Here is a 64,411-nt window from a genome sequence, read left to right as displayed (position 1 = left end):
ACATGCTTACATTTCTTTTTAGATTTATGTAGAGGAATGCTTGGCATTTAAATTCGAGGAGTTTTTCTTTAATATTTACTGTTATTGATTTACGGAATTTTGCATTTATAAACAATATCATTTGTATTGCCAATTATTTTGTAAAGACCATTTATGTGAAAAATTAATTAAAATTAAAGTTGCTTAGTCAATCAATTGTAGTAAATAAAGAGACGATTTGTAATGATTTTACTGTATCTGATTATTTGTCTTAATACAAGTCGATGACTATATAATCTCATTTTTAATGACTTTTTATAGAAATGATTCTTACATAATGATTTATAATATGAGTGATGATAAACATAAACACAAAGTTTTATAAATCGATGATAAAGCATTATGAGGAGGACTGCCTCCTCATTCAATGAGCATCTAAGTTAATTCCTTGTTTAGTCTAAAAGATAAAAATAAAACACAAAAAAGAATAAAGAAACAAGTTAAAACTTAGAAGTAAACAAGAGTGCATCAAAAAATAAGTGCACGGAAATCACTTTCTTTTCAACTAACTCTAAAGGTTCTTCAAATAATCAAATGGCAGGCTGGTACCAAACTCAGTGCTTATCAAGTATAAGATGAAATCTTTTCTGGCAAATTTTAGCAAGTGATGCTTGCTAGGCCTCAATGTCATTGTTGTGCATATGTTGACAACCATCGACATCATTGTCTCACTAAATGTTCAATGAAATGCTTCACGTATAAATTCAGGATAAATCAATCTACTAAACTTGAAGAATTGTTGTACGTTGTTTCTATTCAAAAATGTTTTGAGTTTTTACCCTAGAACTTCGTGAGATATGATTCTTAAAGAGAAAATTTTCATTGTAACCGGTACATAGAGTATTATTATACAAATTGTAGGATATGTGTGTTAAAAAGTTAATAAATTAAAAAATAAATTTCTAACAATTTCTATAAAAACACACTTTGTTCCGATCACAATAAAAAAGTTCTCATTTCTTAGATAGATAATAAATACAGTTGAGCAGCCCTTAAAGGCGGCAAAGCCGAGGTTAGGACTGAAATGGCCTTTGACCCCTCCCCATCTATCATATGAAAAAATACGTAATAATAACCAGAGATTTTTACAAGTAAGCTTTAGGTTTGGCCCTCTTATGTATAAGATGATAAAGTCATTTACAACAAAGGCTAAAATTTGGGTCCCAATCAAATTATCCTAGTCAGTGTTTAAAATATTCATGAAATTATCGATATTTTTGTCGAAATATTTAAAAAATTAATGTTTGATATAGGAAGGGGTGGAATGCAAACTTCACCCTATAACGGCAAATATAGAAAAATTAATGAATATCGATGATACTTACTTGTTCACTATAGAAATTTTGTTGAAATCCATTGCAAATTTCGAACTGTTGAATTATTTTTGGTAAATTTTTTTTCTCTAATTTCGACTAAATCTCAAAGAGTTGATTTTTTACCCCATCATAAATTTTCATAATTTCTATCAAAAACATCGATAACGATATATATATATATATATTGATATCCACGTATATTTTCATAAATTTACATATCAATATTTCTACTTATATTGTTATTTTAAACACGAATCCTAGCTAGCTCCACTCCTGTCCCTGGAACCACTCATAAATTTGGACTGCATGCATTTATTTTCTATGTTTTTAGTTTTTTAATTTTTTAATTTTGGGAACAAAAGTGGAAAATAAAGACGAAAAAAGTGGAGGTTGGGTGTCTAGAGACAATTGTTGGTGTCCAATCCCTAGTCGGTCAGATTCTCACTATTTGTGCCCCAAATCTTATTTGGGTTTTGATTTGAGAATAAGAACAGTTAGGTTTGGGCTCAGGTTTTGACTATTTGGGCCAACAATTTTGCAGGACCTTGTATGACTACGATTCCATTTCGTTAACATGTAACAACATTCAATATTGTTAACACTTGACTACAGATATTGTTCACACTTGAAAATGGTTAAAGTTTGTGTTGAGAATATGAACTCTGTTGTGCCAAAAATTGGTATGTTTTAAATGCAAGCACACAAATCTATTGAAATATAGACGAGTGTAAGTACGATGTTGAATTTATAGAGATTGTATATAAATAATGGAAAACTAATCAAACGCAAATTAACTTAATACTAACCTAGTTGGAGAAAAGTTGTTTTGTTGGGCAAACTAATCATATGAATATGAAATTGGTAAAGAAGATAAATGATAGTATTAACCAAAGTATCTGATTTCACTCATTAATCCATAAATTCCTAATTTATTTATCTAGCAATTCCTAACTCACAAAGTAGCATTAGTAATAGTTAAATTCTTATTCGTTTAAAGGTATAAATTCAAAACATCACATATAAACTAATTATTGAACTACATAATATCAAAGCATGCTAAGCATCCTATGGAAAGAAGAATTTGAATTACAAAACCAAACACGGTTCAATGAAATTTGGCCTCAAAACTATCAAGAATGCATGACACGAAAGATGAAAAGAACAACAACTTCATTTTACCATTTGAAGCAAGAATCATAGCATTACGATCACTAAGGGAATTGAAGCGATAAAGAACATAAACTTTGTTTCATAATCATTGTTTCCGGATTTGGATCCTCTCCTGAGCCAATGGATAGGATCCTCCTAACCAACTATCGTGGGCCGTTAGATTTTCATTAAACGGCTATAATTATTATAACTTTAAAGGGACTCTCCTGTTTGTAGCCGTTGGATAAAAATCCAACGGCCCATAATGGTTGGTCAGGAGGATCCTCTCCATTGGCTTAGGAGAGGATCCAAATCCATTGTTTCCTCCTTAACCTTAGTTAAGGAGCCACTCATAATAACAAAATACAAAAATTCAAAGTGTTTGGAAGACATGGAAAGAAATATAAAACAAGAGACAAAGTGAAACTATCTGGCTCTCCTCCTCTCGTTTGCTGCAGCACCTATCTGTTATAACAGATATGGAAGTACAAGTCTTGCAATTATTTGGCAAATACAACTTACTGTAGTGGGTGAATGTTTTCCTTCTTTCATTTTACCTTCATCACTTCTTGTCTTCACACATGGATGAATTCCTCCTTTTACCGTTTGGTCAATAATTATTGCATGTTATTACTCCCCCTCACCGATCTCAACTATTCTTCCGTTCAGAATCTACAAGTCCAACTTGTGCATTTAGTGGCCAGATGCTGTAGTTTCCTCAGAACATGCTTCAATGTTTTGATCACACAGAACGCTACAGTGAATAATTTATCACCAAATTTGACAATGTTACATTAGACACAATTTGGAGAAACTGTCATGAAGAAGTAGTTTTCATTTGAGTACTTTATGTTGACGTTTTGAGCCCTACAATTCAACTAAAAACATGAGCTGCGTATCTGAACATCTGTTGGTGTGGGATAAACTGGGAATTTACTACATAAATTAGATTGGCACCAACTATGAACATGTTGGAGTATAAACAATTTGAAACAACCTTCATGAAGAAGTTCTGGGCAGTCTACATTGATAGTTTGAGGCCTGGGAGTTAACCGATGAACAGAAACTGCTAATTCCAGCTTTGCTGCCAGCCATGCACATGTTTCAATTAACAAGTTCGAATACCTCCTTGGTCTTTTTCAAAGTAAATAAAATAAATTGCACAATTACACTAGACATTTTTTATAAACTTGTCACGATAAGTGTATTCAACAGTTTAATAGTCACAAGGATGTAATTAATTCCAAAGTAAACAAGGTTTTTTTTTCTTTCAAATATATAAAGTTGATAGTCATGTGATGGAGAATCAGTCTCCTTTCTCTCAAATATTGTTTTTTTTTTTTTTTTTTTCAACTTAGGTTATCTAACTTTTTCTTATCTTTTCATATAATAGATTACGTAAATAAAAAAAATGTAGTTACATCCACACGTTTATTTTCATTTTTAACACATTTTTCTTAAATTTTCAGTTATCAAATCAAATGAATAAAAAAAATCAGTGACTAAATATTAATAAGACGTGTGAGATGTAAAAATGAATGTGTGAATATCACTTTTCATTAAAGACTCCAAAATAGCTATGAGATGAAAAATGCATATTGGCGCAAGTGAGTGCATTTCAATTGACTAATTAAAAATAATGCCTGCTTTTTACATGTTCAGTCATTTCTCTTTACGTGATGACAAACTATTTGGTTGTAAAAACGCCATAATTTGAATCGTTATTCTTTTGTCTTGCAAATATATAATCAACTGAAAAAATCATTTATTTGAAAAAACGTTAACTATTCATATATGTCGAAGAAATCGACTACTAGATAACCAACTATGAGCCTATGACTTAATCTTTATCACTTCTATTCCATTTTTACCACGTAGTGCTTCGTTGACCTAGCCATTTTTTAAGGTCACCAGATCTAATTGCTTACAACTGCAAGGCACCTTCCTACCTAAGAAATTAAATGCAATAATTGTATTATATGATGATGTGATCTGGAACGTTTAAATGCAATAATTATATTATATGGATATGATCTGAACATTGACTTAATAGCACCCCGCCATTGCAAATGTTTCAAAGCTACAGCTCTCTGTGCATGCTATTTGTCCTGCCATTTTACCACCTTTTAATTACCAGAGAAATCTGCTAGCTCTTTGTTTGTGTACTGACGGAACAACGATGAAGGACGTATTTCTGGGCAGTTTTTCTGCTGAGGGAATACTTGCGAAGGCGGCTTCACTTACCACTGAACCACTGTCACTTGCTTGGGGGCTTCGGAAACCACTACGCATCCTGCATGAAACATTATCCCAGATTCAAATTGTCGTCCTTGATGCTCCTGCTAAGGAATCAGTGGGTCCTGCAGTGGCAGAGTGGGTGGAGGAACTTAACGACGTAGCCAATGACGCTGACGATGTCTTGGATGAAATCAACTACGAAGTTGTCCGGCATAAACTAGAAATTAAAGACCGTATCAAGAAAAAGGTACTCAATTTCTTCACTCTCGAATCCGCTTGCATTTCGTCTTCAAACGACACATAAAATTAAGAAGATCAACGCGTCGTTGGTGGATCTCAAGAGTCGGGCACCTGTAATCGAACTAGTTGCCAGAAATGTGTATGCAACCCATCAAAGAATGAGACGGGTCAGAGAAACGAACTCATTGATCGGTGCTGGAATCGTCGTTGGAAGAGCCGAGGCTGTGTCAAATATAGTTGCAACATCAACCCCTATGAGTTACAATGTAGTCACCTACACCATCATCTTCTAATGGCCACCGACTAATATGTCACACAAGCATATAAGTTCTACAGAATACTTCTAATAAGATTCTAGGATCACATTGTCATAACATTTATCATACTTATCATTCACATTATTAAGAAGATAAATAAACACACATATTTCACAATATAACGTCCCATACATGTAAATTGATGTATATATTATCGGGGATAACTCACTAACCAATATAGGCCTACTAAACCTTACATAGTCCCTAGTAATATTGATTTTAATATTTAAGATAAATTCGTAACATATTGACCAAAAGTCAAGTCTCTGTCAAAGGTGGGGTCCACGATCCTATACAAGCCAATATGGAACATCCGCCCATGGATTTTCGATCTATAACTTCCCAAGGGTCTCATTTATCTTCTAGAACAATATCCTAAAATTTCGGAACAATCTAATGGTCGAATCTCCGCCAATCACAAATTTAAGTGGCAGTCAACGTTTAATTTTACAACTTAGAAATCCAATTTGGGATGATCCGCACGTCGGATTCTCGATCTGTCAATTCCTAATGTCATCAAATATTACATACTATTTTGTATTAAAGTTTGGTGCCGATCTAACGGTTAGATCATCAATTCATATAATAAACAAATGTCGGCTGAATAGGCGATCAACCACGAAACTATACTAAAACATCATACTTTCACTAAATGGATGTTAAATACAAAATCAGGGCATCAAAATTTAGCCTAGAAAGGTCAGGTGGGGTCTTAGCCCATGGTCCGCCGCCACAACTCGCCGGAAAATTCAACTATTTCAAAAAATTACCAAATTTCACAGGAATGTAGAGCAAGTCAAGGGGAGCAATTTTCATACTTGGGTCAAAGTCCAATTCGGCTGGGAAACCCCTGAAATCACCCTTGACCCAATGGAACCCTATAATTGGGCGTTTCTTGCTTTGTCCTCAAATCGACTCTGACGCTCCAACCAATGATTGGTAATTGTTTCTGAGCTCAAGGGAAGTTTTTTGATGGTGGGGATCGATGGGGAGGGTTGCAGAAAACGACAAATCACCGCTGGGTGTCCTCGAAACCCACGGGTTCTGTTCTTCACAATTTAGGGGATAAAGCTTGTAACATCCCACATTACCCAGGGGAGTGATCCTTATATGTATATTCCCATCCCTACCTAGCACGAGGCCTTTTGGGAGCTCACTGGCTTCGGGTTTCGTCGGAACTCCGAAGTTAAGCGAGTAGGGTGCGAGAGCACTTCCACACACTGGGAAGTTCTCGTGTGAGTTCCCAGAAACAAAACCATGAGGGCGTAGTCGGGGCCCAAAGCGTACAATATTATGCTACAATGGTGGAGCGGGCCCAGGATGTGGTGGACCCTAGGCGGGGATGTGACAAAGCTAGTGAAGTTTGGTTGAAAATGGAAGAGGGGAAGATGATGGTTCATTTTCAGGTAGTGGCAAGGTTTGAGTTGTTGGAAAAATGGACGGGAAACCCGTCGATAATTGTTGTAGTGGTGCGGGTTGGGTCAGGGTGTATGGGTCAAAGGGGAAAAGGTCTGGGTTTGGTGCTTCTCACTTCCCTCATTTCTCTCCCTGATCTCCCTTCCGATTAGGCATCTCCCTTTTCCCCCTTTTCATTTATCTCCCGCCTCTCCTTTCCTTCCTCTCCCCTGCTGCCATCTGGCAGCTTCTAGAGTTTTTTTTTTTTTTTTTTTTTGTAATAACCAAAACGTCTCTAATTTCTTCATTTCAACCCGATTCACGAACGATTTTCGCCTAAGTGCTCGTAGGATCAAGCTTTATCCAAATATACTTAGTGTGACCCCATAAGGTCCCTAATTTTTTTTTTCTTACTGGCCAAAATTCAAACTTTGTAATTAGTTTAAATAAAATCTAAATTCAATTAAATTAACATACATTAAAAAAAATAATATAAAATCTTGTTAATACAAATACGTAGTTTTCAATAGTGAAATCCAAAAACGGGATTTCACAATCCTTGTATAGGCATTGGGATAGTGAAATTTAAACCCCTTGGACTTTTCTACATAACCAACAAAGTAGCATCTAGCAGCTTTCATATCCAATTTTCTTTCATTTGGATTATAAAGTCTAGCTTCACACATGCAGCCCCAACTATGAAAATGATTGAAGCTAGGTTTTCTACCTGTTCATGGGGGTAGTTTGAACTGTTTTGGTAGGAACTCTATTATGTATATAGTTGGTTGTTTTAATTGCTTCTCCCCACAAGAACTCAAGTAATTGGGAATGGGACAACATACTCCTCACCATGTCTTTCAGAGCCCTATTCCTTCTTTTTGCAATACTATTTTGTGATGGAGTGCCATGAGTGGCGTATTGAGCAACAATACCCTCTTGTTCAAGATATAATGCAAATAGACCCTTGTGTTGACCACTTTTAGTGTATCCGCCAAATATTCACTTCCTCTATTTGATCTCACTACTTTAATGTGTTTATTCAACTCTTTTTCAACTTCAAGTTTAAATATTTTAAAACAATTTGACTTGAGACTTTTTTGAAATTAAAAATAGATAAGTGTATCAAGAGAAGTCGTCGATAAAATGAACAGAATATGATTAAGGTTGATGAGGACAATGAAACATCAGTCTTCGTTTTCTAATAAAATAATCAGTCCTAAAAATGGTTTAGACTTCATGGATTGTTGATCCCATTTTAGAAGTGACATTTGGTCTACAAAACCCATATCCCATCCCTGGCCTTAGCTCCACAACCCATCCCCAGAGTCATCTTCGATGGAGAGCGTTAACAGTTCAAAAACCAGAAAATGGTTTGATTCGTTAAAATTCATCTCCAATTGATGATTGTGCTAAATTTTATGAAACTCACAAGACCATTATTTGGCCAAAAGGGCATTAGGTTGGCCAAATGTAGCCACTCTCTTAGCCCTTTTTTTGGACCTAGCTCTTCAACTGCAATAATTGATTCAAATTTAATGGCTAGATTTGAAAATATAAATTAACAAATAAATTCAAAGTATAAACTTAAAACTAATAAATTCTTGAGAGGCTATGTTTAGCCCATTCGTTTGAAGACAATATATGCATATAACATGACACTATTCATTTAAAAATAATTTTTGCATAACTATAATACTGGAAGTTTGACTTTGTTCCTAAATAATTTGGATTACTATAGAAAATCCCCAATAAATAAAGACTTGGGATTAACACATGGCAAATCCAATTATTACACAATGTGAACACTAAATTATGTTCAACACCCCCTCCAGATGTTTTCACATAGTAAGATTCATTCAACTACAAAAACACTGTTAGGTGTGTACTGCGTATTTGAACTCCAAATTGTAGTCTCGAAAATAATAATTGAATAAACCATAAGGTTTTGGCTACTTACTACTCCTAAACAGGTCAACCCTAACATCTAAGTCAATCCTAAAGTATTAAGTTGACCTCCAAACATTAAGTGATCACCGATCAAGCAAATGATTAGGGCTTAATGCCTTCCCATTCCCACAATTAACCAATCTAGAACATGAGCTTTTTTTTTTTTTTTTTTTATCCAAATGTTACTAGTGAAAAACAAAATGAGACTGCAATGGCCTCGTAGCTCGAACGTTAAAAGATAAATTTACACTGACGTCTATATTTCCCATTCTTTAATATCACTTGCATATAAAAGTGTAAAGTAACTTTTTAAATGTGTCAATGACATTTTTTTAGAAAATCTATAATTAGGTGTTTGAGTAAAGAATTTTAAAATTTTAAGAAACTTAGACTAAATTTGTTAGGAATGAACAAGAAATTTTTTATAGAGACTTGAAAAATAGCTAAGATGCAATTTGAAGGACATTTATAATGTTTTAATAATAGCCTTGAAATGGTTGGGTAGTCCATTAATATCAAAATTTTAATGCAATTTCAACACCGATTTTAAAGTTGCATGAAACAGTAAAGTTCTTCTCCGAACGTACCATAAAAATTTGAAAAATGCTAAGGAGACTTCTCCCAACATGCCATAAAAAGTTGAGAAATGTTAAAGAAATTTTTTTAAAGTAGGACTCTCTATAAATTCTTTATCACTTCACAGTTTAATATCAATTTTCATATTAATATTATAAAATACTGTGTAAAAAACATAAAATGATAGAAAATTCATAAAGAGTCTCACATTTTTTTAGAGAGAATCTTTAGCATTTCTCTAAAAAAATTTCAGAAATTGGGAACTAAGGAACGGTTTCATGTTCTTATCCATTGACATGATTAGTTGCTTCCATTGCATACATGCTTACACATATGCCAACTTGAACCAAACTAAAAATTCAACGCGCCATATTAAAAATTAAGGAAAACTAATGAAAGGGTTTGAAAACTTTAAGTTTTAACGATAAAGACAAAATAAAGGGTAAAGTGAATAGTACCATGTTTAACCTTTTAGTGTAAAAATGTGATTTTTCGTTAAAGTGACCGCGGATTTTTCGTTAAAACTCCCTAAAAATTAACCCTTGAAATTACTAGCCATCTCCATACACAAACTAATTAAATTAAACCACCTCTTTAAATCCAAACATATTTTAGTTCAAACATTTTATATGTAGGTGAAAAAACATTTTAACAACCTTATGTAGAAAACTACTACCTAACAAGATGTATCCTGTATACTGAATTTCAAACACAAACCTAAACTTTTTGGCCTTAATAAAAAAAGATTTGTACTACATGAGTACACTGTTACAGTAGTGTTTCATACCAATAATATAATGACATGTTAATTTCACTTCTTATATCTTTATATTATTGACACAAACCGTTACTGTAATAATATACATATGTAACACAAATTGCTCTCCTTGTCGAGGTAAGCAATAAGACATCTAGAACAATCACCATAAAATCTCATTTTTGTTTTTGGAAAGACCATTGACTTGAAGTCTTAGTCATAAAAAACAAATATTAAAATGGTAAACTGATTTGGGGTTTCTGAAGGGTACCACTGCAAATAAAATATTAAATAAGTTCACACACACCAAAAAAATTATTGTATTCACAATTCTTAAATTATATAAAGCGCCCAAAAAGCTTCACTTCCTTGTCAAGTGCAAAACCAAAAGATCACCGGGCCTCTCAGAAAATATTTGCAGCTCTGTTTCAATCCTACGATCTGATTTGAACGTATTCGTGTACCATCCATAGCGTTTTCGGAAAATGCTTTGAGTGTTTTCTCAGTAACTATGGATTATCTGAAGATTTCAAGCATCCAATCTGCAATAAACCAGTTCAGTTTCAAACAATCCCACAAAGTGATCAAGTTTTTACTCTCAGTCTCAGTGTTTTCAGTCTTACTCTCCTATTCTTCTTTGATCCCTTTTTCTCTCCACTCTTTCAATTCCTTCACATCTTCTGTAAATTTTTTCAGCTACACTTTTGATAAGAAATACGTGTTTTTGCTTTGCAATGGACTTCTGGTGTTCATTGTGAAGAACTCTGGTCTCGCTGGAACTTCTCCACGGGAGAGCTCTAATCTCAACAATAATGATCATGTTCCCAAGAGCATCGAATCCGGGCGAAAAGCAGCTGAATTGGAAGAAACTAAGGTAACAGAAGCACCACAAGCTAAGGAAGAAGTTAGCAACGTCGAAATGGAACAAACGAAAGTAAGAGAAGATGAAATATTGGTCTCAGAGGAAGAAGAGAAAAGGGTTTTGATTACAGTGGAGGAAGAAGATGAATGCTGCAGAACCAATTTTGTTCTGGACGATCATGATATGTATGAAGAGGAAGGGATTGAAGTGCTGAGTGCGGAGGAGTTGAACAAGAAGTGTGATGATTTTATTAGGAGAATGAAAGAAGGAATTAGACTTGAAGCCCAACAACAGCCAATCACGTTTTGATATTGTCAGTGAGAATAAAAGAACTAACAACCTAGTTTTGTTAATTCTAAAAGACATATTTTACCCTCATATGAAACAATGATGCAATTTTTAGCTGAAATGTGTTCGCGTATAGGACTTGAAATGTGATGTTGAAACCATAAATATGGTGTTTATACTAAATTTTACTCTACCAGCCTGTGTAATTAAGGCCATTGCATGAATTGATATTTTTCCTAGACATAACTACACATCTAATTTTGTTTAACATGATATCACAACTCTTTACCGTCTTATGTATGTCTATCTATCCATGTGTAAGATGAACTTATAATAGTGAGTTTTAGTTGATCTAGATTGTTAACCTATTTCCATAACAATGTTAAGCTTTTGGGGATTAGTAATTCTCTAAGAAACTTCACCTCTAATAGTAAATGGCTGATATTCCGTAAAAATTAAATCAAATTGTGTGAAGCAAATCGAGTCCCCCATTAAAATAACAAAAATGATATTCTTATTATCTATGTTTACCATCATTTATATCATCTTTTTAATAAAAATAGGACTTGTATGCATTGGTGGTTCTATCTCTATTAAAGAGAAATAGGTGATAAGTGTAAAATTACTCTTAAAATAAAAGAAAAACTAATGAAAAGAGTTTGAAAATTTTGAGTTTTAATGATAAAGACAAAATAAAGAGTAAAGTGAATAGTATTAGGATTGACTTTTTAGTGTAAAAATATGATTTTTCATAAAAATGAACAGCACCAGGAACTTTTCGTTAAAGTTCCCTAAAATAAATAGTTGGAGATTGGGAAAGGACTTGGAAAAGTATACATATATTTCCCAGTACACATTCTAAGTTGAAAGTTGCAACAAATAACCAAAAGTCAGGAATCGATCAAAAAATCCTAGGGAGTATCCTCACCGGATTTTTCAAGCACATTCGTTCATCGTATATCGTGCAGTCAGTTTTTGTTATGTACTGTTTATATTCAATTTTAAATAAAAAATTTACAATAATTTCTGACCGCATGATATACGATGAACGAATGTGATTTGAGGATCTCCGAAATCCTCACAAAGAGAATTTGATGAGAATCGTGGTTTAAAAATTGATGAGCTTGGGTTTTTTTTATCTATTTCTTGTGCCTGGTATAATGATTTGTTTTGGTTGTGGCATGATACTCTTTCTCGTTGGTGTATTCGAGATTATTTTATTCAATTAGAAATGTTATTTTATAAAGGAAACGAATGTAAAGATAATTTTATATTTTGAATTGTGTTTGAGAGGATGATTTAAGTAATAAATTTGAGTTTAAAGAGATATTAATTCTTTAATAAAAAATAATATGGATGAAAAGAGTAATTTAGGTGTAGAAATAAATTACATGAGTTCAAATAAAATTTCTTATTTAAATTAAGAAAATCCCCAGTAAATAAACACCTGGGATTAACACGTGGCAAATCCAAGTGTCACACAATGTGAACACTCAATGATGTTCAATACCCCTCCTTCACATTTAAAGATTCATTCAACTGCTCCAAATTATTAATCTCAAAAATAATAATTGAACAAACCATAAGGTTTTGTCTACTTGCTGCTTCCTAAACCGAGTGACCAGAGGTCAACCGAGCAACTCCACCGTATTCAATAGCTCGGTGGACTGGCTAAATTTCCTACCCAATTGCTCTAACTCCTTACTCCTGCACATGCGGACAATTGGGCTGAGGGGGGGCTCGAGTGAGAGGGCGAGGTCGAATCGTAGACCCGAGCGCCTGAGGCTGGATGATGCAAGGTTGATGTCAGGGTGATGTCAGCCACGTTATTAAAAAATTTGCATTAAGCGCGTGTCGCACACGTGGGCATGGGGGCACGTCATGGACAGCTATTCAGTCGGTGGGGTCCGTGGTCCAGAGGTATGAAATGTTACCGTTTATGGGGGCACGTGGCACATTCTCATTTGTTGGATTTCAACGGATAAATTTTTTGGACTGTTAGATTTCCAACAGTAAAAAAATATTCAAACCTCCCCCCCAACGACTAGATGACGTGGCACAATATCATCCGGTGGATTTCAGATCAACGGTTCACGTTATTCGTCTTTAAAAATAAGAAAAAAAGGAAAAAGAATTAGATATACTACCGTTGTGCCACGTGGTACAATTTGGAGGGTTGGATTTCAATTTTTTTTAATCCAACGACAGAAATTAATTAAGTAATAAAAAATGTAAAAAATAAAAAAAAATCCGAAAATAGTTAAAAAAAAATGATTTTACCTTTCTATAAATACCTTCTTATTATCTTTTACCTTACACCACAATTTCATATTTTCTCAAATACTTTCAACCACATTCCAATCTTTCTCTCAAAATTTTAATCCAATTGGTTTCCAACAAAATGACTCATGATGCAGGTACGAATTGGACGCTTATTGAAGATGTTACGTTGTGTTCTAGCTGGGTTGAAGTCACTCATGATCCGATTACAAGTAATGAGATGCAGTTGCGAGAAATGTGGAGTCTTATTCATACCCTTTTTCTTGAGAAAATTGGTGGGAAAAGAACCAAAGAATCGATGTACAGTTGTTGGAGAATACTCAGCTAATTGTTTAGTTATTGGAGAGACGCCTTGGCACAAGCTAGTAGTAATATTCGAAGTGGAGAAAATTTTGCGGATCAGGTAACAATATATTATTTAGTTGTTTGTACTATACCCAAATTTACATTAGCTACTTTGATTATAATTATTTCTTCTCCCGCATTGTGTAGACACTTCAAGCACAAGCTTGGTATAATGCCAAAACCAAAAACAAAAACAAATTATTCACCCGGTGGGAATGTTGGAATATTGTCAAAGATTGTCTTAAATTCAGAGTTGTGCCTATCGGTCCAGAAATTGTCATGAACAACACCCCTCTCAATTCTACGCCCGATCATGACTTGCATGTTCATGAAAGCGACACATAACAAGTGTCGAAAGCGACCCTTGAACAAGGGTCGGGGTTGACCCGTTATGTAATTAGGCCTCAAGGTAAGAAGGCTTCAAAGAGAAAATGTAGTGCTTCCGAGAATGATTATGCAAAATATATAGAAGAACTTGCTCGCCAAGGTGAATTGACTTTGGCGCGGGAAATGGCTAAATTTGAGGCTAATAAGGCTAGAGAGCAGGCAAAAGCTGCAGCTACTGAGAGATTATTTCAAGTTAATGAGAGAGAAAGAGAGCTACTTAGGCAAGAAAGGGAAGAGCTTAAAGAAGAAAGAAGGGCTCAACAAGATCATGACATTATGAAGGAGCCTGTAGATGCGATGTCTCCGAATTCTAAATATTTTTGGAACTCGGAGAAAGCGGACGTGATGCTAATGAGGCGTGCAAGAGAAGCGAGAGCAAGAGGAGATGGTCCTAGCCCCACAAATTGGTTAGGTGATGATTTTCCATTCACAAGGGACTAGGGAATTTGTTTTTAATCGGAGCCCATAATTTTCCAATCACTTTGGGTTGTAATTTCTTATTTATTGAATAGAGTACTTTATGTTGTTTCCAATTTATTGAATTTAGTACTTTATTTAAACTAAGAGTATATTTATTTATTTTGGTAATTTATTTAAAATAAGAGAATCTTTATTCAGAGGATATAAACACACCAAATAAAATTACATAAACATACCAAATAAAATTACAAACACGCCAAATAAAAAAAAAACTCACTAAATGAACTTAAAAAATACACCAAATAAAATTAAATAAACACACCAAATAAAAACAAACACACTAAATGAACTTAAGTTTCTTGAGCTTATTTCAATTCCCACTGGTGTTTTATCAAGTCAATTTGCCGGGCATTGTGAATATATGCGTTTTGAAGTGAAGTATATCGTTGAATAAGCCTTTCATTGTAACGTCCATTCCTTTGTAATGGCTCGTGTTGCACGGGTTTTTCGGTGGCATCATGAACACAATATATTTGTGTTCTGGAATTGTTCATCGTGTCTGGCTCATATTCATCAACGGCATCATAATTGTACTCATCTTCCACAATCATGTTGTGAAGAATGATGCACGTCATCATGATGGATCGAAGTGACTCTAAATCAAACATTCTGGCAGCACCCTTGACAATCGCCTAATGAGCTTGGAAAATACCAAAACAACGCTCCATATCCTTCTTACACCCCCTCTTGATAGCTTGAAAGTGTTTTTCCTTTGCACTTCGTGGACGCGGTACTGTTTGGACAAACGATGACCACCTTAGGTAAATGCCGTCTGCTAGGTAGTATGGCATGTGGTTCTTATGTCCGTTGACCCAGTACGTGACTCTTGGTGCTTTTCCTTACATGACATCATTGAATACTAGGGATTGGGCAAGGACATTGAGGTCATTTTGAGCTCCCGGATTACCAAAAAAAGCGTGCCAAATCCATGTATCAAATGATGCCACTGCCTCCAAAATGATACTTTTTACTCATTTTCTATTCCCATAATCTCCTTACCATGCACTTGGACAGTTTTTCTAGGTCTAGTGCATATAGTCAATGCTTCCAATCATCACAGGAAAACCTCGCATTTTGCCTTTCTTCAGAAGCCTTTGCAAGTCTAATCTTAGTAGGTTTTTGGAGGTACTCTGTGGTGTAGATAAATTTGATTGCAAAGCAAAACGTCATTAGGGACTCAAGATAGTTGATTTCCCCATCTTCGCTATCTCATCCACTTGGTCTGCAGATGCTCCATATGCAAGCATCCGCAATACAGTAGTAATTTTTTGCTCAGGAATGAGGCCCATAACACCAAAAGCATCATTCTTTTGCACAAAGTAAGAATCATGGTTGCAAACAGCAATCATGATTTTGTTGAACAAATGTCATTCTATTCTAAAATGATGCCTAAAGTATGTATTAGGGAATGCGCTGTTACAGACAAAATAATCATCCAAGAGATCCGTACCTCATCGTTGCTTGCTTTTATCAATGTTTGAGGAATGGCTAGGCTTGGAGATCTGAGCTATAGCTTGGATGACTCGACGGGAATGTGAGACTTTTTGGCTTCTTGCTTCATCATCTCTTCTTCTACGCTTCTTATCCTCATCCTTATCATTTTCCATCTCATTTTCGCCCACTTGGAGATTGAACATTTCTTCCCCTTGCTTAAACAATTCTTTCTCTTGCTCATCGATTTCCCACAACATCCTTGAAGAAGACATTGTAAGAAAGAAGCAGAAACTATGAATAATGATAGAGATTTAATTTTGGTGTGTGATTTCTTAGGATGGATGGTGGGTTATAAGGAGGAAAAATAAAGAATCAGGCTGTAGATAATGCCACGTGGCATGCCATCATTCATAAAAATCTGATTGAAATCTATCCTAAAAAATTGTGAACAGATTGTGACATGTGGTGTGACGTGATTGGTTAAAAATCTTATCGAAAATCTATCCTCAACGATTCTGAAAATGTAATGATGCGTGGCATGACGGCATTAGATAAAATCTTATCAAAATCTATCACCAAAAATTATCTTTTCGAATAATGACACATGGTGCAACGACAACGATTAAAAATCTTATCCAAAATTACAAATAAATTATTTTGTATTATAAAAAATACTAATATTTTATTGCCTATTGCCATGACTATTCAGTTAGGGGTGGAGATGCAAAAGACAATTACTATTCATTAAAGACAGTTACTGTTCATTGGAGGGGATTGAATAGGAAGTTGGCGTAGGGGGCATTTGTTACGCTGGAGTTGCTCTAACATCTAAGTCAATCCTAAAGTATTAAGTTGACATCCAAATATTAATTTTTGTTCAAATGTTACAAGTTAAAAAAAAGTGAGATTACAACGGCATCGTGGCTTGAATGTTAAAGAATATAGATATTTTAGACAAAATAGTTTTTGAGATTGATATAACTTTTCAATTTTTTGTTATCAAATGATAGATTTTGTTAGATTAGCCACCTACGAGGTTCGAATCCACGCCGTCATGTAAGGACTCAAGTTCTTTCCACCATTACAGTAAAGAGTCACTTGCTATAACTTCTCACTTTGGTTTGTGAGATTTAAAATTGTTAGAAATGGTCCCTGAGGGTATATTTGGTCATTCCGTGAAAAATTTTCACTAAATTAAGGATATTTTGTCAAAACACCTCCCCTTTCTTTTTTAATTGATGGGTTTAATGGAGCTTTGTTCACAGAAGAGCCAAATGATTGATGGTGGGCAAACTTAGGGATCATTTCTATTGATTTTAAATCTCATGACACAAAGTGATAAATTATACCAATTTTCAGAACCATTTTAGCTAAAAAACCAAGAATATATGTACACTAATGTCCATGTTTCCTATTTTCTAATATCACTTGCATATAGAAGTGTAAAATAACTTTTTAAATGTGTCAAAACAATTCTTTTTAGAAATTCTGTAATTGTGCATTTGAATAAAAAAAACTTTACAATTTATCGAACTTACTAAAAAATTTATATAGAGACTTGAAAATAGCTAAGATGCAATTTGAGGGGCATATGAAGTTTAAAGTTTCCATGAAACATTAAGGTTCTTCCCCCAACATTATAAAAAGTTTTGAATGTTTGGGAATTAAGGAATGGTTTCATATGTTTTTACCATTGAGTAATTAGTTACTTGGATTGCATGCATGCGTACACATATGCCAACTTTTACCAATATAGAAAGCTACTACCTAACAAGATGTATCCTCTATAGCAAAAATTGAAAGACAAACCTAAACTATTTGGCCTTAATGAGAAGAATGTGTATGACTGAATACACTGTTACGATAATGTTCTGTACTAATAATATATGATATATGTTAGTTTTACTTTACGAATTCTTATATTATTAGTACAGACTATCATTGTAACAATATACATGTATCATACAAATTGATCTCGTTAGTAAAAAGACATCTAAAAGAATAACCATAATAATTCATTTTTGTTTTTGGAAAGACTATTGATTTAAAGTCTTGCTCGTAGTCATAAAAAATAAATATTAAAGTGGTAGTTGACTGATTTGGGACCCTTTCCATGAAGGGTACCACTGAAAAATATATTAAATAAGTTCGCTGTTCACACACCCTAAAAATTATTGTATTCACACTTCTGAACTTCTATAAAGCACCCCAAAAGCTTAATTTCTTTGTCAAGTGCAGAGCCTAAAGCACATCTGAGAAAACATTTGCAGCTCTGTTTCAATCGTACGATCCGATTTGAACGTATTCGTGCACCATCCTAACGTTTTCGGAAAACGCTTGGAGTTTTTTTTCTCAGAAACCATGGATTATATCAAGATTTCAAGCATCCAATCCGCAAGCCAATTCAATTTCAACCAATCCCGCAAAGTGATCAAGTTTTTGTTCTCAGTCTCAGTGTTTTCAGCCTTACTCTCCTACTCTTCTTTGATCTCTTTTTTTCTCCACTCCTTCAATTCCTTCACATCTTCTGTAAACTTGTTCAGCTACACTTTGGATAAGAACTACATGTTTTTACTTTGCAATGGACTTGTGGTGTTCATTGTGAAGAACTCTGGTCTCATTGGGACTTCTCCACCAGGGAGCTCTAATCTCAACAATGAAGAACATGTTCCCAAGAGTATCGAATCCCGGCAAAAAGCAGCTGAATTGGCAGAAACTAAGGCAACAAAAGCACCAAAACCAAAGGAAGAAGTTGTCAACGTCGAAATCGAGCAAGTGAAAGTGAGAGAAGATGGAAAAAGGGTTTTCATTACAGTAAAGGAAGAAGATGAATGCTGCAGAAACAATTTTGTTGGGGTGGACGATCATGATTTGTATGAAGAGGAAGGGAATGAAGTGCTGAGTGCAGAGGAGTTGAACAAGAAGTGTGATGATTTTATTAGGAGAATGAAAGAAGGAATAAAACTTCCAGTCCAACAGTCAATCATGTTGTGATATTGTCAGTGAGATTAAAAGAACTTACAACCTAGTTTTGTTAATTATAAAAGACTACTTTTTTTCTTGTGACTTGATGAATTTTTGGGTTATATTTCTTCTGTATTATTGTTTGAATTGTGTATAAATACCATCCAATAATCTCTTTTACCCTCATATTAATCAATGATGCAGCTGAAATGTGTTTGCGTATAGGACTAAAAATTTTATGTTGAAACCATAACATGGTGTTTACCTAATTTTGCAACTATCAGCCCTTGTAACTAAGGCCATGGAGTGAACTGATATTTTTCCTAGATATGACCATCCGTTTAATTTTGTTTGACATATCGTAGCTTTTTGCAATCTTATGTATGTCTGTCTTTTCTCATAACGAAGAGTTTTAACTTGATATACATTGTCAACTTATTTCTACAACAACTATAAGCTTTTGGGGCTTAATAATTCTCTAACAAACTTCACCTCTAATAATAAAATGGCTGATATTCCGTAAAATAAAATCAAATTGTGTGTAGCAAATCAAGTCCACATTAAAAAAATGGTTGGAGATTGGAAAAAGACTTGAAAAAAGTATACATAATCATATCCCACTACACATTCTAAGTTGCAAGTTGCAACAAATAACAAAATGTCACGAATCCAGAAAAAATCCTTCATTTAGATAGAAGAAAAGGTATAAAGTTGCATTCAGAAAAGAACAAATATAACAAAAATATCCTCGATTTCACCTTTTTTCATTGTTTTTTTTATTATTTATTTATTTATTATTATTTTTGTAAGGATATGTTTGATTCTTGTTCTTGCTTTATGTTTGTCCAATGTTTATCCAGCTTTGAAGAAGATACCAAGCAATTGCTCACTTGACTCTTTTGGTTTCCAGGTCTTTCAGAGGCAGACAATTACTCTCTAGCAAACAGTCCAAGTCAAGCAAGAGTTCAAATTAGTCTGATCATACCTTATATAAGAGACATCCTACCAGTCAATAATGTGTGCATATATAGGAAATTGATATATGTGCTGCTTCATCAAGTTACTAGTAAGCACTCTTTCTCATTATGTTGTCGGATTATAAATAGTTTATTATTTGGATCAAATAGTATGGTCCAAAATATGTTTTTTGTTAGACTATTAGAAATGTTTATATTACCCGACTATGATTTTCATAAATTCATTACAATGTTTCTTGCCAAGATACACGTTTTAGATATATGTCTGACAATAAGACACTATTATATAAATCTATATTTTAAATTTAAGATTTAAATATATGTCCGACAACGTATGTAAGTAAAACACTATTTTATAACTATATTCCAAATTAAGATTTAAACATATGTCCAATAATACAACACTATTTTTTTTTAACAATCGATATTATCTACATTAGGGGGAGGAGGTGAGCTTAGCCTCATAATGAGCTGACAATAATATGGTCCAAATTTGCCTTTGGTGAGAATTGAACCTAAGACCTCTTACTAACAAGTGAAGAAGAATACTATTAAATCGTAGTGCTAATCCAAATTCCAATTTAAATGGAGAATTAATCATGTTTTGCGCCCTCCATCGAACCTCGCTGCTACAATCTTTATAAACTTTAGTTGCATGTGTACATGATGAGCTGTCCAATTATGTCCATGCTTGGAACAAGGTGTGCATATTTTCTATGCTTTTTTGTGTTGATTTAGCATGCACAGAGTGACCATCCGACAACGAATAGAGATCTTGACATCGTAACGAGCTTAATTAAGTGCATATATAATGGGATACACAACATTCTCATAAGGTGAGCATATAAGTCACGAGAAAGGGAGACAACCACCAACTAACTATGCATCACCATTTACCAATATTTTATCTAGTTCATCAAAATCGTTTTATACATCTGACTCTCTCGTTGCCTAATGTTACCGTCACATACAATATATAATGAGGTAGCATATAAATCACGTGAAAGAGAGACAAACTGCACCACCAACTAACTATGCATCACCATTTACCAATATTTTATCTATTTTATCAAAATCGTTTTATTCTCTTCTATTTCTCATGTCACCTGATATTACCGTCACACACAATACATACATAATATATAATGAGGTTTAGTTTTTATGTCACTGGATGTTATCATCACACACAATATATAATAAAATTTGATTATCATGTCACCTGATATTACTGTCATACAAAATATACAATTTCATTACTACTCATGTTTCACTTAAAAAAAAATTGGGGAAAAAGAAAACAATGATGGGAATAAAAAAAAGATGGAAAAATGGGGAGAGAGCATCATAAGTAATATTTTTGTTTGACATATTATAGCTTTTTGCAATTTGATGTATGTTTGTCTCTGCTCATGACGAAGAGTTTTAACTTGATATACATTGTTAACTTATTTCTGTAACAACTATTTAACTTATTTCTGTAACAACTGTAAGCTTTTGAGGCTTAATAATTCTCTAACAAACTTCACCTCTAATAATAAAATGGCTGATATTCCGTAAAATAAAATCAAATTGTGTGAAGCAAATCAAGTCCACATTAAAAAAATGGTTGGAGATTGGAAAAAGACATGAAAAAGTACTCATAATCATATCCCACTACACATTCTAAATTGCAAGTTGCAACAAATAACAAAATGTCACAAATCTTGAAGAAATCCTTCATTTAGATAGAAGAAAAAGTATAAAGTTGCATTCAGAAAAAAACAAATATAACAAAAATATTCTTAATTTCACCTATTTTCCATTGTTTTTATTTTTTATTTTTATGTTTCTTTTATTTTTATTTTTAAGGATATGTTTGATTCTTGTTCTTGCTTTATGTTTGTCCAATGTTTATCCAGCTTTGAAGAAGATACCAAGCAATTGCTCACTTGACTCTTTTGGTTTCCAGGTCTTTCAGAAGCAGACAATTACTCTCTAGCAAACAGTCCAAGTCAAGCAAGAGTTCAAATTAGTTTGATCATACCTTATATAAGAGACATCCTACCAGTCAATAATGTGTGCATATATAGGAAATTGATATATGTGCCGCTTCATCACGCTACTAGCAAGCTCTCTTTCTCGTTATGTTGTCAGATTATCAATAGTTTATTATTTGGATCAAATAGTATTGCCCAAAATATGTTTTTTGTCAGACTATTAGAAATGTTTATATTACCCGACTAAGATTTTCATAAATTCATTACAATGTTTCTAGCCAAGATACACGGCTTAGATATATGTCTGACAATAAAACACTATTCTGTAAATCTATATTCTAAATTTAAGATTTAAATATATGTCCGACAACGTATGTAAATAAAACACTATTATATAACTATATTCCAAATTAAGATTTAAATATATGTTTGATAATACAACGCTATTATTTTTTTTAACAATCGATATTATCTACACTATGGGGAGAGGGTGAGCTTAGTCTCGTAATGTGCTAGCAATAATATGGTCCAAATTTACTTTTGGTGAGAATCAAACTTAAAACCTCTCACTAACAAGTGAAGAGTAATACCACTAAATCGTAGTACTAATTCATATTCCAATTTAAATGGAGAATTAATCATGTTTTGCGCCCTCCATCGAACCTTGCTGATACAATCTTTATAAACTTTAGTTGCATGTGTACATGATGAGCTATCCAATTATGTCCATGCTTGGAACAAGGTGTGCATATTTTCTATGCTTTTTTTGTGTTGATTTAGCATGCACAGAGTTACCATCCGACAAAGGTTAGAGATCTTGACATCATAACGAGCTTAATTAACTACATATATAATGGGATGCACAACATTCTCATAAGGTGAGCATGTAAGTCACGAGAAAGGGAGACAAACTGCACCACCAACTAACTATGCATCACCATTTACCAATAGTTTATCTATTTCATCAAAATCATCTTATTCTCATCTGACTCTCTTGTTGTCTAATATTACCGTCACATACGATATATAATGAGGTAGCATATAAGTCACGAGAAAGAGAGACAAACTGCACAACCAACTAACTATGCATCACCATTTACCAATATTTTATCTATTTTATCAAAATCACTTTATTCTCATCTAATTCTCATGTCACCCGATGTTACCGTCACACACAAAATGTACATAATATATAATGAGGTTTAATTCTTATGTCACTTGATATTATCATCACACATAATATATAATAAAATTTGATTCTCATGTCACATGATATTACTATCATACACAATATACAATTTCATTACGAGTTGACTTGGCAGTTGGCACTTGACTTGGTTTCCTTGGAGGCAAGCACTCACAAAAATTGCAATTAAACACAACGGTGGAGTGGGTGACATTAAACACGACAACCCCAATCAGACGTTTTCTTATGTGGCTTGATAAAAAATAAAGTCATAGACACATGATCATTAGTTTAGTACTATACTGTCTTCATTCGGCTCGAGGATGTCTCGTATTCAAATCATTCTACAATAATAAGTGACGAGAAATTCTTTGTTCACATGCCTTGGTCAGTGGTGTGTTTCAAACTAAGATGTAACCAGCTAAATTTTGAGCTATAATTGAAGAGTATTTACAAAGAAGCAGCCTTTTCTACAATCATCTAATGACTCTTTTACCACGACGTTTGTTCTTCATACTCATTAATGTTATACTATTGAAAATGTGTTGATAGCACGTCGATATGTTTTGTTAGTAATAAATGACATATCACCAGTCCATTCTTTAATGAAGAACTGACGTCATTTCATAGTCGAACTTAATCATTACAGCAATACATGATAAAAAAATAGACAGAAACTGCATCTAAGCAGGACAGCTTAGCAACATCAAGATTGTGAGGAAATTAGAAATGTCGCATCTGCATATGCAGTGATTGTGAATGCAGAACACCTCATTTCATGCAGAAATTATTAGAAATGTCTTGACAGCATGTCGGTAAGTTTTGTATTCATGTTTCTTAATTTTGTTTACAAATGTTCGAGTGACCTTATTAACGTTAATGATTACAATTTGATGCCTTCCATACCACCTCACTTCATACAGAGATTTTGAGTCTTATGAACAAAGGCGACTAAGATTCACTGATGTTAGTAGCTGCAGAAATTGCAGCATTTTCGTCAATCACTGGCATATTCCTACCATGCTCGAGAAGACTCGTAAGTTGGCTATGAGCCTATGAACATAATTAAATCTTTGGAGATTAATGACTCTGTCAATAGGGTATCAGCAAGCCCGTGAAAGGCCTGAGCACACTCATCGCTGCTGATTTGAGCATAACCAATGAACTTTCTAGCCGCCAACGGAGCAGAAAATATTTTTCAGGGAGTTGAAAGTAGTTCTTCGGTACTAGTACGCGAAGGGATTGCCTGCATAAAATCCCCCAAATGCTCAAATTCCTTACAGGAACAGTGAATATGCTCATCATCTGGTATCCAAATGACAAGACACTCTCCATCCATCTCTTGTAGTGTCGCACAAGATAGGATCCATTCGCCAAATCTGTTGTTGGGTATTGCACACTGTACAATTTCGTGTTGCAAGACATTGAAAGCATAAGGTTACGAATATTCCGTGCATGTTCTTCAAGAGGCATGCCCGTCTTGATATGCATATATTCAATCCCTTCTATGGTCTGATTCTCAAAGTTGGCAGCAATACCAGCCTTCAAGATCCCAAAACAGAACTTAATGATGCAGTTATCGAAACCTGAAGAATATACATGCACAGAAAGATTGAACAAACCTTACCTGCTCAAAGAGCACTTGCAGACACGTCTGTCCATTCAAAAGATTGAATAAACATTACCTCGATGGCATTGTGTTTTAAAACTACAACATGAATCTGCCGGCCTAGCTCGGAAGTGAGAGCGATGAAACTGCTGAAAGAATGCTCACAAGCTTTACTCTATTCAGTTCCAGTCCAGATTGCATCATGTCCAAGAAATATTGTATAGCTCCAGTGTCGGAATATAACGCAAGAAGAGCATTTGACACTGTAACATTCATATCAAGTCCCAATTTAAGTGCTTCACAATGTATCTGCTTTCCGAGCATGATCCAGGCCTGGGCGACACAAATTTAAAAATTTAAACGCATCAAGTAGTCAAAAATAGGGTGGTAAGGAGAAATACACCCCACCACTAGTATTTTATATACTCACTTTCTGATTTGACTCAATTAAAAAATGTCACGTGTTTCTTGTTTTTTAAAGCACAAGAAAAATTAGTGACATGTCCATTATTTTAAAACAATACAACATGTGCTAAAATTAAAAGGTGAGCACTCACTAGTGAGTACCTAAGTATTATCCTTTCTTATTATTATATTGCCACAATGTGTTAAAATTAAAAGGTGAACACTCACTAGTAAGTACCTACGTATTATCCTTCTTATTATTAGATCACTACCCCCCCAACACCACAAACATTGGATCTAACGAGTTATAATGATGGTATTTCCAGGTTTTCATATATAATACATTGATGCACAGTAAAAATCACAATAAAGTGACTGATTGTTTAGATTTTTCATGAGCTTCTTCGTCCACATGTTAATGCCGGTCGAAGATATGAACATTGTGTGGGAGAAGTTCTTGTCTTGGTGCAAGTATGTCAACGGGGGGTCCAACTTTCAGGCCACAACATAAAACTTGGTTGAATTTGAACTATGTAGACCATATTTGCATGGTTCAATTTCATCAAGCGCACAAGAATCTCTCTTTTACGAAAGGGTTGGCATAGACACCTTAAATTAACTTAAGTTCCAAGCATCAAACTGCCTTCACCTCACCAATTCAAACATCCCAGACTACCCCTCCAAATCTTGACTTGATGTTGTGTGCAGGCTAGAGAGAGAGGGAACACGAAAACCTTTAATAAAGAATGACGATGATGCAAGTGCGACGACCAAAGAGATTGATCCTGGTAAGTCTTCCGGTGAATTTGATCCGTATTTGCTTCAAAAATCTTGGTGTCTACCTTGAAGCGAACGTTATTACTCACTCTAAAATCTCTAATTAATATTGCAGCTTACCGAGCTTGCCAGTGAAAAAATTAGTATCCTCCAGCCTCTGAACAATTGTTGGTCTGACACTGATTGATACAGGCTTTTAATTATGGACATGCCACTCCCGTTTAAGCGTCAGCCAACTGTAGGGGGAGTGTTGCCTCTCTGTGTGTAATATACATAGACCAGAAGGTTCATCTGCCGATCAGGTGAACCATTGGAAATTCCATGAGTATTATAAAGGATGCCTTCTCTGCTTCTCTCTGATACCGTACAGTGCCGTTCATGATCTTCACCAAATTTTGGTTCATTTGTAGGCCTAGCCCTTCCTTTGAGACGCGATGGCTACTGTGAAACTTCTCTTGAATTAGCCTGTCTAGAATTCCGGGTGCTGGGTGAGTGATACTGCAATTTTAACCGCACAACTGAAGTGCATTCTTAATTTAGGCTGTCAGATGGCAGGTTCCATAACTGTTTGAGTAATATGAAGTGAGAATTACCGAAACTCAAGATGAACAATGTACATTTTCATGCCTATACGTTCCTTCTTTGGAGTCACTCTGAACACAATGGACGATCCTTCGGATGCAGGGGTGAAAAGGAGTGCGTTCGTCAAGAAATCGGACAAGACTACTTGTAGCCTCAAATTGTCCCCGTACAAGAGCATGGATGACACCTCACTCAAAATCATAACTTGATTTATGACAACCTCCACAGTTTCCCCGAGGTTAAACTCACTAGAATTTATTTCCATGTAGCTACAAGTAGGATTGAAATTAGTGCAAATGACAAGGGATTATAGTTCCTCATGAATCAGGATCAATGCTGAAAACAAGTTTATGAAGTTTCTTTTATTGACATTTCAAAACATAAAAATGGGCACTACAAATCTGATATTGAAAGAACAAAACTGATAGGGTGCACAATTTCGCAAAACAGTCTTCGATTTGAAAGAGGAAAAAAACAACATACCATTCCTCAATACCTTCGAGATCAGTGTCATCAACAATCTTGGCCAATTGGTCCTGACACAATCTTCTCTTCTTAAGTAACAGCTTCTGCTCCTCCTTTAAGTCAGAAGACCCCATCAGATTATGCATAAGCATAATCCCACTTAGAGGCCTTTTGATTTCTTGACGAAGGTACGCCAGTTTCTTAATACTATCAGCTGCAACCTGCTTTGATGCTCTCTGCATCTGCATAGCATACATAAGTTCTGGACTAGTCACATGTAAAAAGCACAAAACCCCAGTTATCCTTCCCACTGCATCAATTCGTTTGTTGGCAGAAAGTAATGCTTCGACATAATTATCCTGCTGATCCAACAAGCAATTTACAAACTTCCTCGCCTGTTATTACCCCATTTAGTAGAATATTAAGCTTGGTTAATGTATCATGAACTTTAACACGACAACCAAAATTTTTCACAGTGATAACTTCCCCAATGATCATCTGATCAACTGCTTCTTCCCTTCTCAAACCGGACAATTTTTGGATAGCATCATTCCACTCCAAGCAACGAAACTTCTCATCAGTCATAAATATAGGAGGACTCAGTGCAGATGGGCTCCTCCGAACAATTCCAACATAATCACTAGCAAACGGGTATATTTGTCCATACCCAATTTTTCCATGGTAAGATCTTCGCTTACAAAGCAAACCCCAACTACATCTTCCTTGATTTCTTGGCTACAACACGAATCAACCACCAAGGTTACAAAACTGTTATTTTCTTGCTGACCAAATGTTTTCAGTTTGATTTCAATATTTTTCTTCTCTACACCCGCCATTTTACAATCACATCAGTGAAATTGCAGAATAAGGAGAAGGAACCCAAGAAATGTATAAGGGAACACGTATATAAGGTAAACGAAAAGCACACTACTGAATTATTAGAACTTCATACACATTTGTTATGAGAAAAAATGATAACCAGATTACTGGTTGCAGAGGGAATTCATGTAAAGAGCGGTGTGGGTCAGGAAGCAACCCACACACCAAACACAATCAAAGCTTGGGCAACAAGGGAATCATTCGCTTCGACTTTTGTGAAAATTAATTTAGTCAGAAGCTTGAAGGAAAATAAAAGGCAGACATCCCAGAAAAAAAGTGCTCTTAACAATTAGAAAACCAAACCGCAATTTATACAACCATTCACCGTTATCCGTCTGACAATATGTTTATTTATCACCAAAGACAGTACAAATGACCAAAGACTCTTCTTTCTTTCTTTTGAAAGGGCCCAAAGACTATTCTGATTCTGAGCATGTCTGAATCAGCTATTCTGGTCTACTTATCATCCAGAAAAATATAATCGCAAATCAGTCAAGTGTCAATTTTTTCTTTAGAACCAAAATTTGCCTAGAATGGAGTGACATGGATGATGGATTTAACATTCTAGAGTCAAAGAATGAATAGTAGTGTTACCTTGCAATGCAAATGAGAGCATGTCCTTCGCCACTCAATACAATCATCTCCAACAATATCAACTAATGGCATACCAATAGCTTGCTCAACAGCTAATCCTGTTTGTTCAGATGCTTTCGTATTCCACCCATTTATAGTACCAGAGACATCAACAGGAAAAATGGGAACTACAGCTGTCTAAATAAGTCGAACCATTTCATTTGTGACAATGCGCAGTTCATCCACTCTCTGTATCCTATCATCAACTGATGGAGCCTTCACAATCACTTTGGAATCATCCACAGGCTCGTCTGGTAATGATCCTCTCAGTATCAGCTGTAAAGAATGGATGACATTCATTTCAATATCTTCCCAAGGTACGGTTCACCACTTAACCACCTCCAGAAAAGCATTGAGTGATGACCTTGGATGCATTTTTCTTCCATCATCCTTGTCATCAGGATCATGTTTTAATCCACCCCATTTGATTTCCTTTGCGGTGTGGGACCGAAACCAAAACAGAAAATCCTTTGAGGTAATCTTAATGGCAGCCATTCCCCAAACTTCATCGCCAAGAGCTGAAGCACCTAGATAACCATCACACAAGCCATCACACAAGGCTATCAGTACTTAAGCCTGTGCTCCAATTATGGTACTTGAGAAGCCATCCAGCAATATGCTCAATTTGTGCCTCTGTCAGGGTAAACCCAAGTAACCATAATTTCTTCCTGTAATACAATGCAGCTCCATCACACTTAACATGATCCATCGCATTAGGCGATTGGGTAACAATCCCTACAGGGGGATCCCTCATGAGCATGTCACAAAGCAGAGTCTGCTTTTAATATATGTTTCTCCCTCGACTGAGCAGCCAGCTCCACTTCTTTGCTGATCTGTACACCAAAAACTTGTATCAAGAACTCACAGGCATATCTCAAAGGGAATGGAACAAATCTAGAGCTTGTGTGGCAAACCACTAAGACCCATAATTTTCTTCCCTTCTGCTGATCACTGTCCATCTCATCAACATTGTCGTTGATTGTAACAGACATCACAAGAGAGGCAATGGAACCCATACTTTCCAATTTCCATATACTGTGCATGACAACCATGAGGAGCTCTCAATGTTGATCCACAAAGACTCAATGGTTAAGCAATTTCTTGTCCTGGATTACTTTAACTGGAGCGGCTAAACAATCACATATCATCCTAACCTTATTCCTCATAAATAAGAATCGGGAAGCCTGTGGTATATCAGTGGCTGGGAAATGTAAACCCAGATAAGGTTCCAGGTTAGGTCTATGGTACTCAGAGATAACTTCCCCGTGTTCACCGCCGTGAAATTTATACACCGTTATGCGATCATAACCCGTCAAATCACTAACTTCCTTAACTATAACATCACATAACAATGATAAATTCCCGCTCGGCAAAGACTGCAATTTTAAGATGGCTTGGGCAGCAAGCTTATAAGATTTCAATGCTCCCGCAGTGACTGAACATCAGATGGACTTACTGGTTCCAAATCTATTACTAAGCCAACATCAACTCAATGCAGAATTGCATAAAAGGGCTTATCAGAGGTTCTAGAATGCACCAATATGGAATTGAGAAGATTTAACTTCCCCAAACTGGGCCACTTTCTGCAACGCAGCAGCACCTGAGGACCGAAAGAGTGTCTGCACATCCGCTCCAAAAGTCAAAGCTTCTTGCTGCTCAATATTTGGAACAGCATGAGGGACCAAGTCCAACATTTCCGGGGCATTTACACTGTAGGCAAGAACAGTGAAGCTTTTCTCATCAACAGCAATCAAGCAACCAAATGGTTGAATAAGGCTTCCTCGCTGCATATTTCGGAGATAAGCAGATACAGTGCTGGAGGGGACATTGTTAGTGGAAGATGAGATATTGCAGTCAACCGAAGCATAGTGATCAAAACACCGTTCAGATACAGTGCTGCTTCTAGAACTATTCATTTTGTTCAAAGACAGCGACGACATCTCTCCAACGTTCTTACCCTCAAAGTGTTCTTTATTCTTTCACCAAGTAGAGCTACGTTCAATTCTCCCCAGCCGCAAAAATCAAGTAATTCGACACCACATAACCAAAATTCAACAACCCCTACATTGAAATAATAAACTATGAGCTCCTAAAAACAATCAAGAAGTTATAGAAAAACTGAAAATAAATCCAAAACCACAGCCAAATTACCTACAATTGGTCATTGGAATCCTCCGGACCCGAAAACCATCACGAAAGTGGGAAAGGAGAGAAACCCACCACCATTTCAATGTCAAAAAAGCAATCCCCTCTCCAATTACCATAACTCCAAGAAAAACTACACAGAAAAGAAGGTCATGTAATTCATGTTGGGGTTTAAAAATGCTTCACTACTTGGAGAGGTTTATCTTACAAAGAAAAATGTAACGCAACGGAATTGATAGGCAAGAGAAAGAAAGAATTCTCAAAGTATTACACAAGGTTTTTATTCACTCACAAACTTAGTACAAAAGGAAACACTCAAACACTCTTAGAAGCTTTGTTGCTTCTTCTTCTTACTTGACACTCTCACTTCTTGCTACTTGCTCTCTTGGTTGTTCCAAATGGTGTGGATGCCTTCTCCTTTTATAGGCATGGATGGAACCTTGGAGAAGCATGAAAACATCATGCTAGAGATATCTAGATAATTCCACTACCTTCCTAAGCTAGAATTATCTACACTAATCTTGTATGTTGGTGGAATCCTCACCATTCTTCTAGACTCTTCCACCAACTTGAACTTTGCTAGAATTCTCTAGCATGTGCATGGATCTTTCTTTGTGTATGAGCCGGATCAATTATCTTTGGACCAAGACAAGATTACAATTCAACAATTCAGTCCTCATGATTCCTAGAGCTTCTCCAAATTGGGTTGCTAGTATACACTTTCACAAAACCTCCATACAAACTAAAAAACCAGAACCCAGATTACTTTTACTGCTTAAAATTGTTCCAGCTTCTTCAGAGAGGTAAAAAGATTGTATCTTTACACTCGCTAGTTGACATTCCTATCTCCTCCGACAGAGTTCAAATCCCCACACCAAGATAATTTAATACCACACAGTATTCAATAAATAAATTAGAAAACAAAATAACTTATAAAACCAAAACATATATATATATATATATATATATATATATATATATATATATATATATATATATATAGATGAAACGCGGTGGGAGAGGAAGGATGGGGTGTCACTGACCACCAAAATTTGCAGGGCATGGATTAGGCAGCCACGTGAAAACCGACCAGGTTCTGCGGCTCCGGACTCACCCATGAGAGAGAGGTTCACAAAGAAAATTAAATAAGAACAGATTTCAGCTTTTTTATTTTTTAAATTCTTCTGGATGAGTTTTTGTTTTTGTTTCATTTTTAGTAGGGTTTGGTGAAGTTTTGTACTGTTCATCATCTTCTTCTTTTAGTTTTATGAGCTGCCAAAAAAAAAAAAAAACTAAAAAATGAAGCAGCCATTGTTTTTTTTTTTTTTTTTGAAGAAACCAGAAACTAGCATTCCAGGGCCAAAAAGCCAGAGAGATACAAGGAAAGCCTAACACGAGGCCAACAACTGAAGCAACACAAGCAAGGCAGCAACGGGGATAAAAGAAAGACACTGGAACCAAGTTCAAGTGTCACCCCATGAACTGCTCATGAAGATAAAGGGGGACACGGCAAGCCATCTCTACTCAGAATATGAACCAACGAAGATGGAAGTCTGAGGACCCAAACACAATTGCTCATCTCCATATTACGTTGCGACACCAAGAAATCCGCCGCTTGGTTGGCTGACCTTGGAATCCAAGACCAGCGACAGTCATGGAAAACTTTCCCAAACTGTTTAATCCGAGATAAAGTGGGAAAAGCCTCCCATCTGCCAACATCCAACGAATGTGATAAAAATGAAATCGTGTCCTGCGAGTCGAATTCAAAAATTACCTGACAAAGCCCCAGCGCAGTAGCAAGTTCACAGCCTCGCAACATAGCCAAAGCCTCTGCTGTAGCGGCATTGGAAGCAAAAATGGCATACCGTGCCGCAGCAACAAAAAGACCTCGGGGTCCACGAACCACAACTCCGACAAAACCAGGCCGAGATGATGAAGACCAGCTGGCATTCACATTAATCTTGAGGAAAGGTGATGTGGGGGGTGACCAACCAACCACTGGGGCTGCCACTCCTGAGAGCGCCTAAATGGAAACAGGCTGAGGAGCATTAACATGCAAAAACACTGAAGCCGAAGTAGAAATGGTGAAAAGGACCTGAGTAGGATTGATGGGAGAGTGATTATATAGAAATTGGCATCTAGCTTTCCAAATATACCAACAAGTAAAAGCAACATGAGAAAGCAAAATGCAGTGCTCCTTCTTCGACCCAAATCGCACCATCGCAATAGTAGAGAACCACTCAAGCCAGGAAGAAATGAGAGTACGATCAATTCTATAGTTAAGAACACCTCCAAACCAAATAGGTTCCACCAAGGACAGAAGAAGAGAATATGGTCCACAGATTCTGGTTGAGAATTACAGATCGGGCATTGTGGTGATGGAGTGTATTTCCTTTTACATAAATTCTCCATTGTAGCCAGAGCGCAATGAGCAAGTCGCCACATAAAGTGTCGAAGTTTAGGAGGAGTGCGCAATTTTCAAATAATATTCCAAACCTGCCGTCAGGGAAGATGTAAAGAAGAGGGCCGAGAATCAACCCAAGGGTCATGAAGAGACCGAGCCAAATAATACCCAGACCTTACAACATATAACCCGTTTTTGGTGGAAGGCCGCAAACAAGACGGTCATCACAATGATGATCACCAATAGGAGTAGCCAAAATAGCAGTCATTTCCTCGGAAGACAAGAAAGGTTGAAGGAATCTTAGATCCCACGCCCGGGTAGTAGGATTGATGAGCGAATGAACCCGAGTAGTCCGAGTGACCGACACATCCTCACGTGCCATTGGATGACCCAACGGAAGAGATGGCAGCCATTGTTTTGCATGATACTTATGGTGAGGCAATATAGGTATCAGGTGGACTTTTTGACTGGGGAAAGTAGAGTTTTGCATGGGTTTAGTGGGATTTGCATTTTGTGTTAATCATATTACAATGCAAAGTAGCAGTTGGTGACAGCCAGTGCGGAAAACCATCATGCATCTTTGACTTATGATGTAATAAATGTTAAGGAGAGTCTTTTAAAATGAGATTTTCTATAGATATTTTGTCAGTTCATAGTTTAACGTTAATTTTCGTGCTCACATATAAAATATTGTGTAAAAAATATAAGGTAGTGGAGAGTCTCACTTTTGAGAGAGTCACTTTAGCATTTTTCATTAGATGTTTGTTGCAAAGTCAAAAGCAGCATAAGTGATGTATTGTGGCATTTCAAGTTTACTTCTTTTTTTATTAATTAGGGCAAGAATCTGAGCTATAGAAATCGATCCAACATTAAGAAGAGAAGTATTACTAGATTAGATTAATAGCTAGCTGACTATATCAAGTTTTCTAGAAGTTAATATATGGCTGCTTGTTTTGAGAATTGAAAAAATTTTACGAATCCTTTTTTGGTTAAAGATAATGAAGGTAGTAATGTATGTGTATTTTTGCTTAATTGTTACATGAATTATATACAGTTGATACCACCATTGTATCACATTGTATTTACCAATCCACTAATTGTAATCATCATACTTTCATTTACTACAATTGTCACATTGTTAGTAGAGCTAAGAATTTGTTTTGAATATTGATCAAGTGAACTCCAACTAAGACAAAAAAAAAAAAAGGAAAATTACAAATCCACATGCAGCAAAGCATATGATTATGGGCACTAGTCCTTTCCTCCGGTAACCAAGTACAAATTTGCAAGGTTAGAAACGTCCTAATATCACGTGTCTATGGCCCAAATGCATCGCAACTGCACAGGATTTTGACACGTGTCAACTAATGAGGGGGAAGAATCTTTCAAGTCAAGTTTTTCTTTGGAAATCGGAAGCGTCAAATATTAGGAGCCGGATTCTTTCCCGTTAATTTTCTTTCTCCTCCAGTGTAGTAAAGAGAAGACGAAGAGGAGAGAATCCAGCTTCCAATTGTTATCATTGTTGTTTCTTTTATCAAATTTATTTGTTTCCCAGTCATGAAAGTGTAGTTGATAAATGCTAAGGAGACATTGTTTCTTGTCACGTGTGCTTATCGCACTCGTCAAACTCAAGTGATGAGTGCCGTAGAAACATTGGGATATATCTCCAGTGACACCCACGAGTTTCTCGTTGATTTGAGAATACACACCACCACACAATCTCAACCACATTACCAGATGATTACATGTTTGAACCCATACTTCCTCTACGAGATGCCTTAAAAGTAATAAGCATAACAGAAAATGGAAGAAAAGAAATGAAAATTATGATTTATATTGAGCAAGATTTTGATTCTTGAAGAAACAAACATAAACATCATCTGTAACATGATACAAAACATCTCACAGCTACTCATGCCATTGGCTATCACTTAACAAAAACGAAATCCAGATCTTACCGGTTACAACAGATGGCTAAATACCGACACTGAAGAAGCAATGTCTATCTATGAATGATACATCTGAGCAAAACTCAAGCACAACCGATGGTCTCTCTTGTCCCCCCAACCTCCCCAACCTTTGAATCCGGCTTTGTACCCTGGCTGATTCTCAAAGACCTGCACTTCCCAGTCCGAGTTGATGTTTGCAACCTTATCTATCTCCTCCAGTTTAAAGTTCACCATGCCGTTGTCTATACATGCTTTTGCCTCCCCCTGTCCCTGGTGCAAACCACACCTGCCAAAGTGTACTGCACTAGTCCGAGGCCCTCGTAATGTGAAAACAGGATTACCAAATGAAGGATAGACCGTTGCCCACATTGTTATATCCCAATTGTAATCGTCAAAGAAACAAAATTCTGAAGTCTTTTTGTGAATTTTCCTCCAAACAGTCCGGTTAAATGTATATCCTACATTTCCCATTCTCTCTGCAATCAAACTATCCCAACCTTCTCCTCTTGCATTCACATCACACGGAGCTAAATTGGCAGCATAGCAATGAGGGCATTTTTGAGGCTTCAATTCTGTGAGTATCTGCAAGTTACGATAAGCATTGGGATAAATATAATGGTCCTCCTCTATGAAAAGAATATGACCATTGTGATCCTTGGTCTCCTTCAATCCATCCCACACTGTGTTCATCATCCACCACCAATGATGCTTTAATGACACAATCTTCGGAGAACGGTGGTTTCCATACTGATCAGGAGTCCCCTTACAGTGTTTCGTTTTTGCATCATCCCTTTCCTTACAGTCTGTAGGCGAAACCCCTGGAAAGCTATTGGGAAAGACGTGGGGCGAGTAAGGTGCAAAAATTTGTTTCACTTGGCAAAATCTGACCCCTTCCACAACCTTGTTCATTTCTTCGAAGTATCCATCATGACTTACGATCAGTAAAGTTTCATTTATACCTACAACCTGAGACAGACTATCAACAGCTACTTTGAGATACTGCGGCCGGTTGTGCACATAAAGAACTATAGTTATGTGATCCTTGGTTAGACTTGGATAGAGATCTAAGTTCCTAGGGGGAAGCTGATTCCTCTTTTCCAACTTAAGTGAGAACTCAGTCTGCTTAGGGAGGCTAATTATTTGCGTAACATGTGAACGATTACCACTCCTTATCGATACCTCACCAAAATCATCCGAAGGCGGCGTGACAAAATTTGAAATTGAATTAAATCTCAGGAGGAACATCAGCAGGAAAACCCCTAACAATGTAATCGAAACCAATGGCAAGAAACGGCGAAAAGCCGCTTCATCATTTAGACGGTGTTTCTTGATAATAGCCATAGATTCAACAGCAGTTATGGGAACAAACACACTTCATATGACAGTTACAGCCACACCATTCATATTTTCATAGAATTCAGAAACCAGATATGCAGAAAAAGTGGAAAACCAAATACTTGCAGCTAGAAAACTGAGTCTTTAATTCTCTCAAACAAGCACAACCAAGAATTTAAACTTCAAAACAGCACCAACCCGTTTGAGAACAGAGTGAACAATCAAAAGGGTAGGGATCAAAAACCTCCAAAACAGTCGGTGCGACGAGATCAAATCAGCCAAAACTTGATCTAATTGCATCCATGGGAGTGAAATCTGAGCTTCCAGTTGCTGCAACTTCGAGCTTCCTTTTGCTGCAACTCGAATTATCAAAGCTCGGAAAGCAAGAATCAAATCACAAAACCCACATCCGAAAACTGGAGGAAAAAAACAGGGTTTATGGTCAAAATCCAATCTTTGAGCAGCAAAGATAGATTTCAAAGGTTGATAGTCTTTCGTATCAACGGCTTTGATTTGTCAGTTGACCGATGACTTGAAGAAAATTTCCAAATTCCAAAAGGAAGACCTTTGAATTTGAAAGTGGGAAATTTGTCTGTATATTATTATGGGTAGCGAGGTGGCGGGTCACAATCAAAAGCCGGTAATTTCAAGGAACTGCCTTTGATTGCGAACTCCGCAACAACTTGGTAATTGACAGTTTTACTATGTTTTATGGGACATATATTGCAATTGGGTTGTAGGTATGGTCTATTTAGGCCATGGCTGTCAACTTGGTAGAATTGGTAAAGTATTTTTCCTTTTGGGGTAGATAGTAGAAGAGTGATACTATATTTACCATCTATTTTTACGATCATTTGTATCATTAAGTTGAGGGTCATTTAGTACTACAGTTTAGTAGCATTCCTCTTTACTTGTAAGTGAGAGGATTTAGATTTGATTTTCGTCAAAAATGAATTTGAACCACATTAGCAAGTCCATTGTGAGGCTGAGCCACCCTCTCTCCCTTAGTGTGGATAATATCATTTGTTAAAAATTAACAAATTGAAAGGGTATGCCAAAATGCTAAAACGTATTGGTAATTAGCATTTTGGTAGCAAATAAATAATGGAAACCAAGTTACAACACTTGAAACACCAAATTTACATTCATATATGTATTTATTGAACTTGAAAATTTCCAACGTTACCTTCATACAAGCTTTTATATGATTGCAATTTATGATTATATTTGGCAGAAAAACTTGAAAGTGTTTCAAAATCATAAAAGTATTTTTTGGATAAACACATGACATATTAATAGATTATGTTTGGCAGAAAAACTTAAAAAAACTTCGAGATCATGGAAGTGTTTTCTAGATAAGCACATGACAGGTGACTATTTAGAAAACAATTCCACTTGCTTTTTCAAAATTTGTAATAAAGATTTTAATGTGTTTATAATAATAAAAAAAAAAACCTTTAACAAAAGCGCTAATGAGCACTGATTCTTATAAAAATAGTCTCAAACGAGTCTTGGTAAGAAAAAAAAACCCCCAAAATAAGAAATGAAACGGGTTACTTGAAGTCGAGACTTGAGTGTTGGGTGGTCACATATATGGAGAGGAGTGGGATAAGGTTAGTACCAATGACTGACTATCTGTCTCCACCGTGACCACACCACACCCCATATCCAAAAGCACTCACATATATTTGTGGTGCAGCTCAAGAGATGGCCAACACAGAGCTCACTCTTCCCACAAATATGGCAGCCAAGTTGGCCCTCTTTTCTCCCACCACATTTCTAGCCCCCTCCACCCCGTCGCCGCCACTACATCCTCCTTTCACTTCCATTTCACACAAGAGGAGGCCACACAGTTTCAAGATTCATGCAGAATTAGGTAAGTAAATATTTTCTCTTTTTTTCCCCATTTATTTTACTCACATTTAAATGTTAATTTTCGAACTTCATTAAGTTTTGAAGTTTTTCTCAATGGTGTTAGGTGGTGGAGATGGAGAAGTCAATAAGGGATCAGGGAAGAAAAAGTTCATAACCAGGGAACAAGAACCAGAGCAGTAAGTTCTCCCACACTTTCATCAGTTACCAAATTTATCTATGGTAATTTTTCTTCATAAAACATGTTAAAGAATGATCACACTGTAATTAAACATAAATATAACAAAAGGGTTGTAGCTCAGTTGGTTAAGATTATTCACCCTTGCAACCGACGTTTGGAGTTTTGAATCTCCCATCTCCCAATATCGCTGTATAAGAAAAAACTAAGAAGAATTTAATATATGGAATTTTGCAGGTATTGGCAAACAGCAGGAGAAAGGGAAGGTGAAAATCCCATGATGACCCCCCTTCCATACATCATCATATTTGGCATGTCAACACCTTTTGTAATCTTGGCCATTGGTTTTGTTAATGGTTGGATTAAGGTACCTGTTCGATGATAATCGACAGCGATTAATTGCAGCTTGAGGAGCAGCAATCAACAGCACATGAGTTTTTCAATCATTTGAGTTGTTCTCAAATGTTTTGCTTGCATAGTCTTTTTTTTTCACCAATATGTTTGGTATATGTTATGAGTTTCTCATATATATTAATCACAGTTGAGTACTTTTGTTTCTGATCTTGGCTGGTAAATGGGAAATGCACTTGCAGTTATTGGTAAATATATTTGGTAGCGAAGCGTGGCCCAGTTGAAGGAAGAAACTTTTAAAATCGAGTTTCGATTATGCATAAATTGTTAAAAGTAGCACATCATATACAAAATGAACACGTTCATTACATTTTGGCAAACCATCCAAATGGTTTTTTTTTTTACCTACATTAAGTCACAGCAATCTTTTAAACAATATTACTTCTATGAAATATTTTCTACTCACAAAATAAAGATACAAAATTACTGGTTTGCTCTTCTCCGTGGCTTGTATAATACCGTTGTGACAAACTTTTTACGAAACCTATGTGTAGAGCTGAGTGCAAAAAACTCGCCGCCAATTTGGTTCTGGATGTGCAAATGGTTCAATTGTGAAGGATGAGGCATTGGTGGCTGGTCGCCGTTGTTGGAGGATGATGGCTTGTTTAGAAATGCTACTTGTAGTTGTGGGGGTACTTCCAGCGGAGGTTTACTGAAATCATCTTCGCTTAATAGTCTGTTGTCATAGCTTGAAGGTGGGGATGGAGGAGGTTCGAACTTTGCCAGATGCTGAGGCAATTCTGAAACACATTCCTGCATAATCCATGTGAGGAGTGAAATCAATTTATATAATATAATGATGAAGCATGTAAAGTGATACTCCTAGAGTGTGCAAAAGATAGAGAAAAAAGAATAACAAGCACACTCCTACATGATGCAGCTCAAGATTACACTGATTCATCCGCTAAGTACGGAAGAAACGTTATCAGCAAGGCGAATTGATAATGGACTGACAAGTACTATAAAGTTGGATATGCCACATATAATCGGAAAATTATGTACATATTATCATTAGGAGATTTCGGTAATATTTGGGGTTCAAATACAGGCTAGGATCATAAGGGGTTCGGTGTGTATTCATAAGCTCTTCCTGTGGTGCAAGTAAAAGTAAGTAGAAATCCCAATAATGTGATACAGAAGACTCAGTTCGCTTGCTTGTAGCGTTGAGGTTCTTACCATTAAAATGCTGAAAATCAGTGTAGGTAATTTTGCGTTACATGTTCTGTGCAAGAGAGAGTGAATGGAGGTGAACTGAATGGCTCGAACGAGTGCAATGTTTTATAGTTTACAGTGTCGTTGTCACTGGTACGAAATTGTAAAATGATAAAAAGCTGTTTATTTGCTCCCAACACGGCTGATCTTCACTCAAATAAACTGTGACTTCATCCTAAAAACTTGATTTATAACCAAAGTGAAAGGTAAACCTGAACAGATAACGAAAAAAAGGATGGGGAGCAAGAGGACTAGTACAAGGAACATAACATTTTAATCATTTATAGACTAGAAACAGATCACATTATGAGTCATAATAATACCTGTAAATCCAAGATGTTATATGCACTCCCCGAATTATCATAGACCCATGGACTGTCTGGATCACACATCAAACACCCGTCAACAATCAAAAGGTACTGGTAGAGACCTGGTGGAAGCAACTTTATGGTAAGGAAATCATTGCCTCTACCCTGCAAGAGCTCCCTGATATAAGGAGATGAAAGTTATTCATATCAAAGCCTGATGCCGAAAATGATGGTCACAACAGAAACAAAGTTGGAAATTTTTGGATAAGGAATGCGCTATATAATTTAGTACCTACTCTCCCAATTGTCCCATGATCCTGTGATGGCAACTTGCTTTCCACCGTGATTCCATGAGATCTTCGTCCACATCAATTTCTCATCGTGTACATTACGATTAACTACTGTATGTTGCGGTGATGCCTCAGCAGGTCTTGGTAAGGGTTCCCCAGGATACTGAAAATGCAGATAAAATTTAAAGAGCTCCATCCCTGTGTGTTTTATAGGCATGCATGGGGGAATTTGATTGCCTTTTGTACATCACAGTAAATAGTAAATACTAGAGAAAAGACAAGTATCTGAAATGGAACAAATTCACCTGCAATTAGTTTTCTATTTAGAAAAAAACTAGAAAGTAGTACCTTAGCAGAAGGAGACAGTTTCTTGAAACAGACACAACAGGTGAATAAATTTCAAATTATTCTAATTACACTGTTAAGTGTCAATAAATTCTTGACCTATAGTTCATTGCTTCAACTTGAAAGATCTATCACATGATTGTTAAAAGATCAAACAGTAAAAGATAAATGATTTTTGCACTTCCTTTTTCTCTGCACTCCACCTTGCAGTTTTTCTAGCCTTTGGATTGAATATATCCTGCGACTCCAGAGACAAAAAAAGGGAGGAGTGTCGAAGGAGACAACGAAAGTGTGAAAATCACATACATGATGCCCCATTCGTTCCGTAAACTAATAATACAAATTGCACTGAACTAAAGCAAACCATTTTCACCCCCTTACAGTAATATTGTCAATTTACAAATGCCAATCCAAACATCCAACCAAGTGATAGAGATTCCCATTTGAGAAAACTGTTCTTCAGACATTTTCTGATGCCAAAAAAGCAAAAGCAAATACACATGAAATTTTTGAAAAACTGAAAAAAAAAAAAGAAAAAAAAAAAAAGGAATTAAAAAAAAGAGCTTACCTGGGAAGTGAAGAAAAGAGATGGGCTCCGAGACATGGATTCTTCTACATATCCATCACAGTACTCTCCAAAGTTGTTAACTCCAGGAGGACCTTCTCCATCATCTCTACTCCCACTTGGATTCCCCATTACTGAAAACAAAGTAAACCCAGTTTAGTTTTCATCCGACTCAGACAAATTCAAGGGGATAAACAGAAGAAAAAATAATTATATTCTTTGATGGAGAATTGGAATAAGCAAAAAAAGAACAAGAACAAGAACAAGAACAAACAAACCCACAAACAGGAAAGGCAAAAAGATGAAAACCCAAGTGAGTGAGTGAGTGACTGACTTGTGTTTGGCGACTTACCCATTTCTTCTTCAAACAGGCTGCAACCACACAAGAAACCCAATTAGGAAGTGACTGAAACTCAATGAAAGTTTACATTTTTTATGAAGGTTTCCTTTTTCATTTTTTTTTTTTTTTAATGTCTAATGGAATAGACAGCACAAGTTGTTGTGTTCCCCTCTCTCTGTCTCTGTCTCTCTCTCTCTCACTCTCTCTCTCACTAAAATCACTGGCTCTGAGTGTTGAAAAGGCAAACACCGGACAAGAAGCAGTAAATTTGATTCTCCAATGAGTTTGGAACATCCTACGGTGGAGAACTAATTATGCTTTTCTGTTATAAAAAACAGAAAACGTTGCCTTGTTGGGTAGTGTTGTGCCGTCTATACAACTTGATGCAGCTGCCAAGTCCAGCTTGCCACTACACTGCACTGTGTTAGCTGTTTGATTTTGATATTACAGTTTAGCATGAGCTTGGTACTACTGGATTAACACTCTTGCTTACAAAATACAATGCAACAGAATTGTTATTATCACTGCAAAAAAAACATAGAATATAAACAAAAATGTTATTAGTTACTTGAAGAAAAGTCAATCATGCACTTCTATTAGCAGTAGTGGTGATCAACTATTTATAGACGCTTATTCTTGTTCTCTTATGAGGCTTACACGATTCAACGATTACTTTTTTTATACACTTATTTTTGTTCTATTAGGAGGGAAACGTTTATCGTACACAGACTTATATTTGTATTGCAAAAAAAAATGTTTTTACAACTTGAACTCATGACTTTGTCACAAAAGAGTAATATTTCTACTGCGTCAAAGTTTTTTTTTTTTTTTTTTTTCTGAAAACAACTAGAAATAAAACAGTTTTGCTGTGATTTCGAAACATTGTATGTGTAATCTTCTTTAAAAATTAAGATGGAGGAAAAGCATTCATCGAGAATTCATTCTTTTTCTTTTGCTTTGTATTTTAAAATGATAATATATGTGTAATTCCATATTCTTTCTCTTTATTCGTGTGGAATGACATAGACAACGTCCTGCCTGTTGTTGGAGCACATTTTAGTATCAAACCAAACACAAATTAACCTTAATTAACAGAGTAAAGCCAAGTCTAATTATATTCTTACTATGCCTCCCAATCAAAACAAAAATAAAAAATTGTCTTCGAGTTTCAACTCCCTTGTCTTATATAGTTGAGGCCACTTGGAAACCCCCATTAACATTATGATTTGGTTAATTTAGCTTTTCACCTACTTACATTCCCATTGGATTCAGACAATCTCAAAACATATTTTAAACATAAAATTTAAATTTAAAAGTTTAAGTGGCACTTTGATTTTTATATTTTTTTTTACTCCACTTAATATGTTAAATTTAAAATATTATTTATTACGTCATTTATTTTTCATAATCATAATAAGTATTTATAAAACAAAAAATAATAATAAAAATGATGAAAAACATTTATTAATCACTAAAAAAAATTTGAAGTTCCTGTCAAATTTGACAGCAACCACCCTTGTTGTCGATCCACATCATATCACATAAGAATTGGCATTTTGGTTGGAAAAAACTAATGCTGTCTTTTTTTATTGTTATTGCTGATTTTGACTTTAGACCTCTCATTTGAAGATGCTCTTGTTAATCCACGTTTGGTTGGTGGTAATTATGTCCCATGCGTAGAATCAAGTATAGGGTTAAACAAATCGCCGTAAAAAAACTTTGCAACGGTAGTTGTCTATGTGCGTGTTTGATGCCAATTATTAAACCAATACAGATGTGATTGTAAATCATATAAATGAACAAAAACACAACATATCGTGGTTTACCTAAAGTTGGTGCATCCCCACTTGTATTGTTTATGGACTTCACCATAATAATGTAGATTCCATGTCCATATATAGAGTTAGAGAGAGTAAGAGTATAACTAGGGTTACAAAGGGTGAGAGCCATTCTGTATAAAAACCATGTTAGACCCTCCTCTTTGGCTTCATAAATAAAGTTAAGCCACTAATTGCAATTGATACTAAGCTGACATTTACATTCAAGTTGCCATTAATAATTATAATAACTATTATGAGCATTGGTGTACAATAGGTTTGGGAGATTTTTTAATGTGCTCAGAAAAAAGAGAGGAACACCACATATCATTATACAATTAAAGGAAATATATATATATATATATATATATTTTTTTTTGAAGTGTCCCTTCAATTATACACATGTGGTGTTCCGTCTCGTGTTTCAAGCACACTAAAAAATCTCTCCTATCTATGGTAGAACAATGCTCATATTTATTATAATTAATAATGGCAACTTGAAGGTAAATGTCAGATTAGTATCAATTAGTGGCTTGTGAACGCACAATTATAAATTGGTCTAAAACCCTATAGGAATCAACTTAGCCATTTCAAATAAAAAAAAAGGACGAACTTATCATATAAGTTTAAATCAGTGACATGAAATTTTTGAAAAATATGGCATACTTAGGTTGCTTGTGCTCATACATTGAGTACACTACCCTATTGCACAAAAAACTCTTCCTAGCAACAATGGTCCTAAAAGTTTAGATCTCTCCATGTGACTCTTGTTCATAATCTACCATTATATGCCCACTATAATATAGCTAAGGTGGTAGTTGAGCATGATTTGAGTAACCCCCAATGCAGTTTAAATTAATAAGCCAAAGAGACATGAGAGATTGGAGGCAGTGGGCATCTCTCCTTTTGTTCAACCACTCAATTTTAACAAGCTAAAGGAAATGCAGATGCTAACAAATGCTAGTCTTACAATTTCTTCCTTTTGGGTCCTTTGTGTGTGTGTGTGTGTGTGTGTGGGTCATTGCATTAGTGCAAGAATCTAATGAGAGTGAGATTTTGCCCTCAAAGAATGCCTTAGGAAATAAAGCAAATATAAAAGTTATGAGAGAGAGAGAATTGACGATATCTTTTGTTAAAAGTATAAAGTATGGAAATATACATGGGTTGGTAGTTAAGTGTTGGCATCACACAAGGGGAGAGATGTGACATAGGAAGAGAATCTGCTGCCTTGGGTCAGTGTCTATATAGACTATATAAAAATATCCCATGTGGGTTTGCGTCACAAATTACTTGCACTTAAAATGATAGGAACCTCTTTTTCTTGGGTTAGAAAATGATACCTATAAACTAAAAAGTGTAAGAGTGGTGCGGGCATACAAAAGCATATATTCTAGTTATTCTTCCCTATTATGACTTGTATTCCTTGGAGGAAAATGATTTCTTCTCTCTCTTATTACTATAAATAAAGGCATTGCATAAGGGGAATAACACATCCTCTACACAACCCTACAAACATATCTCTCTCTATATTTTCTCTATGTCGCCGACCCCATCTCCCTGTCAGTAAAATATAGGCCACAACACGTTATCAACACACTCCTACCGCTGCACTTAGGAATTCAATGTGGAAGTTTTCTGCATCAAATCAGTTCACCAATATCATTATGCAATCAGGTTCTTTCAAAACAACAATTTTTATCTGGATATTTTTGCAACCCTGATAGCATGAACATTCACCATGCATGACCCAACTTTACGTTTTTCAAATTTTAGATTCTACATAAATTGTGTATGCATTATATCCATAATTGTTGAATTATGTGAATTGATATTGCCATGAATTGGATCTTATATATGGTCATTCATTAAATTATTTAATTAAATATGCATTGAATTAATTGAAAACAAAATTGAAATTCTTTTTTAGGGTTCTTAGAACCTATGACTCGAGCCTACACCGGAGCCAGAAGCTCCATGCCTTTGGAGCCCAGACCCATGACGTCGTCCACCTGCTAAACTCCGACGCCCTTCACGGAGTCCCACGCATGGCCTGCAACCATGCCCTGCCATCCTTAATGACCTGCAATCGTCGCTGACTTTGAATTTGGCCGAGATTCGTATGAATCTCTATGGATTCGAAAACCCTAAATTCGAATCTGAGGGTTTTTTGGCTTATGGACGTCGAGATTTCCCTTTTTCTCAATCACACAATTGAATTCCATGTTAAACCCTTGACTCGCACCTAGTTATTTTGACCTGAACATGGACGCCTGAAGCGGCAGCGCTGGTCTTCGTCCCTGATGACCATACCCAGTGAAGCTGGGGTGTTCTTTTGGTTGAAACCCAAGCTCAATTGGGCTGGCCTTCTCGGCCTGCAATGGAAATTTGTTTAGACTAGGCTCACCTGATGCGGCCTTAGTCCACGGCTCGACCCAAAGCGCAACACCAGCCCATAGAGCTATGGTGTCCCTGTGCTCGCGATGCACTGGATCTCAGCCCCCGTGTTGGTGCATCCATGTTCTGCATACACGCGATCCCAGCCTATAACTAGTGCATTGGTGCACATGCACCGCGTTGCATCTGATCAGTGCTTATCTGGGCCTTTATTTTTTAACCGGGTTCTTACAGCCCGTTTGCTACTACTAGGCTCGCAGCCTAAATTCTGTTTGGGGCCTGATCAACCCATGTTTATCTAAACTCAATTTTAGGCCTAGACCACAGTACAAATTTGATTAGCACACCTGAGGGCTTTGGCCCCATATTTTGGGCCCCGAATATAATTGCCTAATTATTTTTTAGGTCCTATGGGTTTTATAATTTTTCACCCACACTTTAAATTTGGCCCGAAGTCTAAATAATTAATTTAATTACAATTCTAGACCTGAAGTTCTATTTGCATATTTTCTTGTTGCATATTTTTGTATACATATTTGTGTTTGTTTGCAGCAACATATGAACCTAGACTTGGCATTCGTGTCGTGTTTTCCGTGTTCATGTCGTTTTCGTGTCATATCAGATATTTTAACGGGTCATGTCGTGTAGCACCTGTTAAAATAAACGGGTAAAAATGACCCTACTCGAAATCGACCCGATAATATTAACAGGTAATATGACTTGACCCGTTACCCGTTAAGAAATATATTTTAAACCAATAAATAATCAAATGAAAAACATAATACTATATTGTCACATCCAAAACATAAAAACGCAATTTTCATTTAATTATATTTTCGCTTACCTAAATTGATCAAATGATAAAATTGGAAAATATTGGAATGGAGAAAGGGTTTTTTTGTCCAAAAAGTTCTAATAATATAAGTGAAATAGAATCCAACAGTACATATTTACTCTCATTTATCTTACGGTTGTTATTTAAGTAAAGTCTTTAATAGTTTTTTAATTAATGTAGAAGTGTAAAAAATATAGAAAAAAAAAAATATAAACACTCGTAATGACAAGCTTTACAACTTTCATGAAGAGCTTAACTTCGAAATTCGCCACTATAATCATATAAATCATAGATCAAAATTTAACCGTTGATTGTTGTTTACATTTACGCTTCATTGTTCTCATCAATTTTTTTTTTTTTTTAGATTTTCTTTTTTGAAAACATGATCTATTAAAAAATACAGGAAGATGAACGGTTTAGATTGTTGATATTATATTCAAAGTTTTACGGATAGTGAAAATATTGCTTGATGTTTATAAAGTTTCTACAAACTATATGACATCGACTCATATTTCAGTTAACCGTAAATATCGAAACATGATATCAAAGATCTAAACTGTTCATCTTCTTACATCCGCTAGATGATCATGCTTTCAAAAAAGAAAATTTTAAAAATGAAATTCAGTAAGAAAAATAAAGCGTAAATGACAATTGACGGTTAAATATAAATTTAAGGTTTATGGATTATAGTGTTGGATTTCAAAGCTGATCCCTTCATAAAAGTTGTAAAGCTTGTCACTATGAGTGATTGTATATATATATATATATATATATATATATATATATATATTTTTTTTTTTTTTTTTTACATTTTTTACACTTCTACAATAATTATTATTAATTTTATTAATTTTGCCCTCAAATAAAAAACATTATTCATGAGGGTTTGGAGGATTTTAAAAATCTAAACGATAATGTAAGTGTAACCATTATCTACTTGTGGAGGAATAATGATGAATCACGAGTGTTTATATATTCTTTCACATTTTTCATACTTGTATGTATGTCTTCATAGTTCTTGCCAACAAGGGTGGAGTCAAGATTTTTTTCTTGGTTGGGCTAGCTAAAAATAGTACCATAAAATTATATGTTTATTTTTTTTGCTTATATAAAATTATATAATAATCAATATAAATGAACAACAATATAATATAAACTATTCTCAAAATCATAATCCTAACCGATAAATTCAAGGACCATATAAATAATTAACCTACTAATTAAATCAAGAATAAGTAAATAAAGAGATTAAGAACGTACCAAAGGTGACATTCATTGGAAAATTGCAACGGAAAGTCAAGAATTGAGGAGATAGGGATTTAATTGTGTATTTAAAGAACTTTATTAATCTTTTCTTGAGTAAGAAGCACATAAGCTAAATTACATAGGGTAAATGATCTTTTTCTTTAAAGAATAGAATAAAGGGGGACTGGAGATAGAACTAATTTATAATTTATAATAGAAAATGTATTATTTACTACCTCTCATCTACTAAATATACGTTAAATAATAATTTGTATTGAAATTGAGTAGGCTATAAGCATGAGTTTACAAAAGAATAATTCTATTCACAAACCCATTTTACTTCCAACACAACCTTATTAATTAGTGATCATCTTCAATTCATTCGATCTGAACAACATGCAATTAAGAGATGTGTGTAAAAAGTAAAAATGAGTGTATGGATAGCACTACCCTTACAGAAAACCTCCCTGGGCTACAGGCCACTTTAGCCTTGTGGGTGGCTACGCCATTGCTTGCCTATACAAATATTGTACTAGTTTATTTTAATTTTGGACAGCAACATGTTAAGTAAAATTTATCCTAGTAATTATAATAAAGAACTCTCATAATAAAAATAAATAATGACTAAAACTTTTTTTTTTTAACTTATATAGAATAATAATACAAAACTATATATTTAATATAGAATATATTGTATGTATTAATATGGCTATTGTATTTTATAATAAATCTTTTAGTAATTAAACTTTAAAATTATCAAAATAATTTTTTTCTTAACAGGTTGAAACGGGTTACCCATGTGTTACCCTCGTGTATACCCGTTATTAACGGATAAATAACAGGTCACCCGATAATGACCCGATTAGTTATCGTGTTAACCCGAAACCTATTATTTTCGTGTTGTTTTTATGTTGTGTCAGAAATTGTCGGGTTTATATGAACTTGAAGTTCATAATTATTTTGAAACATATTTGAAAACCTGAAGTTTTCTTTAAAAACATCACCCATGAAAACCCAAAGTTTTTTCATGTAAATTTAAACCAATACAAGTCTATTAGAAGCTGAATGTTCTACTCCTATGTGAATGGATTGATTTTTTCTCCATTACACTAACTACATCTTGTCCATTTATTTTGTGATAAGAACATGTCGAATTTGAACAAACTTGACTTCACCGCTTTAGAGGTCTCTGAAAGAAACTACCTTAAGTGGGTCCAAGATGTGAAGCTCAACTTCACTGCAAAGAATTTGCGTCCCGCCATTGAAGATGAGACGGACAACCTGGTTGGCGAAGCTGAGAAAGTCACTGCCATGATCTTCATCCGAAGACACATTCATGATGCATTGTAAATTGAGTACCTTACTAAGGAGGATCCACGAGCACTCTGGGTTGCTTTGGTTGATCGCTTTGATCACCAAAAGGACATCTTCTTGCCTGAAGCAAGACATGAATGACATCGTTTGCCCTTCCAAAACTTTAAATCTGTGAATGATTATAACTCTGAAGTTTATCAAATCCAATCACTTCTCAAGTTTTGTAACGAAGCCTTGACCGAAGAGAATCTCCAGGAGAATACCTATTTAACCTTCTCTGCTACTAATATTTTCCTGCAGCAACAATATAAGGCTCAAAAGTTCACTAAGTTTTCAGATTTGATCTCTGTTTTACTTATTGCTGAAAAGCAGAATCAGTTGTTGATGAAAAATCATAAAGCTCGACCTACTGGGGCGACTGTTGTGCCTGAAGCACATTATAGCAGAAACCAACGCCCAAAAGCCAACATAGGCGTGGTAGGGGTGGCCAGAAGCCACCCTGTCAAGGTCAACAGAGCCAATGCCTATCTAAGGGTGGAAACCAAGCCCAGAAGCACCCTAACCTCGTTCTCAAGGCCCCAAACTTTAAGAATAAAGGCAAAGCACCTGAAACCATGGATGCGGACATGTGATACCGTTGTGGTTCAAATGACCATTGGTCATATGTTTGCTGTGCTTCCTAGAAAGTTGTAGTTGAATATCATTCTTGTCGTAAGAAGTTTGAATCAAACTGTGTATAAGTGGATGAACTAGAAAGTACCAAGATGGTGGTTTATGACTTTCAAGAGGATGCCACCCCTATGGAAGATTAGAATCTTATACATGAACTATTTCCAGTTAAATTTTAGAATAATGGGGCCGAATTCCACGTAGTGGCCGATTTGTTTTTTGGTTTAATTTTGAACAATTTCTTTTATGTTCGGATTATTTGTTGGTGATTTGTGTTTCGATATTAAGTTTTTATTAATTACCATCCTTGAGTACTTAAATTACTTTGAAAGGATATCTATTTTTAGGATTTATATGCATATGACAAATTCAAATCAATTTTTATTTGTAGGTATGACTAGTGGGAAAGTTAGTTGGCTGGCAAATAGTGCAACCATTTTGCGTGAACGCATCTATTTCACTAACTTCATACCTAAGAATGCACCTCTAAAAACCTTATTCGACCCATCCAACCTGATCGAAGGATATGATAAGGCACGTACAATGTTGTCCAATGGTACAATTTTAACCATTGATGAGGCACTCTATTGTTCGTGTTCCAGAAAAACGTTGTTGAGTTTCAAGGATATTAGAAATAATAATTACCACATTGAAACCTATGTAAAAAATAGAGTTGAATTTCTGTGCATTACTTCTTACGAATATGGCCAGAATCGTATTCTAGAGAAGATTGAGTGTATCCCGAATGGTCTACATACGACTATACTCCCTATAGAAAGCCATTATGTGGCCGGCCCTACCTCTGGGACCGCGTACGAATTTACACTTTGGCATGATCGTTTGGGACACCATGGACGAACAACGATGCGCCGTATCCATAAATCATCACACAGGCATCCACTAACTCGAAGTTTATGTTTGATTCAAGAATCACATGTCAAACTTGCTCCATGGGAAAGCTTATTATTAAGCCTTCTTATGACAAGATTTGTTCGAATCCTCCTATTTTTCTACAAATGATTCAGGGGGACATTTGTTGTTACATCCTAATCTCGACTTTGCTGTAGCACGATATTATCCGCTTTGGGCCCTAGCCACTCCCTTATGGTTTTGTTTCTAGTAACTTAGACAAGAAATTCCCAGTGGGTCACCCATCTTGGGATCGTTCTCGCCCAAATTCGCTTAACTTCAGAGTTTCCAATGGAATCTGAAGTCAGTGAGTTCCTAAAAGGTCTCGTGCTATATGGAGGTGGGCATGTACATATAAGGCACATCACCCCCTCTCTGTTGGTCGATGTGGGATGTTACATTTGTGGACCGATTCACTGTCCATGCAGACCATTTAGATATTTTATGGTTTTAGTTGACACATCCACAAGTTGGTCACACATGTGCTTGTTGTCCACAAGGAATGCTGCATTCTCCAAACTGTTAGCTCAGGTTATCAAGCTCAGGGCTCACCACTTTGATTATCCGATCAAATCTATTTGATTGGATAATGCTGGAAAATTCACATCTAAAACTTTTGATGACTATTGCATGTCGGTTGGGGTTGAAGTTAAGCATCCAGTACTCCATGTTCACACCCAGAACGGCTTGGGACAGGCATTCATTAAGCGCTTACAAATGATTGTCCGATCGTTGATCATACGTACCAAGCTCTCTATCATTGCTTAGAGCCATGCAATATTGCACGCATCTATGTTGGACTGCCTGAGGCTTGTTACGACCCAACCATATAGCGCCTGTTAGTTGGTTACTTGATACCAGCTAGACATATCGCATCTGCATGGTTTTTATTGTGAGGTCTATGTGCAGATTTCGCCACCCTTACGTACAAAAATGGGGCCTCAGCGAATGATGAAAATCTATGTCGGATATGATTATCCTTCAATCATTTGTTACTTAGAACCTTTGATAGGTGATCTGTTTACTACTCGTTTTGCTGATTGTCACTTTTATGAGACAATCTTCCTGTTATTAGGGGGAGATAAGAGCGTCAACATTCCTGAAGGCGACTCTCACTTTGTCTCATTTAGATCATTGCACTATTCAATCTAAAATTGAAGGGCAGGACATATTAGACCTTCAGAACATAGCTTAGAGCATGCCATATGCTTTCATTAATCTAGCATAAGTGACAAGAACACATATTTCAGCTGTGAATGTGCTTGCAAAGATGGATGTACCAAATGTACGATGGATTTCCCTCTTAGAGGCTCGGGATGCCATTTTGGCCGATCCACGTACATTAGTGGCTAGCCAATCATTTGCCCCTACACATAAGCATGACTGACCATTTAGTTCAAATGATTTACACCCGTGGAAGAAGAAACCCACGGCATAGACCTCTGAAGAGCCTACCGTGAATTTGACTGTCGCCTACTCATTCTATCCAACTTATGAGGAAATTCTAGATTACGGAAGCGTCCTTGAAGAGATGAATTCCCCTTCTGAGAATCGTGAGATTTCGGTCTATTATACCAACTTGGAAGATGTTTGGTGTAGAAATGAGATAATCGTCGATGATGTATTAGTATATGTAGTAACTACTGAGATCATGTTGAGCGATGACATTGAACCTCGTTCCGTTGATGAATGTCGACGTATAACTGATAGGTCAAACTGGAAACAAGTAATCCAAGTCGAACTAGATTCACTTGCGAAACGTAAGGTTTTTGGACTTGTAACTCCTACTCATCCACATGTGAAGCTCGTTGGCTACATATGGGTTTTCGTTCGGAAGCATAATGAGAATAACGAAATTGTGTGTTACAAAACTCGTCTTGTTGCGTAAGGCTTCTCACAATGCCCTGGGATTGACTATGATGAAACTTATTCACCCGTTATGGATGTGATTACTTTTCGCTACCTTATCAGTTTGATAGTTTCCGAAAAACTTAGTATGCAGCTAATGGATGTAGTAACTGAGTATCTCTATATGGGTCTTGATACGGAATTTTATATGAAAGTTCTCGAAGGACTTACATTGACTGGATCAAATATTTCTAAATCCCGGAACACACTCTCAATTCAGCTCAGGCGTTCACTTTATGGTTTGAAGCAATTCGGAAAAATGTGGTATAACCGTCTGAGTGAGTATTTGACTAGTTAGGGATATGTGAACAACGAACTATGCCCTAGTGTGTTCATTAAGAAGTCATATTCTAGTTTTGCGATAGTTGTAGCTTGTGTCGATGATAAGAATCTCATCGGAACTCTTAAAGAGCTAGCAAGAACTACTGTACACCTAAAGTCAGAATTTGAAATGAAAGATCTAGGAAAAACTCAATACTGTCTCAGTCTCAAGATAGAGCATTGTTCATATGGAATCTTAGTACATTAATCGAACTACACCCAGAAGGTGTTGTGCCATTTTAACAAGGATAAATCGAAGCCTTCGAGTACTCCTATGGCCGTTTGATTGCTAGATGCAAAACGAGATCTCTTCCATCCGAATGAGGATGATGAAGAGATTTTGGAGCTTGAAGTTCCTTATCTAAGTGCGATAGGCACTTTATTGTACTTAGCTCAATGCATTAAACCCGACATCTCATTCGCTATTAATCTTTTGGCAACGCAGACACTGAACTGGTGTTAAAGACATTTTCTGTTACCTTAAGGGTACTACGGATCTAGGCTTGTTTCATCCTTACGGATCCTCGAGTGATGCTGCATCCCCTTATCTCGATTCTCGCCTTATTGGTTATGCCGACGTAGGATACTTATTTGATCTGCACAAGATGTGTTCTCAAACGGGTTATATCTTTACCGTTGGAGGCACCGCAATCTTTTAGAGGTCAACTAAACAGACCTTAGTTGCCACTTCATCTAACCATGCTGAAATTTTCACCTTACACAAAGCAACTCGGGAATGCTTTTGGTTGAGAGCAGTTCTGGGTCATATTTGAAGCTCTTGCAATCTTTACCCCGTCGTTGACGTCCCGACGACGATCTATAAAGACAACGCAGCATGCATCTAGCAACTTAATAAGGGTTACATTAATGAAGACAACACCAAGAACATTGCGCTGAAATTCTTCTTCTCACATCAATTACAAGAGCATTAGAAGATTAAAGTCACGAAAATCCGTTCACATAACAATATGGCTGACCTCTTCACTAAATCACTACCGAAGGCGACGTTTCAGAAACTTGTTCAAGGAATTGGTATGCGTAAATTTTCTGAGTTGTAACATTGTTAATTCTCTTTGGAATTGTGTCAAACTCAGGGGAAGTATCCTGAAGTATACTTGCTTGATCTTAATGTACTCCTTTTCCCTACGATTAAGAGTATTTTTCCCACTGAGTTTTTACTACCTAACGAGGTTTTGATGAGGCACCCACCTTGGGTTGATCATATCCATGATGACATCCCATAGACATTTCATTTGACTTTGCACTCACGCATTTTTCCTTAGACTTTGGATTTTGTCCCTACTCAGGTTTTTACCATAGCCTTAGGGTTTTTTTGTTTGTTTGTTTGTTTTTTTTTTTTTTTTTTTTTTTTTGTGAGACTTACTTCATTATGCAAGTTCCTACCTTATTTGAGAATAACGTGTTCCCATAATCAGTGTCGACGAGTCGACTTCCTCAACTCTACATGATGCCGAATCTACTTGAGTATTTACACACTCAAGGGGGAGTGTTATAAACTTCTTATTTAAGTGTGTTAGTGTAAATCCTAGATTATATTTGATTCTAGTTATTCTTCCCTATTAGGACTTGTATTCCTTGGAGGAGAAGGATTTCTTCTCTCTCTCTCTCTTTTATTACTATAAATAAAGGCACTGCGTAGGGGGAATAAGACATCCTCTACACAACCCTACAAACACATCTCTATCTCTATATTTTCTCTGTGTTGCCGGCCCTCTCTCCTTGTCAGTTAAATATAGGCCATAACAAATCTATTATTTTTTTTTAACATAAGGATGTAGATCACCCCAAAACTAACTTAATAAATTATTACAAACAGTTTGAGTCCTAAGGACTCCACTTATATCATTAAACAAATGAGTTTTAATCCATTCAGGAGAATTCTAAAAATAATGGTATCCAAGATTTATTTTATAACTCCAATTGGCAAAACTGTGCGCCACAACGTTTTTCTCCTGGGATAGACGTGTAACCAACTAGCAACCCATCGTTTAAAAAAAAGGGGGCATATTACAATTTTATAAAAATGTAGTTTTTGGTGAGCACCACAACGTTATTAATTACTACGATAGTTATATATATTCATTTAAAATTCATGGCTGGTTGGTATACGGATAATCAAAACTAAGAAGGTAATTGACTAGATTTTGATATCAACAATTTCATTTAGCAGATTGAATTATCATTGTAATGAATTTGTTGATGGCCGAAGTTGAATCAACGGAACAGTGTGATGAAGTTGACCTATGCAAGTGTGATTCGGTTAGTAGGTGGAGATATGCTAGGCGAACGGATACCTCCTTCGGCAACCCTTGGACCCAAATAAAACTGGGAGGCAAGATAAGTTCACTAACATGACTCCTTTGACGACTATAACCAGGCTTAGAGAAGACACCTTCTTCGGCAATCCTCTTCGATTGAAGACTAGTGATAAATTTGATAATAAATTAAAACAACAAAAAAAAAATAGAAGAAGACTACTTTGATTTACAAGTTTCTAACTGAGAAGTTCTTCTTCACTTGGGAAGTGAGGAAGAACATTATTTGCACCATAATGAATGACCTCCAAAGTTACCGACTATAGGCCACTTGTAAAACACCATAAACCTACCAAACGTCACCAATAATTAGCACTTGTATTGAAGCACACGAACTAACCCCGAATAAGTGGAAGCCCACGACACATGGCAATCACTTATTGACTATATATCCTTACTTACCGAGTATCGGCCACCTGTAAGGAGGTGGATTGTCTGCCCTCCCATTTCCATACTCTCTTTATACCCTTCTATTTGTGTGGTCACGGTTAAGTTATGTCAACATTTTATATTCCTATTACTTTTTATTTTATTACTTCTATAAAAAATTAATATAAAATGTTGAGGTGGCTTAACCGTGACCACACATCACAGGAGAGCATGAAGAGAGTATGAAAATGGAAAGACAGACAATCCACCTCCCACCTGTAAAACACCATGAACCTACTGAAGTATCGTCAATAATTAAGCACTCATACCGAAGCACACGAACCAACCCCAAACAAGCAAAGACTCACGATACGTGGCAATCACTTAGTGACTCTATATCCTCATAGCCAATATAAAATTTCCTCCGACTAGCATCCACTTACTGACCGAAGCATACCTACGCATGTCAACTTCATCATGTCGTTAGTTGTCAACAGAAACAATAGTACATGGCACCAACTTATCATTAGCAAATTGGCTACTAACTTCTTAATCGTACACCCCTACTCTTGTGGATAATTACGGGTTATGTTTAATTAGCCTCATGTTTTGTACTGGAGGTACTTGTTCGTCACTGGCTTACCTTAATTGGCCTCTCCCTATACTCACAAGTTGGCTAATAGGCATACATATACGTAACTAATTTATTATTTAAGCCAAGTACTAATACGAAACTAGTTAGAATGTAGTGAGATTGTACGTTCTAATCTCTCTTGTTTACTTTTCTTAAGGCTTTTTATCCAAAATTATCATTGAAATTAGTATAACTCTTTATTTTCGTCTATGACAATGAAAATCAATAGAAGTGGTTCATGAGTTTGTCGACTATAAATCATTTTGATCATTTTGTGAAAATTAATGATGATATTGACAGATTTTTCACGGAATAACCAAAATGATTTATGATTTTAATTGTTAAAGATCAAAGTGATGAGTTATACTAATCTCACTGATCCATTTTAGATTTAAAAAAATAAAAAATAAAAATAAAAAACCATTTTCTCAATCAGCAATTTATGTGCTAGCATTTGGAACCGCTTTTGACTTTTAGTTTGGAAGCAAAAACTATAGATGTTATATATATATATATATATATATATATATATATATATATATATATATATATATATATATATATATGTTAAACTAGTACGAGTTGTAGGTAAAGCTCTAAGTTCAAAGAAAGATTGTATTATCCGAAAAAATTGTACAATTACGATGAAACATCATGGAGATATGGTCCCCTCCACGCCCACAGCTCAAACGTTCCTCAAGTTACACAGATCACCAACACCAGTCCGGTCAAAACAAAAATTTCTCAAACCCCCAAACACATTTTTGTTTGAATCAACTTATAACAGTACCAAGGTTGTTCTCAATGTCTTGTAGTTGGGAACTAAGGTTTTCATATACGTGAAACTATTGCTTTGCAACTACCAACGCGCAAATGGGCGACAAGTGGCAACATCTTCGTTGCCCTAGATAATTTATTTGCCGACTGGTTGCTCAATTTTTACTTGTTTCCCATGAGGAGTGCTTTCGCTTTAATCTTCCCATAGATATCAAGGAAAATTGGTTTTGGGGGGAGTGGGGTTGGGTGCGGGTTGGGAGTGGGAAGAAGAATTTCAGTGGTCCACAATCAATATCAAAATATACAGAAATATTTACAGTACTGAATTAATTAATAAATAAATTTTCATTAAAGAAAATTAAGATTCTATCATAAAACTAATTAGTAATATGGAAAGTAGTCTAACCACTTATAAATACATACAAGGTCTCTCGTCGTCACTATTGTGAGAAGGAAATTATTTATTTTGAGATGAATGCATGGCTTTCTCATGGATATCAAAAGCTAATGAAAGAAGGGAATGTCTCAATTATCCCGTACAAATAAATTACCAAATTAAAAAACAAACGAATGCTCCTTATCAAGGGAAACAGAAGTTAATAAGTCCCCAAAACAGATGGTTTGGTCATGCACTACAACAACTAGCATACTATCTTGTAATTCTCAAATGGTTATGCTAAATGTTTAGGTTTTTGTTTTGATAAGTTTTTATCACTCATGATTTATAATCTGACAACATAACCTATGATTACATATAACTTTAGTGTGCTAACATTCTTCTATGGAAATGGTTATACAGAGTTTTGTTCTTGTGATAACATGATGCCCAATAAATCATGGTCACTCACCTTCGTATTTGAAATGAAAGGTTGCAACTAAAACACTAAAAACACATCCAGTACTCCACTGATCTTGATATCAAATTTAAAAGTAAATGACCATGCATACTTTGGTCACTTGATGGCAAAAAGGTTATTTGTGGATATATATATATATATATAAATCAAAAGCTTGAATATATGTAAAAGTCTTAACCCGACATGATTTACTGCCATGGACCGTTAATCATGGATGAAAGACTAGATCATATATAAATCCACCCACACGCCATGGATCATTAATCAATGTAGTTAAGAGTATACAGTAAACATTCCTCCATGTGAGGTATTTGCTTGCTTTCCCCTCTCTGTTTTTGTGTACAAATGTATATGGCTATGACCATGAGTTGGCTGTTCTTGAATAAAACAAATCAAAACACCCGACTTCTGAACGGTAAGTTTTATAAAAATAATTAAAATAAAAACAAAAAAAGATTAAAAAATCTTAAAACAGACTCCCTCTCTCTCTCTCTCTCTCTGCTCCCTCTCCCTTTCTGCGCATAGCCATCTGCCAAATTGCCAATCCCACCGCCACTATCTACATCCCCCAACCCCACCCAACCTCCCACACACCAGAGCGCAAGAGCCGACAGAGAGAGAGAGAGAGAGAGAGAAACAAGCCGAAGAGAGTGGTGGTGGTCTGCAGTGGTGACAGCGGAGTTTCGCGTTAAGGCGTCCACTGTGAGGGCGGCGATGAGGATGCAGTGGTGCTCTAGAATGAGGTGGGATGCCGGTGAGGATGTTTAATAGAATTTTGGTTTGCTTGGGTTCCATCGCCGGTTTTGATATTGAGGGCGGACCCGGCTTCTCTACCCTCTCAGTTTCTATACACTCTTATCATCTTTTATTTTGTGTAGTCATTATTAAGCCACGTAAACATTTTATATTGATTTTTTTATAAATATAATAAGACAAAAAGTAATAATGATATAAAATATTGATGTGGTTTAACCGTGATCTCATAAATAGGATGAAATGAAAGTATATGAGAACTGAGAGCACAGAGAAGCCAGATCCATTGACGGCGGGGGTATGAAATTTAAAAAAAATAAAACTTACACGCGGCTCACATGGGCGCTCCACAAGTCAGTGGTCCTGATTGTAAACTCATTGACCGGTTCTACAAAATTTCTTTTCGTTTTTGTTTTCTTGGTTAAAAACCGGTACCTTCTGATACCTAATACCCGACAACACCAAAGAAAAACCGTTTGTCTGTCCCACTGGCTTGAGATATTTTGTAGCATTTTAGTAACATGATTCGAGACATTTAGTATTGTGACACAAAATGTTTTTAATTGTATTTTCGACTTATTGAACTAGAGGTTTTTTGAAATGGGTCCAAAGTAACTAAAAATTGGACATATTTCAAAAGGTAGTCTATAAAATTGGACCTATTTCAAATTTTACCTTAAAAAATTTACCTACCGATTTACAAGAAAGTGAGGCTAAGTATTTATACGGTAATTAAAGGCTACAGGCAAAATCATCATTCGTGCCGCAATCCAATAAACATAAATGTATGAATCACGATTGACACTGATTAATGTCAACATCATCTTACGATACCTATCAATAAAATCAAAGATAAATAGCTTTATTCATATAGCAAATTTCATTCTAATCTTTGACAAATATGACTTTTAGAGTAAAATCATGAGTAAGATTAAAATCTAATTTTAATCCCTTGATACATTAATCACCTCATTTATTAATTTTATTTTGATGTTTTAATTATTTCTTTTTTTCTTCTTAATTTTAATGTACTAATTATATTTCATTCATTGTAATATATTTAATTGTAAACATTTAGATAAACTATTTTTTGTTATACAATATATTTCGATATACTTTGTCTTTTTCATAATACATTTCGGTACATTAATTTAATATAACACATTTCGGTACTATAATTTGAGAAACAATATGATATTAATTAAAAGGCAAAGAATATGTATAACCTGAGGATAGTGTGCATATTAGGCCTCGATAAAAACCTTGCCGGGGATTTTAACCCGGTCTAAGGGAAAAAGAGTGTCCCGCATAACAATGTAACCTATCCTCAGCTGAACAATAAAGAAATTACATTCCCTCCTCAACTAAAACATCTTGGAGTAAGTCAAGAGGGTCCTCAACCCACAGAAGTTCTTGAGAACTCCCAATACCTATACGAGCAAAGTGATGAGTTGTAGAATTACCCTCATTCTGCACATGATTAAACCTCGAGTGAGCCATCCTTCTGAGGAAGAATCTAACATCGTTTATTACAGGACCCAAAGGTGAACAATCTTCCCCTTGATCCTTCATTGCCGCAAGTACCAAGCTAGAATATCCTTAAAAAATAACCTTCCAACTGAGAGGACAATTATTTCTAACCAATAAAACTGCACTTCAAAGAGTTAACAACTCTGCATGAAATGCAGATTGAGTCATCACAATTGGACCTGTAAAAGCAACCAAAAACTCCCCCTAAGTGATTACGAATTACCACCCCAAAGCCCTCTCGACACCCATTTCGACTCCAAGCCCCATCAAAGTTGCACTTGACCCACCCAACTTCGGGTTTCTGCCACTGTTGCATCTCTTAGCTAGTCTTCTTAGCCGCCCCCTTATGCCACTTTTGAAATTCAATCAACCAACCCTCAGCTTTTATCACGACCTCATGCAGCGGGAAAGACCTACCATTTTAAACTGTGTCATTCTTTTACTTCTAGAGAGCCCAAATCAACATCAAACAAAATTCAAAACCAGATGACTGCAGCTGCAGAGATAACCGAGAAATCCAGTGCACTAGAGATAACCCATGATCCACCTTTACCTTCAGTCCCAAACTCTGAAACCACACCGCCCTCGCCAATGTACAATCTCGTAAAGCATGCTCAACATACTCGACTTTCCTACCACAAACAACACACAAAACATCATTCATCACGCGCTGTTTGCAAAGGTTTGAGTGTGTAGGTAAGGCGTCTAATTGTCACGCCCCAATCCCAACATACGTCCAGGATCGACACGTGACGTCACCCAAATGCTCGTATACCTCACATACCCTGTCTCAGGAATATGGCAATCACAATTCGAGAATCAAATTGCAAAGAAATTTTTTGTTTGCCTTATGGCTGCATCTAACCTCCTCGTTAGACTGCCTACGTACCCTCAATAGGGATCAAGCCATTCGTAGTTCACTATCACAAAATCAAACTTTTATTCCACTAAGTTCAAGCAGAAAAGCATAGTATTCCTTAATCATTCAATATAACCTGACAACATGTAATTCCTGGACTTAGCTACATAATCAATCCTCATGAAAACATGATATCTCTCCTATCCAACATATAAATCATTATGTCTCATCATGATATCACAATTCACAACGCACATCATATTTAAGAGCCGACTAACACAAAACCATCCTTTAGCCACATTAATTAATTAATTTGATCAAAGTAAAACAATCATTCTCATATTTTCTAAATTCATACCTTATGAAATCATAATCGAATCATAGAAATCCCGAAGGAGTCACTTAGACGTCCAACATCTTTTTTAACTCAATTCACAAGACTCTCGAAACCATTGGCACAAATATATATATATATATATAACTAAGGCTAGAGTGACACAGTTAGGCCAAGCCTACTTCTTCAAACAATAGGATTTTAGGCCACTCCACGAAATTCAACAACCTTGGGTTCCGGATCACTCAACGGAACCAAACCAAATATGATCGCCTAAAAATGTACCATGTACAACTAATCATCATCACCTCTAGAATGAGTATGGTCCCCCATCGCGGATATACCAAGCAGGACCATAGGCATAAACTCATCGTGCAGGCAGTGATCACCCATCACGGATATACCAAGCATGATCACCTCCGAATACATATGGTCCCCCATCGCGGATATACCAAACAGGACCATCCATGAACCACTACTACGTGGTGCAATCTCATCATCACACATTATACATAATTATACGTATACATGCTATCGATTCCACATATCAACCAGCATCTAGTCAGATGGAGCACAACACAAGGAATTCCCTTAATTACTTTTTCTACTAAAAAGCTAATAAAGTACCTAACTCATCTCCTGACTTCCATCTCCACCTCATGCTAGGTAATAGCACCAAGTTCAAATAGGTATTCAGTTGGTAAACATATCCAAATAATTATCAAACAATATTTAGATCCCATAATTGTCATAACATTCATCATAATTATCATTCACATTATTAAAAAGTTAATTAAACACATATATATCACAAAAAACATCATTACACAAGCCAAATCATAGTTAATTAGCATAGGTCTATGGCTAAATATATAAAGTTCACAATTCAATAGAAATCATAATTATAAGACCAATTCATATTCACAAATGATACCAATATAAGAAATCAAGGTAATAACCATATCACATATGTTAAAGTTTGGTGACGATCCAACGGTCGGATTGTCGATTCACACTTTTACCAATTAACGTATCGTAGAGAATTTAGGTTCCAAACTTCCAACCATCAACCTATGTCATACAATTACCAAAATTGATCTTAAGGCATCTAATTTAGCCTAAAAGTGACATCGACGGCCCCCTGGCCATGCGCCGCCGCACGCGCCGCCGTGTGTGGTGGTCGGCCGTCCCGACTCGTCGGAAAAATCCAATTATTTCCAAAAATTACCAAAATTTACAAGAATGAAGATCTCAATGAGTAGAGTAAACTTTATACCTGCGGTCAAGGCCAATTTGGCCGGAAAACACCCCAAACTGGCCACGAACCGCCGAAAACCCTAAGGTGGGTGTTCTTCAATTCGACTTCCTCGGTGTTCCAACGCCCCTACAACCTGTTGGGTCTTGTTCCTGGGTCCAAGGGGAGTTGACTAAGGTTGGTGGTGGGTGGTGTAACTTGTCGGAACGGCGGAATGGTCGTCGAGCACCTTTGGTGCTCTGGTGAAGTTCTACACGAAATTAGACCCTAAACTTTTCGAAATGGAAGATAGAAAGTTGTTGAGAGTTTTGTAGGTGTTGGATGGTGGTGATTCAACGGGAAAAATGGCGAAATCGCCGAAATTAAGTCGGGTACAAAACGGGTTACGGGAATGGAGGGGGAAATTCCATTCCTCCCTTTGTTTGATTCGATCCCTCTTTTCATACCTGGTAGGGCCCCCAAATTCCCACAAAGTGGGAGTTTATTAATTCCTAAAATCTATAGTATCACCACTTCAAACGTCCATAACTATACCGTTGTAACCCGGACTCGCAAACGGCTTTCGTCTATGCTCACGTGGCTTCGAGACCTATTCAAAAACGTTACTTATGACCTCAAAAGGTCAATGAGTAAAAAAAAAAATTTCCACACTTCACTCTTCGTAACTAGTTTAATTGAAATTTAAATTCAAATAAATTAATATAAATTCTTGAAAATAATATAAAATCTCAATAATACAAATACGTAGATTATAACAGTGAAATCCAGGAACGGGATTTCACATTAAACACACATGCCAAGCACATATCTTAACCTTCCCCGGCACACATGTATCCCATAACTTTTTCCAAAACTTATCACACACTCTACCAAAAGATGATGCCGATGCTAATGCATTTCCTTCACTGGACACATTAAAGGCCCATACTACATGATAAGCACTTCTCACTGTGAACTTGCCATTCCGTTCATAGTGCCATATGCGCTGATCCTTCACGTTCCTCAAACTAAGAGGGATGCTACGAATTAACTCCATTTCCTCGGAAGAAAACAACTTATCCAATAATTGAACATCCCAGAGGTTTGACCCATTCCAAAATAGGGCATCCATTATAGCTTCAATACTCCAATGCTCTGGATGAAGGGACAAAATCTAAAAGTAGTGGTCTCTCGGCACCCAACTATCTTGCCAAATGTGCATGCTCCTCCCATTACCCACCTTCCACTATGCTCCCTTCTAAATCACCCCTCCCCTACGAGGTTGCAATACTTTTCCACACATAGGAGCTGTTGGCGTTAACTCGAGCTTCCAAAAAATCCGTCGTAGGAAAATATCGAGTCTTAAATACTCGAAAAACCAACGACTCAGGTTGATGCATGAAACGCCAAGCTTGCTTTGCTAACAAAGCCAAATTAAATGTATAGAGGTCCCTAAACC

The 64,411-nt window shown here is 36.0% G+C and overlaps 4 protein-coding genes and 1 pseudogene across 4 annotated transcripts; 2 read left to right on the top strand and 3 right to left on the bottom strand.

The window, feature by feature from the left end:
• Positions 1-4,683: 4,683 nt before the first annotated feature.
• On the top strand, positions 4,684-11,145 carry LOC137709141 (uncharacterized). Its single transcript, XM_068448263.1, has 2 exons — positions 4,684-4,952; positions 10,671-11,145. The coding sequence occupies exons 1-2, from the start codon at positions 4,684-4,686 to the stop codon at positions 11,143-11,145; spliced, it is 744 nt and encodes a 247-aa protein (XP_068304364.1).
• A 15,086-nt stretch (positions 11,146-26,231) lies between these two features.
• Positions 26,232-30,804, bottom strand: LOC137749254 (phytochrome C-like; annotated as a pseudogene).
• Positions 30,805-34,870: 4,066 nt separating this feature from the next.
• LOC137708390 (alpha-1,6-mannosyl-glycoprotein 2-beta-N-acetylglucosaminyltransferase-like) lies at positions 34,871-36,877 on the bottom strand. The gene has a single exon (XM_068447451.1). The coding sequence runs from the start codon at positions 36,340-36,342 to the stop codon at positions 35,059-35,061; it is 1,284 nt and encodes a 427-aa protein (XP_068303552.1). The 5' UTR covers positions 36,343-36,877; the 3' UTR covers positions 34,871-35,058.
• A 1,098-nt stretch (positions 36,878-37,975) lies between these two features.
• On the top strand, positions 37,976-38,947 carry LOC137708682 (uncharacterized). Its single transcript, XM_068447805.1, has 3 exons — positions 37,976-38,212; positions 38,315-38,387; positions 38,624-38,947. Exons 1-3 carry the CDS (start codon positions 38,044-38,046, stop codon positions 38,766-38,768), a joined length of 387 nt encoding a protein of 128 aa, XP_068303906.1. The 5' UTR covers positions 37,976-38,043; the 3' UTR covers positions 38,769-38,947.
• Positions 38,948-39,147: 200 nt separating this feature from the next.
• LOC137708683 (SNF1-related protein kinase regulatory subunit beta-2-like) lies at positions 39,148-41,922 on the bottom strand. Its single transcript, XM_068447806.1, has 5 exons — positions 41,870-41,922; positions 41,521-41,651; positions 40,610-40,770; positions 40,333-40,495; positions 39,148-39,550 (listed from the first exon to the last, which is right to left on the bottom strand). Exons 1-5 carry the CDS (start codon positions 41,871-41,873, stop codon positions 39,221-39,223), a joined length of 789 nt encoding a protein of 262 aa, XP_068303907.1. The 5' UTR covers positions 41,874-41,922; the 3' UTR covers positions 39,148-39,220.
• Positions 41,923-64,411: the final 22,489 nt, after the last annotated feature.

The sequence above is a fragment of the Pyrus communis genome, chromosome 11 (assembly GCF_963583255.1).
Source record: "Pyrus communis chromosome 11, drPyrComm1.1, whole genome shotgun sequence".
In the NCBI taxonomy this organism is placed as follows: Eukaryota; Viridiplantae; Streptophyta; class Magnoliopsida; order Rosales; family Rosaceae; genus Pyrus; species Pyrus communis.
Note: the sequence above shows the minus strand (reverse complement) of the source record. Positions and strands in the feature narration are given on the sequence as shown.

Excerpts from the sequence above, each read along its gene's own strand:
- LOC137709141 (XM_068448263.1), top strand. The coding sequence starts at position 4,684 with ATGAAGGACGTATTTCTGGGCAGTTTTTCTGCTGAGGGAATACTTGCG. Across the intron at positions 4,953-10,670 it reads ATCAACTACGAAGTTGTCCG|CTACACTTTTGATAAGAAAT; the intron begins GCATAAACTAGA and ends AAATTTTTTCAG.
- LOC137708682 (XM_068447805.1), top strand. The coding sequence starts at position 38,044 with ATGGCCAACACAGAGCTCACTCTTCCCACAAATATGGCAGCCAAGTTG. Across the intron at positions 38,213-38,314 it reads CAAGATTCATGCAGAATTAG|GTGGTGGAGATGGAGAAGTC; the intron begins GTAAGTAAATAT and ends CAATGGTGTTAG. Across the intron at positions 38,388-38,623 it reads AGGGAACAAGAACCAGAGCA|GTATTGGCAAACAGCAGGAG; the intron begins GTAAGTTCTCCC and ends GGAATTTTGCAG.
- LOC137708390 (XM_068447451.1), bottom strand. The coding sequence starts at position 36,342 with ATGGCTATTATCAAGAAACACCGTCTAAATGATGAAGCGGCTTTTCGC.
- LOC137708683 (XM_068447806.1), bottom strand. Across the intron at positions 40,771-41,520 it reads CTCTTTTCTTCACTTCCCAG|TATCCTGGGGAACCCTTACC; the intron begins GTAAGCTCTTTT and ends CTGCATTTTCAG. Across the intron at positions 39,551-40,332 it reads ATAACATCTTGGATTTACAG|GAATGTGTTTCAGAATTGCC; the intron begins GTATTATTATGA and ends TGGATTATGCAG.